We start from the raw sequence: 72089 nt of genomic DNA, 5'->3' as shown, positions 1-72089 counted from the left end.
AAAAAAGTCTAATAATTTTCTGTTTAGGCTCACAAATGTAAAAAAAAAAAAAAAGAATAACGAATGATGACTAAAAATAACATTTTAAATTGACCATTTTATCCCAATAAATCGCAAATAAATCAGTTAAATAGAGTATCGGTATTGGTATAGATATCGACGATATTGGACTTGAAATTAACAGTTTAACAAAATAAAAGTTTCTGCTCACTTTTCCAGCCGTCTTGGTTCTGGAAATATTTTTCCCATTAATTTGTTCCATAGGGTTTCCATAATATCTTTCATAAAATAGTTCTAAGCCATGAACCAAATCAACCTGCTCCAAGGTGAATCACAACATTACAAACTTTAATGAGGGTATGAACAAGTGAAGTGACGGTATCACATTTTTATATCACGATAATTGCTGCAGCATTGATCACATTATATGGTATTTTTAAGGTATTGTATTGAATTACAAAATGGGTTGAAATATAAATAAACTATTGTTTTTAATTACAGATTTAGTTCATTGTTTTCTACTTTTTTAATTAAACGATTACAAAGTAACTAATATCAAACCACATAGAATTCAAAGAGACATGGTGGCTGGAGTCCATTGCTTCTATTTTGGATTTATCTAATTTATTACAGTTTATTTTCATTGCAAATGAACAAGTAACAACAATGGTCACATTTGAGGGAAAAGTTTAATTGACCAAAGAAATAAAGAAAATAAAGATATTTAGAGTTTGGTATGTCTTCCAATTATTGTAAGAGTTAGTGTTGGGAATGTTGATTTATTGATGGAAATGCTACTGTGCATTCAGAATCTAAGCAATTTGGATAACAGGTTATCTAGAAATTTTCACTCTATTTTGAAGTGCTCACAATAACAATATTGTGCATGATAATTATCACAGCATACCTTCCGTGATTCGTAATTCACCATGATGTGAATTCATGCCACATTCATTTGAATTTCACGTTTGATGTAATTCAAGTTCAAAACTACAAATTCAAATTCAAGTAAACCTGTTCAAATTCAAGTCCAAAAATTCAAGATCAAAGTTTGATGTAATTAAAGTTAAAAACCGCAAATTAAATTTCAAGAAAATATATGTTCAAATTCAAGTCCTAATATTCAAGTTCAAGTCCCAGTGGCACATTTTTCATTCCATACTTTTCTTTAGATTATTCCTTGCATAAGATTATGTATAAAGTTGCATGTTTTGCTGTTTATTTTGAAGTTTGCTTAATGTGAACTGTAATTGTTCTTTACATTTTAATTTTTTGACAAATGGACAGTAAACAACACTACAAGTCTTGTGTACATCCCCATTGGAAATTACAAAGTCGGAAAGCAAGGCTTTAACCGCCATAACAAATTGCTAGTTGAATTGTGTAAAAAAAAAGAGAGACTCAAAACCATAATCCACCACCCAGAGTTTGCTTTGTGCTCTCACCTTCTCTGGTTGGATGCTGGATCTCTGAATCACCTTCAGTGCATCACTGACCCAGAGCTGGTGTCGGGGGTGTTGGGGTGGAGGTCGCCGCAGACTGAAGATCACAGATCGATTTGTTCGAGCAGCCAGACGCAGAAGCTCTGCTAGGCTACACACAGTCTGATTGGCCGTACGATTGCGGTCCTTCTCAGACATGAACTGCACTGTCCAGTATGGGTCATCCTGAGGGACAAATATCCTTGAACTTTTTATCCCAACACACATGTTAAAAAAAGGTGGAAGAGAAAGAGTAGAGAGATAGGGAGTATCTACCCTGAGGAACCAAAATCCAGTATTGAGACTACGGATTTCTGTCCAGTTAAAGAACGAGGCGTCATTGTCCTGACGGGCAGGAAACAGCTTGTCCACATCTGTGGTCCTGCGCAATGTGCGATCTCTCATCAGAAACGGGACTCCATCGAGACTGAGGAGAGAGAAGCATCCAATCACTTTAGAGTTTTTTATTGAGAGCCAATCAGATGCTCTCTGTATCACTGTCTGGTTGGCACTCCTTCTGCCCAACAAAGGCAAAAAGCAGTAACTTCTCCAACACTGAAACTCAACTTCAAAGTTACTTGATATTAGTTTGAATTTTACAGTTACTGCAGTTTTCACACTCTGTTTTCTCTGAATCTGAGCATAGTTGAACAAAATCTATTTGTCCCTGGACAGATCATACTTAGAGACCCAATTTCCCAATTTTGAAAATGTAGCTATATTAATACATTCTCAAAACTTGCTAAACAAGAGAAAAAAATGGATACCTGATGGCAACATCTGCTTCCAGGGCATTGACTTTCTGTTGCAGAGCTTTACTGAAGGACATGATAGTGTGCTCTGGAGCAAGCTGAGTGAGACAGGGAGAGAGAAGCAGTGCATATTGAGAATTACAATCTCAACAGGAAGAAAGCTCAACAAATATGTTAAGGTTTTGTCTGACAATCAGCTTATTATTTAAGACAAAGCTCAAGTGTGGCTCTCTAATGAATACAGTGGGAACATACAGTAAAGACCTTTCCAGTTCTTTCTAATAATTGAATTGACATTCGTGTTGTGGAAAAACTGGACTGGAAAACCGGGATTAGGATCCGCTGTCTCACCATTGGAGCTCCACGGCGGCCAATGACAGCAGGACGAGGACCGAGCTTAGAACGGTCCATGATGCAGGGAGAAGAGATGAAGAGAGGAACCAGGTACAGCACCAGGAGAACACACACATAAACCACCAGTATAACAATCTGAAGTCCTGAACACAAAAGCACACAAACACAAATGAGAAAAAGGAGACTATATGGCAAGCACATTCTCTGTTTCACGTCCAAGTATTGTCAGATTGCTTTTGGTTTTGTTTATGGAACAGGATGCCTGATTAGAATTACACTGGACCTCCTGTGTGTCTCTTGTCTTTCTTTGGTCTGATCTGCCACTTGCCTCTCACATGAACTTAAACTCACTTGATCTTTCTCCTCGTGCCACATGACCGGCAATGACCCACCCTAATGCTGTGATCACAGCTAAGGCCCCGATGTGCAGGAATGGACCGGTGAACTGCACCAGCAGAGACACAATATGAGAATCAAGACACTCACAAACATCACTCTATAGTCATAATAAAAAATGCTATGGCACATTACTGTGATCAAATTTGGCTGGGGCTTAAATTAGTTTGAGATGAAGACATCCCGTATTAACACACTGCTTGGTCAAAGAGTAATAACATTTTTCTAACCTGTAAAGAAATAAGGACAATGTCCCATTCATCCTGCCAAAAATCTTCAATGGACACCACACCTGTGATAGTGGTGAAAAGAACAGCCAGAACTACAATCTAAGGAAAATAAAACCCAGAGATTCAATGTGCATCCATTCAAACCTAAATCTGAGAAGTTCAGACTTGAAAACATTTTAAAAAGGTACAGTCTTACCTTATGGATCCAGTACAAGTTAAGCTGCTGTCCCAGTACAATATGACTAAGAGCAAGAATCTGAAAACAATAGATCTCTAATTAATTATTATTAACATGTTCTCATCCAATACTGTTTTATTTTATTTTTTATGCATTTGGCACTAAAAATCATCCGTGCGATTATCTAATCAGCCAATCGTGTGGCAGCAGTGCATAATATAGGTCAGTAGCTTTCGTTAATGTTCACATCAACCATCAGAATGGGGGAAAAATTTGATCTCAGTGATTTAGACAGTGGCATGATTGTTGGTGCCAGACGGGCTGGTTGGAATATTTCTGTAACTGCTGATCTCTTGGGATTTTCACAAACAACAGTCACTAGAATTTACTGAGAATGGTGTCAAAACCTGAGGTCAAGTGTCTTGATTGAGGGCACAATCGTGGTAGCTCGTGGATTGCCCATTGTGGGGTGTGAACGTACAACCTATCGGTTACTGATCCAGATCTTTAACCTAGGCTACACCAGCGTTCAATATGAACATTATTTTTCATTTAGTTTGAATTCAGTTAAATTGTACATAGGAGACATTTCAGACTAACAATGTAAATGCGACACTTAAAAGCCCATTTAAAGTTTAAACACACTGCTTTCTCTCTCTCTGTTTTTGGCATATATTTATATGTAAAGAGCACTCACCATTAAAAATGCAGTGTAAGTGAATCCTGTGAGTGTTGTGGCGAGAATAGGGACAGTGCCATCCTTCCAAACACCCGAACGATTATATAACAACCTGCCAGAAATACAATCCAACAAGAGCTGCTCACAGACACCATCATGGTAAAAAACACCAGCATCCTGAAACCCACTGATCATGCATTACACATCTGAGAGAAATACTACTGTTTGCCAACCATTAGGAGATTATGCAGTCCATGATGTGAATATAACTGTGGGAATCCTGCAATTAAACCTAAGAAAGCTTATAGAAAAATTCTAACAAGGTTGAAGCCAGCTTTTCACAGAGGGCACACATCAGGCTCTAGAGTTAATGAGCAGCAAACTTCACTGCTATAACAGCAGGTTTCTTTAAATTGAGCTGATCTCACCAGTTGAACTCGTTGTAGTCATTACGAGCTTCCCACCAGAAGTACGACCACGCCAGGAGGAGGAGAAACGAACAGCAGAGTAAGAAGAACCATGAACATTCCCACTGAAAAACAAAAGCAAGAGGTGATGTAAACACATGACACATTCCCTCAAATCACTGCAGACTGACAACCAAACAATACATTTTTTATTTATTTGTTTTAATTGACAATTTAACATATTTTTTTTATCCTCACAAGATATAAGAGTGTGTAGATTTAATAATACTAGAAAGCAGAAAATGAAAATTTTTATTTCTGTAATAAGTTTCAAGAAAGATTTTTTTAACCATCAGGAATTGGTTGGCATCACGAATATTGGGCTTTCCATACTAGATTGGAAACAGATCTTCAAGTTTAGCTCAAATAATGCCTAAATAGCTATTTGGCTAACCCGTGCCGCCTAGGTGATGTCAGCGGAAAAGGAAAGGGACGAACTAAGCAAGTTATTGCATTTTGATTAGGGCTCTTAATTTAATGCAATATATTCAGTGCATGTAATTATCATTAGCTAATAAATAATCCTTAGCTCTTAACAGACTATTCAGCTTGTGCCCTGACTTAAAAGTTTGTATTAAACGTGCTTGCTAACAATAGAGGACATAATATTTTTTTTTTAAATATTTCTAAATGACATTCACTGAATTAAAGGAAAACATACTTTTAATACGTTTAATTCAGTAAAAAAAATCATTGCAAAAAAAATCCTATTATTGTCAATGGAGTTTGTTTTGTTTTCCATTTAAAATGGTCTAAAAATATATTTACTTGAGAAGCAATATATAAGATATTTAGACTTGCTTTAAGTGACAAATATAAGGGTATTTTGTATATAAGTGTATTTTGTATATACGTGTATTTTGATTCACTTGGTTATACTTCTTGGAGTGCAGTTAAAACAAAATATATTTAAATTCATGATCTATTCTCTAAAAGCAAGTCTAAATATCTCATATGCTGCTTCTCAGGCAAATGCATCCTTTTTTTAAAGGATTTTTAGATGTTTAAAAATATTTTACTTTTAATATTATATTCAACATTCTCAGATAACATTGGTTTCTTCTGCAGTATAACTGCTAAAGTACATTTATATAGTTTAAAAGGAGTTTTAGATATTTACATTGGAAAACAAGCCAAAACAAAAACAAATCAAAAACGTATTGTTTTACTGTGTTAAATGGGGCTAAGACTTCCCTCTCTCATCTTTTTGTTCACTTCAATCCATTAACTCGCAAATAAAATAAAAAAAACTCTGTCTTAAAAAAATAAATAAATAAATAAAGTTGCATATTGCCAATTTTCTTCACAATAAGAAACGCACAGTGACACATATATTATGATTCAATTAGTTTCAAGCAATCACGTTACAATCTAGCTGTAGAAAATGCGCGCGCTCGAGGGACAAGCGTCCCCGCGACAGAGTGTGCATCAGCTGGGTGGAGTTTCAGTCTCTTTCCTTTAGATCGGGACACTTCGCGCCACTCATAGAAGAGGTGCTGACTGCAAAGAGAAATACCAGTTTTGGATTTTGCAGTTATTTACATGACCTGCTTCCTTATTATTTGAACTTTAATAAAGCTATAACACATTAAATATTACTGCATGAAAGATTTAACACAGGGGTTTTCTTTTAAAGAAGCTCTGAAAAAAAACGTTTTGCTTCAGCGGAGCGGCAGATCTGGCTCCGCTTATTCCACAACAAGAGTGCTTCTGTATTTACTTTTTTTTTGTTTGTTTTTTTGGTATAATTCCCTCATACTTTGCGATCTATATCACCTGAAGCTGTTTGGAATGTTTAGAGTGCATCTGGGCAGTGATCTGTTTTCTTCCTCTCCTCAGTCAGTTCATTGTTCCGTTAACAGGAGTTAAAGGTAATAAACATCGAACTTGTCTTGGTGTGTCTTCTAGAGGAGATACAGTCATTAAAAAATATCTAATTTACAATTTAATATTACAATTTACATGATGTACGTGTCAAATGACATCAGCTCGTAAGCTTGTTAGTAGTAGGAAATGCACCAAGCACCTGAATCAATCTCTTCACTATGGTTGGTTTTGAATTCCTACAGACCTAAATCATTTGCTACAGCTGAAATATGTAAGGGATAATGTAGCTGGTCATTAATGCAAAATAAATAAAAACCAGGGAATCAGGACCCTGACACGAACCAGAAAGTTTTTTTTTTTTTGACTATATATTACTACACTTATCAAACAATGACTTAACAAAATAAATAAATGTCAATGAAATATTGTTTAGAAACTAGTACAGCTAGTACAGCTATGTATAGGGGTCAATATTCAGTTTAGCGCTCATAATACAAAAATATCTGACAGCAAAATGCCTTGATTAACCAATCAGATTCAAGTATTCAAGAGAGCTGTATAATAAGATGTTGAAATAGGATTACTTTAACTCATAAAAGGGCTAGCATATAGGTACCTCTGCACTTTAGCTAATATTTTTTCATTTGAAACCAAATAAATTTAGCGTTAACGTTTACGCATCTCATCTACACTAGAACTGCGTTTTCCTCCACCAAAAAATACGCTCTACCAAAACATAATTTGGAAATCAATGACACTAGGAAACTGAAAATGGTTTAGAGTGAATGTGTCTAGATGCAAAACCTTAGGACAATTCACCCTATATTTGACAGCTGACTGACAATTTAACAATAACAGTGAAATATAATGTGATTGGGACTAACGTCCCATACATAAACTGGGAGAGGGGAGGATTTTATGGGATGCCTGCCACATGGGCCAAAGCACCAAAGGTGTTTATAAATAGAGGGATGAGAGGATGAGGATTAATTCTCTTTGGCATTACACCTAACCGCCTTCCATATTAAATGGTATTTCAGCACTTGATTCATACTTGAAGATTCTTTTTGCCATCTCTGACAATCCAAATTTAGACATACTTCAAATAGCTCAAATAGAAAATTTAATAATTGAGTAAAACTACAACAACTCATGCAAAGTTTCGAATTATTCCACTCAAGCTCCGTTATAGACGTCAAAATGGACTGACTCATGTTGTATTTGTATTTTGGTTTGTGGCGGAGTTGAGACCTCGAGAGATGTCACTCTTCAGCGGAAGACACATATTGATGCTGTGCTCATTCTTTCTACACAGCTGACAGCTGTTAATCCCTCAAACCAATTATCTCCTCCAGACCTGCTCATCGGATGGAACACATCGTCACCACGCTCGAATTATAAAGTGGGTGGAGCTAACAATAGTGACAGCCTGAACCAGCCAATCACAGAGCTTCTGATTAGTAAGCTCTCAATGTCAAGGTGTTACTGCAGAAACCCGGTTGAATTAGAAAGATGAACTAATGGCTGCATCATTTTTGCTGACTTTTCAGGAATTGAAAATAAATAAAATATAATGTGTTAAAAAAAATGTAAGCAATTAATCATTCCTCCAGATCGTAACAAGGAATTTTTCTAGAACAATCGGAGCTTGCAGTTAACACCCCCATGTTTTTATGATTCTCAGTCAGCTGAGGGTAGTAAGTGTATCCAAAGTGAGACGCTCCAAAAGCATCTGTCTAATGCATGAACATACACTCACTGAGCACTGTATTAGGAACACCTCTGCACCTGTACAGGTGTCTCTTACAAAGTGCTCACTGAGTGTTTATACCATATTAAAGCCCTTATAAGAAGTCTATCTCATACAGGTTGATGCATTAAATTGCGAAATGGATTGCTATGGACTGTAGGTCAATGATAGGATTGTTAATTGATATGGTAATAAACAATATATTACATTTTAAAGCAACTTTTTGAATTACCTAATCAATGCTTTAAATCTCTGCCACAATCATGCATGTATATTTTGTTTAAATATTGTATAACTGCATGTATATTTTAATTATCTGAATTATTATACTTAATATATATTATATACTTTCTGGTTGCAATTTATTATACAGTATGTGTACTTTCAGTATACTTACAGTCAGGGTCGGGAGGATTACTTTAAAATGTATTCCACTACAGATTACAGAGTACATGCTGTAAAATGTCATTTGTAATGTATTCTGTTAGGTTACTCAAGGTCAGTAACATATTCTAAATATTTTGGATTACTTCTTCAGCACTGGTAGATTTTTTCACTTGTTTTGACTATTAAAAACTCTGCCAGTACAGTAAGACAAAATACACACGTTAAAAATACATTCTCTGAAAAACCTAATTATCTTATGCAGTGTTGCTTCTAAAACTAGATCAATCGAATACATTTTGTTTAAAGGATTTTTTTTATATTTTTACAGGAAAACAGTACAAAAATTATTATCAAGAATAAGATTTTTGCCCAAAAAATCTTTTTTTCCCCTTGTTGCTAGTCAAAAAGAAATCATGATTCTAACGTGAATTTTCATGACAAAAAAAATATGTTTGTGCATGGTAACGTGCATGTACAATGGCTAGAAATAGCATTTTAGCTTAGCGTAAAGCAGACAATTTCCACAAGGTTTATTTCTATTTCTTCTGCTCCAAACTTACTTCAAACTTACTTCTCTGTCTGCTTGTATGAATGTGACACATCATAAGAAAGTGTTTCACTGCTGTTCAAATGCACTTTAGATCGCACCATTTATATGTACAATTGTTTTCGATCTGAAATAACTAAATATTAAATGAAACAAATGACAATAAAATCTATTTTATTGTCAACATACTCTTCAGTAATCAAAATACTTTAAGAATTGAACTGTATTCTAATTACAAATGATTTAAAATGTAACTGTAGTGGACTACAGTTACTTATATAGTTTGAATTTGAAATACATAATCCCGTTACATGTATTCCGTTACTCCCCGACACTGCTTACAGTGTACTTTGGGTAATATTGGGTAACTACATGCACTTAATATGGGTTCAAGTTACGGTTGGGTTTAGTTTCAGGGTTAGTACCTATTAATTAAGATAGTTGTTTTAATTATATAGAACATAAATGTAGAACAGTACTGTAAAATAAAGTGCTACCATAATTGTTTATATAAAATTATTTATATTTATTTAATCATTATATATTGAATTATTTTATTTTGAGGGCCTTCTTCTGCAAATTTTTATACATACACAATTGCATCATTATATTAATTAATGGTGCACTTAGTAATTTTTGTGTTCATGTCGACTTGGACACTGACCCCTAGTGGTGTGGATGCAGCATCATTCAAAATCAATAGTTTTCAGTTTCAGATGCCATAGTAGAAATTCAATTTTCACAATTAGCCATGATTAATTTAATCCATGAATGAAAGTGTCCAATAACAGGGCGGTTACTGAGATTTAGCGAGTTGTATTCAGCTGATCTTGTGATTCTAATATGGCTGCCTCCATGACGGGACCCTCTCCTTGTAGAATACAACGTTATAAGGTTACTGATGTGACTGGAGTCTTCATCTCACTTGTGTGTTATGATTTTATACATATGTTTCAGAATTACAATTAAATTCTTTAGGAGTAAAACTTTTTTACTGAGGAAAAATTATTGACTGCACCTTTAATCACCATATAATGTAATTACTTAAATTAAACTTAATAAAACCCATTAACTCAATCATTACAACTTTTTGGAATGGAATACTAGTGTACTGCTTACTGCATACTCCACAATATATACTATTCCTAGTATTCCAGAGAGCCATGTATGCATAATTAAATGATAAACATTTAAAAATGTAGTATGCTACCTTCTTGTCACATGACCTTGCCATGTTGCATGTTGTATTAAAACATTTATCAACACCTCTATAACTATTTTGCCATTTTAATTCAACTTTGTGTAAAATTCACAACTTAAGGCAGCCCAATCAAATAATGAGTCAAGAAAGCGATTACAAGTTGTTGATTTTACTCCCTGTTCTGCCAAGTTAGGCACATTGCAATTGAATAAATATGAGTTGTATGTTACTTCAAACTCAGCCAGAGAAAGAGACAGATGTCCCATCTGACTAACACAATACAATTAAAATCTTAGTATTGTAGTCTTACACTAACACTGTAAACATCTGTACTGCATTTGTTCAATAAGAGATAGACAGTTCAAAAGCAAAAGATCTTTGTGGGTTGAGCAGACATTGATTACACAAGTATACACAGCATAGTTTCATCATTGTTGGCAGACATTCTTGGATATTTTTGGGTTAGTTGGTTAAGTGAAGCTCATGGAAATTTTGTAGATGGAAAACTGCAAAAGGTTTTACAAAAATTCTCCCCAGATGTTCTTGCATAAGTTTCTGAGCCTTCAGCTAAAATTGGAGACTGTGGTTTATAGAGACAATAGCTACATATATGTTTGGAAGAGCTTACTATTCAACGTGTACGGTCCACAGACAACAACATAGCATAAAGCATTCACATACTGTACTATTGAAGATGAGCTTGATGACTTATCGTTCAAACTAATTATGAACCATTTATATATTTGATTTTTAAACTTCTGAGGATATTTTTACATTTGATCTTAATATCTTATCAATATTAGAGTAGTTTATGTAAAGTTAAGTGTTGATTTCAAGTCTGGCTGCAGCTCAGATCAGGTCAGAACATTTGATCACTATACTGGAATGGGTGCTCTTTTGAAGTAACTTGCTTCTGGTTGAATAACTTTGCTAGTTAATGTCTGTATTCAGTCTGGTTTCACCTGACATTGAGTGAACAAGTCAAAGAGACAGAAAGAAAGACACTGAGATAAAGAGAGAAAGACCTTATTAAGCCACTCTGTGTGTAGTTTACAGATTGAAATTGAACTACAACATGTCCTCCAGGGAATGTGAAACCCTGGCTCGAGTTTCTCTCAGTCAGTAGGGGAGAAAGTGATTTTGCATCATTACGACAGACTAAGTTGCCCTTTGGTTCTGCTATTTGCCTTAAAAGGACAGTGGAGATATTTGTGACTGGAGTCTATATGTATCTGAATTAATGTCAGGTATTAATTAGAGCAAAAGCTTGTCTCCCAACAGCAGGACTTAGCAAGGGGCCAATTACACATCAGATCAGAAGCATTTTGTCCTCTATTTTCGGTGTGCACTTGCAACTGCCTTTATCTGCTTAGAATACAATGGCTTCCCCCAGAGTAGTTGTATGGGAGATGTTAATACCGTTGTTACCTTGGAGCTGTCGTCATGGGAGCGTTGGTACCGTTTCCAGCGCCAGCCATAGATCCCGGTCAGGCAGGACAAACACAGCTGTCTCTCATAGACCTGCAAGGGTTGGTGCTTCACCATAGTCAGGCCACAGCTGATCTGCAGACATCCCACTTGCACACCGCAAACCTGCAAGAACAACAAGGTACATATGAGTTGGAGAACTTTCATCCATAAAACACTGTTGAAACTCTGTCTGCAATTAAATATTACTGTCAATGTTGATTTTGCACTGAAAAACTGAGTGGGGGATTTAGCAGTTTAACTTTGAGTCTGGGAAACTTACCTAAGGACAACATACCACAGAAAAGCCTACCTTGCCATAGACTAGATACATAAACAATATGTCAGTAATAATTGCATGAAATCTGTAGGTAGAAGGTAATGAGAGCTTGGTTTTGCCAATTTTAAGCCATGTGTAATAAAAAGAACAAAATGTCTTTAGAAGCATGCCATCACGTGTGAAAAGAAACGGACAGTTTTCAGCAACTGAAAACAATGGCCCTATACACAACAAAAAGCAATTAAACCATATATACTAAGAGTAATAAACAAAATGGAGACTACTGCACAAACAACACCGAATGACAAAGAGTGATGGACAACAGACACATTTTGACATGCTCAAAAAACTTTGTAGAAATGTGAGGAGACTTTGTTTCAGAATATCTGTCTGTCCAAAAGTAATAAGTTAATTTCACAAACATTACTTAAAAAACAGGGACAAATATTAGGGTTGGAAACCAAGAACCGGTTCTTATTCAGAACCATGTCTATGTTTAAAAAAAATACAGAAACCGAATGATTGCCATGACTATTTAGTCGATCCAGCTCCGTTCCTGCTTGATGTTGGACTCCACTGCTATGTGTCGCTGAAAGACGACAACAAACTACTGACGGTGCCAGCCAGACATCACTTCAGTCTTTTGACTTCAGAGGATGAACTGATGCCAACTTCAACAGTAAGACATGGGATCCTACATATGCCACTGCCTGAACCATGGACTTATGATGGACCCCACCAAACCTAAACGAAATGATCAACAGGTTGAAATGCCATGCACCTTATTAATCTCTGCCTGCATCATCTACGTCTATTGATGGACTACACTCTTGAAATGGAATACATAGACAAACATTTAATTGCCAACAAGAGCCTCCATCAGCCAACTAACAAAGGAAAATGCATCAATGTGCACCACTTGACTTGACAATGTAAACTTCTACAGTTAATCCAGGATAGACTTCATAGACATTAGTCATTCATTTTAAAGTAAAAACCATGACTTGCACTGCACATAAATAACTAATATTGGAATTATATTCATGTTGTTTAGCCAGAGGGGAACTGGCCCCCACAGTGAGTCTGGTTTCTCCCAAGATAATTTTTCTCCATTAACAAATATTTTATGGAGTTTTGTGTTCCTTGCCACAGTTGCCTTAAGCACAGGGCTCTAAATACAATTATTATTTAATTATTTAATTTCTATACACTATTTACAATCATATTTAATCAAACTACACAATGATACTCTAAGACTTTTTAGATATTACAGTTACATTTTTTGTTAATGCATGGTTTCCTGTAAAGCTGCTTTGACACGATGTGTGTTGTGATAAGCGCTTTAGAAATAAATATGACTTGCCGATTTGTAAAACACAGGGTGATTCTCAATGCTAAGATTGTAGAGAATAGACTTGCATTCTTATGCAGACTAGTATTGCCAAGCTATCTTGGAAGAACGAACTTGTCCAAAAAAAAAATGTTGATGGAGTATAATGCACAAGCTTAAGGCGGGAAACTCTCGAGGGAAAACACAACGATAAATGTCCTTCGCCTTTGTCTGCAACTATAGTACCGGGTTCATGCCCACAAGTCACCATCCGATGGATCCCCGATATTCGTCCAGATCAAAGAGTACATTCGGGTAATTTTATGCAATCCCTGTGCTTGCGTTCTTGAGCATTGGGGTTGAACTTCAGCAGTGGATGATGACATAGAACGAGTCCATGAGAATATATATACTGCGATGGGAGAAAGGTGTCATCCATTATGCCTGGCAGGCTACTCTGCCTTACAGGTTACATTTGGTTAGGATTAGGGTTGGGGTGGAGTTAGGGCATCTGCTGCCTGCCAGGAATAAATCGTGGCACATTAGTACAATGGGCAATGTCAGAACACAAAAGAAAGCACATTGAGAAACAGCCATACTGCATAGTGCAACCAGTGGTCCAATTTTTGAACAAATTAATCTTATGAGCTAGTTCTTTAGAATCCACATCGCGAAACACATAGCCACCACTGTAGTCCGATTCACGAACAAATTACTCTTATGAGTAGGTTCTTTTGAATCTACACCACAAATCACACTGTGCTACTTTCTGAATGAATCAGTTGCATTCTTTTTAGTGAATGAAAAACATTATGACAATGAGAGCTTTGTTGTAATAAGTGGTATTTTGTAAAAAATTATGAATTATTTACCTTAAAATAATTATCTTAATTTAAAACCTTTTGCATGAATTGGTTCTGTTAAAATACTGTATAAAATAATTTCATCATTTGGTAAAGGGTTGATGAGGGCAGTAAATCCAATAAGAAATGTTTATATTACAAAACATTTCTTCCTTAAAATTACGTTTGACTTCTGTCTCAAACAAAATCTTTTAATAAATTGAATGGCACTAACCTTGCAACCTTTTGCAATAACAGTAATAAGGTCTTCCACAAAAGTGCTCATTTTTTAAACAAACTACCTTGTAAATACAACTTTATATACAAGGATCCGACTCGTTGAACTTGCGTAAAGCTAGCCAAATTAGATCTTGCCAGATTGAGCAAGTGCATGCCAGTTGAGTGCAATATGCCTGACACAGTCAGTGAACAGACAGACCGTCTAAGCAGGTGATTTGTCTGAGGCTGAGACCGGGTCTTACAGGACTCACTGTGACAGCAGCTCTTTGATTATGGAGCTGTGAGACACACATTCAGCATTCTAGATTTCACAGAACCAGACATTCAGACGGGACCCAATAGAGTAAAATCAGCCCTACCTGCCACTGCCAGGTCACTTTCCACTCATCTCTCTAAACATCTCAAAGCATAGAGCTGCTGGAATATCAAAGGCTGCAAGGGACTTTAGACAGGCTGACTGTATTCCTGTCACAATAGCAAAAGTCAGAAATCGCTTAGAGCACATTAAAGCAACTGTTTTTCAAAGCCAATTCTTAGTAAATATAAAAAAAGGCATTTAGAGTTTCCTCAAATGTCCAATAGGAAAGCTTGAAGCATCAAAGTAGCATAAAAACAACAGATGCTGCAATGAAGAAACAACAGATTACAATGACAGCAATTAATGTGTGCTATCAGGGCATAGCCAGAGCTGATTTGATCTAATTCCAACAAAAGCGCCCAGTCAGATTGACAGGCCAAAATAAAAGGCACTCATTAGCACATCATTAGCATCTCTAAAACCACACTCAAACACAGGCTACTACAATAGTCTTTCTAAGTAATTTGGAGGTGGTGTAAAGCCCAAAATGGACAATGACGAATTACTATCTCAAGGAGGCTGAAATATCATTCGTCTGAAGAAATGTTTCCCCCTGGTGACCAAAATCCAGCTTTCACAGCACTCTTTATTCCTTCAACTGGTTCAGAGTGGGCCTGTCATTTAAAGCCATTGTGCTCATGTGAGGTCATTACCAGTGCAACAGGTTCAAGGAATGAGTAAGCGGGAGACAGCGAATCCAACTCAAAGGTAAATTTATTAATAACACAAAACACGTTCGCTTGAATGCGCAATGGTGTATCTTCAGATAATTCACTCAGCAGGTTCTTTCATGGAAATGGCAGCGGCCAACAGCTTGTCAGCTGGGTTATCTCTCTCTCTAACACTGAGGTCTGGCCCCTTTTTAATTCACCTGTCTCTCACTGCGAAAATAGAAACCGCAATTACCAGCAATTCATCTCAGGTGAAAACCCTAACTGCTTCCTCTCTCCCTCAGATGAACACTCGAATACACCCTTGCCTCCACAACCAGAAACTAAAATGTTCCCAAAAATAACACCCTACAAATATGATGAAATGAAAATGTGAATTCATGGGAGAGTGTAAAAGCATCTGTGCCTCTAGCTTTCCAGTACACGAGATAACATCTTCCTCTTTTCCACACATCTGTTGTGTTATCAGACTCGTTTCTGGTGTTACTCTGGTCTAACAAGCTCAGTATGAAGGCATCACTCCAAAGGTTTAAGTAATTTGATTTGATTTGTTTCCCTTTGCTTTAGACCCTTAACAAAAACAGTAACTAAAATCATTCATGTGCATCTTGTATTCACCTCCAAAAGACAATACTGCTTCAAACCAAAGACACCATTATCTCCTTCAAACATAACTTCCTGTTAGTCTGACTGTCTGCCTTTTTTATTTTTATGTTTTTTACCAGAGCACACTCACCCACTATCAATGGGGCCTGTTGTTCACACTCTAGTTGTTTTACAACTTTGTTAGATTGAAGCCATTTTTGCATATACCTTTGATAAATTCAAATGATCTATATTCATATCCCACAGCTGGACAATAACTGGGGTAAAGGTCATTCCCAACATTATTTGGGTTTTGGGAGGTGGAGTTTACTACTACAAAACTTTAATATTTATAAATGAGAACTTGGCAGAAAGCTCCACAAATTTACAGAGAAATGTGATGGGGTGGAGCGCGGGGCCGGGTCGTGATTATACACACCCGGTCCCTTATCAGGCTAATTAAGCCTCCGAGAGGGATAAAGGCAGACTGCGGATGGTGGTGCAACGAGAGAGAAATCGTTTACGGTCAGCTGACAATCATGTGTGTGTTTGCGTCTTTTGTTTAAGTTTTTCATTAAAATATTATTTATATTGTCGAGTCGGTTCTCGCCTCCTCCTTTTCCTTATATCCCTTTACAATCCTTTACCCCCTTCAGTTGACAATGCTCTCTGCAACCAATAAAGCCCGTTGTGGAGTCCACCAATAATGTTTGAACAGCGGCAGCAGTAGGAACGCCCACCAGTGACACAGATCGCAAAGTCTAGCGACACCAAGTGACAATTCTGGCCGCGGTGTGAATGGGCTTAAGAGTGCAATACTCTTAGTCCTGATTAACACATTTGACCAGCCAGATCTAATGAAAAGTACGTGACTGTGGCGACAATGTTTGAAAAATTATATTATGTGGATTATTACACGTATCGCGGCAATTCCGAGGTGTACACTATTTTGCGCTGTAAGCGAGATGCATTTTCTCCCAAACAGATGTGGTTTTAAGGTTAATGCTCTGACAAGTTTTAAATCAACAAAACATAGCCTAAACATTAAACCTAAAGCAGGGAGTGGCCAGGGCTGACTAAAACACAAGCTTGTAAATTTAGTTGGTTACGTACTGAAATGATAAATGTTTCGCCACACAAGTCATGTGCTTTAGTAAAAGTGTTTAGCTGTCATAAGATAGCATTGTATGAGAAACAGGGTGAAAAGTACTGTATATATTTATGAACTGATAATCTGTTATTTTACTCAAGATTGAACGTGAATAAAAGTCATTGTTGTTGTAGTGCATCTAGTGTTCACTGCGATATTCATAATGAGCAACGCAAAAATTAGGTATAGTAACGTGATTTTATCAGACCAGGTTGCATTTTACCATGTTTTCCACAGATTTGCTTCTAAATTCATCACAGAAAAGTTCATCTGGGTTTGCAAATTTAATCTGTGGCATTTTATATCTCACCTTCTAGACACTATATCAACTCAGATGAACAAACACAAAAGCAGAAGGCGGCAGTGAAACACTGCTGGCAAAGCAAAATGGTTCCTTCAATCCTGATTCAACGCATTCTTCAGGAATCTTCCAATGTTCAAAGTGGTCAACACACACTCTAAGCAGAAGAAAAACAGTGTATGGCTATAATTGTAAGTGTGTGTGTATTTAGCAGCTGTGTGTGTGTTTTTGTCAGCTGTGTTGGTGTGGGGCTTCGTGCTCCAGCCTGTTTCCATGACACTGAGTTTACCATGTACTTTTCAGATTCCTGAACTCTCCACCATCAGCAGAGTAAAATGAGTCTATTGCTTTGAGCCTCATTCCAGCCAGGTCTGATTTCAGACCCTGTTTCCCCTCTACGCCCTGTCGGAGTTTCCCGACAGGTATGATGACCAATGACAGGAAGCTTCTTTTGTCTGTTTAATTTCCTGCATCACTCCAGCAGATCTTCTCCCCAAGTGACCAGGGGCCCTCAAACGACATCACAGATCCACTTCGGAAGGGCTGAATGGATTTTGTAAAGAGCAACTCAATTAAAGGTATCCAATAAACAAAAAGGTTTTACTTCTTTTCCATTCATCCAAAACCAGACAAAGTCCTTTGGACGTTTGAAAGCTGACTGAGATATCCAGCCTTAGATACTTTCAGATACTTAAAGCAGAGATTCCAAAAACATACTCATTGTTTGATACTGATGGGATTTTACAGAGAACTGATGGCAGCCATTAAGTTCAGAAGCCCTGCCACCAGGAAGGGTATTGGGGGTTAGGTCCAACCAGGGAGGCTAATTGTCACTATAATGTCCACTACTACACTCTTCAGAACACAATGGCGGACAATCTATACACACCCAAAAATAATTATATATACACTCACTCTCATTTTGTTCCAAAAACCAATGGCTTTTTTTACTTCCCTTAAAAACAAAAGAATATTTGGAAGGATGTTCACCAGACTGATCTCAATGTGAATTCGGCTACAGTTGGTCGAAAGTTCTTGAGCTGAAACAAAGAATATTTAGCAGAGAAAGGCCACATCTATTAAAATGAATGGGAGAAATTGGAACAACCAAACAAGGAGCTCTAGCGCTCAATGGTCAACGGATGTAGATCGAAGTCCCATCTTACAGGTAAATGAGCAAAGCACCTTTTAGATACAGAGATCACCCGTCAATCCTCTCAAGAATGCACATTAGCTACACAATCCGGGCAAATGTATTTTTTTGTGTGTAATCTGAAGAAGCACAATTTATGATTCCAGCATTGTCAGATTTTACATCTGATTGAAATATGTTCTTTGATTGTAATATTTTACGTTTTGGAGATTTCGGTCTTGCCCCATTCAAGTAGATAGGAGCCGCACTTTCATGACTTGAAATAGCTTGCCGAGAGCGTTCCAAAGGCGGCCGCCCCAAAAGATGGACGGACTTGGTAGAAATACTTTGGGTATGTCTCAATCAGCTCCATAGCACCCTATGTTGTGAATCAGTATATCGTAAACACGAATTCATGCACTGGCAAGGGTGTTCATCCACTAAACATTGGGACACTTATGGCTCAATAGACCTTATTCAAGCTAGCGCCATCTTTGATTTTTTATGTGAATGACAACAAGGCAGTGAGGGATAGACACAGTCTCTTCAATGGGCTGTACTGCAGTTTAAAGTGATTTTGGACAAAACAATTATAAAATATCTGTCCAAGAACATTCAGTATACAAAGAACTCCAGACAACATGAGTTGTGGTAAATTAGATGTAATCTAGGAGCTTAATACAGCTTTATACCATTCATGCCATTGAAGAGACAGTAAGTCTATCCCAAAAAAATCAAAGATAGAACCAGTGTTGGGTAACTTCATCTTAAAAGTAAGTAATTACATTTTCTACAGTGTAATTAGATTACTGTACTAATTACTCTGTCTGAAAAGTAAGTGCATTACTTATTACTAATTACTTTCTAAAACCATTATCAACCTCAACCAGATGAAAAATACAAGGATAGACATGAAACTGTCCTTTTATTTATTCATGAACTGGCCAAAGAATTTAAGCGGGCAGCGCTAAAGTAGAAAACATATTTTAACATTAGACGTTAAATTTCAATTTTAAATTCACTATTGTTTTATATAGAATTGTTCTATAGTTTATAAAGTATTTAACGTAATTTTAGTGTATTTTAAACATTCTTTTAACTACTCTAATATTTAAAAGAGTGTTTCCATTTCATTGTGAATGTCACACACTTGTGCTTGTCTTCTAATGACTTGAGAGACTTCAGAAGACATGACAACGTTTCCAGTGTGGGAACATTGTGAGCAACGATGCTCGCTGGTTTTTACGATGCATTGTGGGATTTCTTCCTGGTTTCCATGGGTCCAGATCCCATGTCTCTGAGGCTGCTCCTGCATTACACTATCATTAGCATCTTGGGAAATGGTAAACACATATGAATTGATGCAAAGATGTCTGATGGTAGAAGCCGCTTGACAGTAACTTAAGGCATAAAGCGGTGAGCATGTTAGGGCACCAGAACTTTCAGTAGCACCATGTCAAATTACAAATGTTTTTAGTTTGCAAACAACTAACTTCTCATGAGATCTTCAACTCTGATTTTCAGTCCAACTCTGAGGCACAGCTCTCATTAACTCCAGCATGACAGTGAGATTAACTAGATTTTAAAAATGAACACTCTTTCTATTCCTGGATGCATTCATAATTCAAAAACCTGCAAATAGAGAGACATTTACTCATTGTACAATTTAAGATTAGACGGCGTAGAGCAGCAATGATATATTGAAGAATGGGCAGACTCCGTCAAAAACTACTTTGGAAGTTTCTGTGGGAATTTATCCAACAGGTTTGATGGAGCCACCGCGACAGCAGGAAAGAGTTTACTTTCCCAGGAATGAAACAGGTCCTTTGTCTTCAGTCTCCATTGGTGGATTTTTCTGAGATAATGCGAGCAAAGCCAACTTCATTTATCTCTCTGCTCTTTCTTCTCATATGCAGCTTTTGTTTTCACATCGTACCAAGCTAATCTACCTGCTCTAAGAAACAACACCCTCAAAGTTTGTATGTTAAACATGGATGGATGTTGTCAACTAGCTCATAATGAAAGTATCTAATGATGAAGTTATAGCACAAGTTAAAATTGACCAGGAAAATAAAAAATGTCAAAAAGGATGCTGACCCCTGCCTTAGAGAAACTTTTTGCTCTCATAAGAATCTGGCGCAACCACATAAACTGCCAACCCAAAAGCCAAGATTTTGGATGTCCAATGAAATATAAGAAATATGATACTTTGTATTACTCCAACACCAACAAATAATGTTTCTTTAACTCTAAAAGAGGCCTGAGGAATGCTGATATGAGAGAAACAGGTGCAAATAGTCACATGTGAACTTATTTTACCATGAGCTCACCTAAACATGCCTGTCTACACCATAACACATAGTGATTTGCTGGCATTTGTCAATGCAACATATTAACGACAATGCAATGTCACATTTAGTGCCAAAAGAGCCAAATATATATCTTACATAGATCTTAAGATACCAATTGATCACTGTACAGGGGTTATTTCAATAACTAATATGTAAACAAATACTATAGAGGGGGATAAATTAAAGTGAAGATTAAGGAAAAGTTCAAAAAATATTATTGATAGGGTATGGACCTACAGAACTGAGATGTTCTTCAAAAACATCTCAAATCTTTGTTTGTGTTCTGCAGATGAAAGAAAGTCATACACATCTGGGATGGCATCATGGGGAGTAAATTATGAGATAATTTTTATATTTTTGAGTGAACTATCCCTATCAGTTTTAGAACATATCCTTTATGGCCAAGGAGATCTTCAGTCAACAATAATAATAATACAAATAAATAAAAATACAAACAAAGATACAAAAACATATGAATATTAATTGTTAGGTCATACATAGTTAATGACCTGGGAAGTTTTCTGTCAAAATACTCACACACACACACACACACACACACACACACACACACACACACACACACACACACACACACACACACAGGTTTCCATGTTTTATGGGGAATTTCCATACACATAATGTTTTTTACACTGTAAACTTCATATTCTAAACCTCAAAGAAAACTTTCTGCATTTTTACATTTTCAAAAAACATAATTTAGTATGATTTACAAGCTGTTTTCCTCATGGGAACCTACAAAATGTCCCCACAACGTCAAACATTTCAGGTTTTACTATCCTTATGGGGATATTTGGTCCCCACAAGTGATAAATACACGCTCACGCGCGCACACACACACACACACACACACACACACACACACACACACACACACAGAATTCTCAGCTTTATCAAGATAAACAAATAGTGACAGAAACGTTTCAAATAACTGGACACTACACTTACTCATAGTATATATGATATGAAGCTCTAAGTACTTTGAATGACTAAATGTAAACGTCCTACACATGGACGTGATAGTAAATATGATTAAGTATAGGCTACTTATCCAGACTTACCTTCTTCTCGGCAAGGCGAACAGCGCAGGTACAGGAGTTCAGCTCTGTATTTCTCCAGCGCTCTCTTCTTTTAACTTCTGTGTGTAGTTTATGTCTCGTTAAATGTTAAACAGCGTTTAAACACACTCAACTTGATAAAATGTTAATTATCACAGACAATTGACTACATAAAATATCACCGTCAGTCCGCTGCGCTGTAAATTACATCTTACTGACACGATCTCCTATAAGAGTTGTAATAATGTGGTTCAATTATGTCTTTTCTCGGCATATTTGGAGGACTGCTATTCATCGAGGACATTCGGCACAGAACGAGCGAATAAAATCCATCCGAATGCTCGTGGGAGGAGCCTCGCGACGCGTCCTTCCATCTCCTCCCATTCCTCCTCCAGCAGAAATAACAACCCAGAGTTCAATATAATTGAGTGCACTGTGCATGTATTTTCAATTGGTATGTTTATCAGACTTAAGCATAATTGATTGCTCCGTTTATTTAAAGTAATGGCGGTGCATACTCATAAACTATCTTTCCACTACAATCATTTGCCAATTTTACAGCTCAAATGCCTTGCAAAATAAAATCCCCTTTCGTTATTGATAAAAGTGTCATGCATTTGGGCATGGGTCTTAAAAAAATATGGGGAGATATTTACTTTTAGACATTCACAAAAGCAGGGGAGGCCATTTCTAATGTTTGCTGGTACACCTCTGTTTCTGTCAGACCTACTACCCAGACAGATGGACAGTTTTGTGAAACAGTGTGACAGAGTCCACCTCTGTAAGGGAAAGTGGCTGCTTATCCACACTGCAGGCAGAGAGCCGGAACAGGCCAATCCACTACCCATCCACTGCTTCTATTCCAGGATGACTGCAAGAGATTAACCTTTGGCTTGGGCTAGCCTTGCATCACATCCTTCTAATCTTTTACAACCTACTGGTGATGTGCACTGCTTGTGTGTGTGTGTGTGTGTGTGTGTGTGTGTGTGTGTGTGTGTGTGTGTGTGTGTGTGTGTGTGTGTGTGTGTGTGTGTGTGTCATTTCTAACATACAGTAAGACAGGGAACAGCTGAAGTGGGCATGCATGTATTCATTTGTGGTGATTTGTTGTCCTTTGTCTGATATTGAGATGGCAGGGCAACTGTTCTGTTATATCAGCTCTAGTCAGCTGGATAAAGATTAAACTGTGCTGTGTGTCAAGTGACACAATACAAGTTGAATCTCCAAAAGTAGATAACGGTAGCATAAAACTAATTATATGACTCCAGTGGCTTAATCTAAATCTGCAGAAGTGAAAAGTGTAGATTTATAGTAAAAAAAGTCTTATATTATTATATTATATTGATCTGTTTCTCACACACACCTATCATATAGCATCTGTAGATATACATTTAACCACTGAATTCTTGTGTATTATTTTATTCTGCCTTTATGTGCTTTTTGGAGATTCAGAATTTTGGTCACCATGTACTTGTATTGTATGGACCTACAGAGCTGAGATATTCTTCAAAAAAATCCTCATCTGTGTTCAGCAGAATAAAGAAAGTCATACAACTGGGATGGCATGGGGGTGAGAAAATAATGAGAACATTTTTATTTTTGGGTGAGCTTTAAAGACCTTTTAAAGACCTAAGAATTAATGTTTTATATGAAATACTAAAATATAAAATGAAATAAAATATTTTAACATTCCAAAAATATGATCAAATAATCTGATCAGTCATTTTTTCGTTTGGATATAATATATATATATTTCTGTAGGAAAATTATCCACAATAGGAACAGTAAAGATAGGTAAAGCATGTATATTATACTGTACATGTGTATGACATCAGCAGCACCTGGTGGCCAAAAGTGTTAAACACCAGCACCTTGAAACCACACTTCTAATTCTGTACATGCTTGTGCAAAGGAAAGTGCTTGTAAAGCACCAATTTCTCTGAATTAAAAATATATATATTATAGTAGAAATATCTAAACAAATATCTAAACATAATGATGTTGCATAGGTTTTTATTATAATTCATATATGGGTCATATATTTGCCACATACTCTATGGCATATTACAGTCATGAAAATGCAGAAAACAGATGCCAAGAGAAGTGTAATATTCATTTTAGTCCACAAGATGACACCATCACCCCCCAGCACCACATATTTTGTGTCTTTCACATGTAATATCAATACAATGTCACTGTGCCATGAGAAAGAGGGAACATTGTTCGCTTTAGTGCAAACCGCTTTTACTATATACTGTAGAGAATAGTCACAATGAAGTATAAGGTACCAATTCCTGCTCACAATAACTGAGGATAGTTAGAAAATATAGTATAGAGGTTATTGACAACATGAAGTAAGGAGAGATTCTGTAAAGGACACAGTTTAAGTTTCCAGTTAAGACGCAGACAAGACTCTATCGTGACATAGTGATCATATCTGCATTGGATTTGCTCTGCCTGCAGAACACAAAGGAACAGACATCTGAAAGATATCTTTCTCGTGCTGAAGGCGAAATTCCTTCACCGTCTGTGTGCATAGCTTACAACAGTTGGGCATGTTACCATCGATTTAAACCTATGATAAAGGACCACAAATGAGGTGAAGACCTACATGACAGACCATAAGACATTCAAATGAATAATAGATATCCAACCAAACAGACTTAGTCAGGCATACTAGTACTATGTTACAAAAAACAGAAAAAATATTTGTTTTAATCACATTGTTAGACTTGGGAAGACTTGAGTCTGTCTTGTACATCATAAGGCTATTGAATTTCCCAATTTATTTTTCCATTAGTAATACAGTAGGTTATTTATGGATAGATATCCTGTAAGCAGGACAAAGAGCTACAGGAAGAGCATCCTGCCATTTTTCCAACCCTCACTGTGTATCTATGTGTTCTACAATTGTTTATACTGTATATAGAAATGCAATCTCAGTGTTGTAGGCATTATAAATTAAACTGAATGAGAAACAAGATTTTTGTATGTTTTCTGAAGAAAATAAGTGGTGCTTTCCAATCCAACACAAGCCATGTTGCTATGCGGTTGCCAAGGTGTTTTGAGTGTTGCTAGTGTGCTAAGTGGTTGCTCGGTGCTTGCTTACTGGCCAAAGTCAAAATAAGCTACCCCTAAGTCTTTATGATATCCTGATCCCTATATGTCTCAGGTCTATTTTTTCTTTTTTTGACATTTTATAATTTGCCGGGTGATCAATCGTAAATCCAAACCCTGTCTGGAAGACATGCATCTGTATATCATCGCACCATTAGATGGGTAATTCTTAGCCAATCGCATGTAAGCCGTTGCTTTATAAGTCTGCTCACAATCTATCACATTGTTGTTTCAGTGTGCTAACACAGCAACATCCACCACCCCACCACCACCAGTTGAGTCCCGTCCTGCACGGGGGTAGGCTCCTCGCCCCTGCCTCCTATCTCCGGCAGGCCATGACGGTTCCGAGTACAACTTCTTCGGACCGCCAGATTGGGCCTACGCCAAAGAGAGACATTACTTTTCTGTTTTATATTCATCAAATAAATGTCATCTTAAATTTCACTCAAGTCTGTGAGTCTTCCTGATAGAAATTATTGTTTTAAGATTCATAGTGATTCAGAGGCTCAATTTCCCTTTTGTTCATGGCAGTTAATCAGTGACTGTATGTCTGGGTGAAATAATGAACTATGAAGATCTAACAGCACAACCACATAAGCAAAGCTGAAAGAAATTCTTTGCTCACTGAACCGAGCAACATTCTTTCAACATTCTGATGACTGAGGAATGCCACTGCCATCAGCTGTGTTTTCACTAATCTTTAGAAAGTGGCCTGGAGGTGTGTACTTTGAAAGCTGTTAATAGTTTGTCTTTTGTCACTAGAAGCTGCTCATTCAGCCCACATGCAGCTTTCTGCAGCTAATGAGACTTCTTTGTTTTATGATGACACAAATTTGTCTACTGTGCATACTGCGTTTTTGTTGCAATCTGCAGGAAAGAAAAATCAGAGATTAGTGATTTTCTTAGTTTATTTTCTCCTGGACAGCAATGAGATGGAATGGAGAACAAATACTTAATTTTGCTTACAGTTAAGTCTCCTTCTTCTGAGATTTTCTCCTGAGAAATAGACCCTAGTAATCTCATTGTGTCTCCTTTAGAATTTCAGAAGCATGGAGCCTTGATCGCACCATGGAATTAAATAAAAATGGTAATTTTGACTTAATATCTCACAATTGTGACTGTATGTCTCACAAGTACGACCTAACTTCTCGTAATTGAGACTCTATTTCTCGCAATTGGGAGTTTATATCTCACAATTGCGATCTGTTGTGGAAGAAGCTAGCTATATCTCGCAGTCTCAATTGTGACTTTACTTCTTGTAATTATGACTTTATAGCTCGTAAATGTGAATATTTCTTATAATTATGACTTTAGATCTCACAGTTGCGACTTTATTCCTTGTAACTGCAACTCAGGGCTGGACTGGTAATCTGGCATACTGGGTATTTTCTCAGTGGGCCGACGCACTTTGGGGCTGATCAGGGGCGGACTGGCCATTGGAAGAACTGAGCAGGCCGGTGGGTCGGCCGCGAAACATTCAGAATGGGCCGCGATAAGCTAAAATGAGCCGCAGCATTATGCAGAACGGACCACAAAATGCCACTGTGATATGCAGAAAAGGACAGCAAACATTTGCATGTGATGAAATCCAACAAATTCAAAGGAAACAAAACCATACGAAATCAGATGAAATAGCCAACTCATAAAATATGAACACATTTTCATGAGATCGGGTTGAAATTACAACTTTATTTCTCAAAATTATTATTATTGTTTCTGTGGCAGGATCAAGGCACAGAGTACACAGGCTAGATCTTAACACTTTCACAAACTTTGCTCAGATTTGCTAAAGATACCAAAGTTTGGAATCAAAAGTCAAAGATTTGTTTTTAAAAGGAACTCAAACATTTCTCATAAAATCCTTCAAAATCGAAATAATCCAAACTACTAATACATTCATTTTATAGTTCATTACTCTTGACATGTGTCAAAAAAGAGAAACATCTGAAACAAAGCTTGACACTTAAATGAAACATGTGCCACAGGTACTGAAACAGTAATAAATAGTTTCCTCTGGGAATTATTTCCTGCAATTCAGTGCATTTCTGAACAAGTCTCTGAATAAGTTTAGAGCATTAAAGAGATCTTTTAAAACAGTATGATCGTGTAATCTTTCAAAGTGGGAATGACAAATAATGCTTATCACACAGGTAGAGCGAGACACAATTCCTGTCTTGTTTTGTCTTCTGTTCGCTTGCAGGCCCAGACACAACCACAAATAACATGGCAAACATAAGAGAGAAAGAAGGAGGAAAAGAGACAGACAGATGGGGGTGCAAGGGTGGAAGTAAAGCAATCACTTATTAATCTCACAGATAAAACATGCATTTTTCCTTTTATTCTGTTAGTATACATGTTGCACTCTCTTCACCCATTATTATATAATAATAACTTTAAATATTTATCAAAAATTACATTTTGTTTCTTGCTAGGATGTCCTTAACTTTGATCTGATGTCAATCACAAGACATGTAATGTCCGAACTGCAGTATAGAATCATATACACAATTTTAACATGCAAAAAAAGCATTTGTGAATCTGGTTTAATTCTCATTTCGAGCTGTGGTGTAGGTAGGAAAGGGGTCAATTCCTGCTGCCTTTAGGACCTTGAGGAAAGAGTCCAGTTCCCACAGCACTAGCTGTAACTGGATCTATAGGGGAGGTCCCAAAGACAACGGGACCATTACAATACTCCTTTCCCAACATCCAGAAATTTCTATAAAGTCTGCATGAAGGATTTGTTGTCAGGGGAATCTGACAGACAAGGAAGGTTTTTAAAGTTTTTCAGGAACGTTAAAGGGTGAGTAACACATCAAACAAACATTTATCACTGAGGCTTAATCTGTAGCATGCATGAGTTTTATAGATTAGGGAATCAGAGGATTTACACAACTCTATCACATGCACTGAAACATATTCCATAGAAGAACCCTTCATTTCAAACTTTGGAACGTAAAATGAATGCAAGTATTTTTTTTGTATACTCAATGGTAAAGTTGTGTGGCTTTTTGCATTATTCTGTGAAAGTCCCACCCTGATGTTGTCAGTTGATCCTTCAGGCTCTGACTCACCCTCTGAATGGCTGTATGGTTTATAATAGGTTATTCAGTGAGAGGGTGAGGGGAAGTGTGCATTTGGTATGGCTGAAGGCAATCTTTTTTGACTGCTTATTGGCAGATGTGGACAGTAACAAAATACATTTACTTGAGTACTGTACTTAAGTACACTTTTTGAGTATCTGTACTTTACTTGAGTATTATTTTTTCTAGAAACTTGTGACTTTATCTTCACTACATTTGAAAGACAATATCGTACTTTTCACTCCACTACATTTCTATCAAGGTCCTCGAGTAGAAAGTTGTTACAATGAAGCAGCTTTGAAAATCAGTGGATGATTTGTTTTTCTTCTTTAAAACGTGATTGTTATTTGCAGGGGACACACAGCCTATCAATAATAACTCTTGTAGTGTCACATGTTGTGAAGTTCAATGATTTCCCAGCATTTTTTGAACACTGATCAGTTGGGAAAATGCAAGAAGGCAGGTTCCTCTGCGCAATGCATGGCCATACTTATATACATACATATTTTCCAGTTTCTGAAAATATGAAAGATTTGTTTAGTTTAAAATGTTTTCTTTGTTTGCCTAAAACGAACCATATAGCAGCCTTCAAAAACTCGCTGTACAACCTGCGGAAGCATATTGAGGTATGTAAACGTTTAATTTCTTGTGAAAGCTTGAAATGATCTGCGCTTTAGAGCTAAAGTTTCATTATGAAGTATGGTCGGTCAAATATTTTTTTATGGATTTGCCTGCCAAGTTGCCATAGCCTTGTGGATACACCACTAAGGCATAGGTAAAGTTCGACAATGACGTTAGTTAGCATGCACAAGCGTGGATTCAAATATAAATGAGCATAAGAGTTAAATAATTTAATTTCTTTTAAAAAGATTGAAATCTCGATTCAAACACCCACATGATCCACCCACTGTGTTGGTGCTGATGCTGAGCCAGAGAGAGCAGTTATAATGAATAGATATGAAACAGCTCCATAAACAGTCTTTTCTAGTCCTGGATTTACAGCCAATGTGCGTGGTCATGTCTGTATTTACAGCAATTTCATTGTCCACTTGATTCAAATGTGGATGAATGTATACACATAGATGTGTGCACACTGCCAGAGCTGTGTGAGAACACTACCATGCTGCTTTTGTGGGGGTGGGTAGGAGTGTTAAATAAAAAAAACTTTTTGTCAGTTCAGTTGTTTCATTTCTATAGATTTTGTAACATTCTAAATTATCTTTATTCCACAAGCAAGTCAGTGTATTCAGTAGGTTGCTTTAGATGCATAAGGTATTGTAAGTATTACATACAACAATGCAACAATAATACAAAATTTACTTTTGATACTTAAGTACTTTTACTTAAGTAAAAATCTGTCTTTAAAACGTTCACTTGTAATGGAGTAATTTTTGACCAGAAGTATCTGTACATACACTCAAGTAATGGAGTTGTGTACTTTGTCCACCTCTGCTCATTGGTAGAGGGAAGGGAGAAAACTACAGACTGAAATATGGCTATAGTCTAAATCTTCCCACACCTGTGTCAGAACTTTCTGCCAACCTGGCAGTGCTGATTGGATATCTGTTATCCTTCATAAGATGACTGTCTGAGTAATGAGATCTTAATCCTCCATTGGGTACCGCATGTAAGCATGTAAAGATCCTAAGACTTATGTTTTCCTACAGTATGTATCTTGTGTAAGATACTGGATACGTCTCATTAATACAAAGAAGAAAAAGGAGAAAACTTTCAATCTTAAACAGATTTGACTGTTTTTAAGTATTGTCTTTATCTAAACATGGACATGTGTGGGATATTTCTCAAGTAAAATGAATGATGGATGTTGTGATGAAGGATCCCCGGTTTTCTGAGAGGTATGGTGATGATACAGCTGTGCATGTGGCACTAAACGTTTCTGCTTTAAATGTCTGCTGGAATCTTTCCTTTAGCATAGCAGGCCTGTTATTTGGAGCCTGTAGGAATCTGAAATTGTGACAGTAATACATCTTGGCACGACTCTACTGACTTGTGGTCAGGAATTAAAGACACAGTCAACAGCTCAACAGAGGATAGTCTCTTTTAGTTTACAATATTTGTACAGCTGCAATCAAAATTATTCAACCCCAAGACAGTAAGGATTTACAAAGGTAAGCTTTTCTGTTGACCCAGAATTTTTAAACTTTACATCTATATCAGTTGAGTGACACATTCAAAGCCATAGTGTGAACATAAAACCTAATATTTCTAAATAGCAGGATTTAAAAAGAATACTGCCATGCCATAATTATTAAAACCGTATTGCATGTAGCTGTCTCTTAAATATGTAAGGCTACACAATTAATTTTTTAAAAACAAAATTAAGTTATCAATTTGCAATGGCACTTATTTAAGTTTTAAAATTTAAACGTTTAGCGTTGTTAGCTAAATGTATTTCTATGCCAAAAATGCAATTAAAAATAAACTAACTCAAAAGCTAATAGAGGAGATTATTTCGTTACACAAGAAAGGTCATGGCTAAAAGTACATTTCCAAGGCACTTCAGTTTCCAATAGACAAAGTTGGCAGCACCATTCATACATTTTTTAAATATGGTACAATAGCAACCTTCTTGGGGTGTGGAAGAAAGCAAAACTTCACCAAGGGAAGTGTTGACTCCAGTTGACTGAATATTCAAGAAGTAATTAGGAAAGACATGTGCAGTACTGGAAGAAGGTTTTATAGACGTATGACACTAAACTGAAAATTCGTTTTAGACTCATGGGTTAGCAGTACGTCTGGAGTAAGATGACAAGGTAATGACAAGAACGACACCATCCCCACAGTCAAGCACTGAGGTGGGTCAATCCGGTTTTACGTCTGCAGGAAATGGCTATCCTGACTGTATGTGACTGACACCATGGAATCTTTCAGGCCATTTTGGCTTGAAAAATGTGATGCCTTCAGTGTGTAAATTAAAGCAAGACAATAACACAAAGGATACATCCAAGTTCCAAAATCTGGTTCAGGGATAGTTCATGGAATGTTCTTAAATGGCCCTTTCAGTCCATCACTAAATCCCATTGCAAATCTTTGTTGGGATTTCATGGAAGCAGTGGCAGCACAGAAATCAAAAAATGTCAATGAGCTGGAAGCTTTTGCTCATGAGAAATGTGTCAAAATTATAATAGAGTGGTGTCCGAAGCCTGAAAACACATACCTGAAACATTTATTTGCTGTTATTAAGGATAAAGGATGCTCCGCAAATTATTGACTTTGGGAGATGAATATTTTTGACATGACATTTGTGGAGAGAATTAGTTATTTTTTATTTTTAAATGTGGGTAAACTGCACACTTTGTTCACAAAATCACTCAAATGTGTATAAAAAATTTACTTATAATGTTTACTGAGGTTTTAGTTGATGTGTTTCAATTCACATCACCAGAATGTATTGCTGGTCAGGGGGGTGAATAATTTTGATTGCAACTGTATATTAAACCAGCCATTTTTAAGTATTTTAAATATATCTGTTTTTAGTCTGTCTCCTTATTTCAAAAGTTCACATGCCACTGATCTATTTTAAATAAATACCTCTTGGCTTTATATTTTATTATGTAATGCAAATATATATATATACACATTCACTTTTTAGGTGTGGTTTAAGTGTCAAAATAGATTTTGGAGCCACTGTGTATCTGGCAATAATGATCATCTCTAAAGATTGTTTTTGTCCATAACTAATGAAATTTGCATCTCAGTAACTATTTCTATGTTATTATCATCCCTAACAGGCTGCAAACGTACCATCATGTTGATGATAAAGGTAGTTCTCCTGTGCCTATTGGCCACCGTGAGTGCGAACAAGACCCTCAGCAGCCATGCCACCATCCTGGCAAACAACAGTGCCTCTTTGGCTTTTAATCTGTACCACATCATGGCAAAAGAGAAGGGCATGGAGAATATCCTTATCTCCCCTGTTGTAGTGGCCTCTTCTTTGGGTCTTGTAGCTCTTGGTGGGAAATCAAACACTGCTTCCCAGGTAAAAACTGTCCTCAGTGCCACTACGTTGAAAGATGACCAGCTGCACTTAGGACTGTCTGAACTTCTCACCGAGGTCAGCAACTCTACAGCACGCAATGTCACCTGGAAGATCAGCAACCGGCTGTACGGACCCAGCTCTGTTAGCTTCGTTGACGACTTTGTGAAGAACAGCAAGAAGTATTATAAGTACAGCCACTCCAAAATAAACTTCCGTGACAAGCGTAGTGCAGTAAAAGCGATCAACGATTGGGCATCAAAGTCCACAGATGGCAAGCTGTCCGAGGTGACCAAAGACATGGAGAAGACAGATGGAGCCATGATCATCAATGCCATGTTCTATAAACGTACGTCTATATATTTAACATTTTTATATATAACATTTTAAAATAAGTAGGAACTTACAAATCCCTCAGAAAAGTAATGTTTGGTTCACAAATCTCTCTCCAGCACACTGGGATGAGCAGTTCCATCATAAGATGGTGGATAATCGTGGTTTCTTAGTCCATCGCTCCAATACCGTCTCTGTACCCATGATGCATCGCACAGGTGAGGCTATGGAAAAACCATCCCTGTCCTGAAACACTTGGGCTGGTGATTAAAAGTTTGTAGGCAATCATCACCATTAAGTTTGAATCATCACCATTAAGCCCTTGAGAAAGGCACTTAGTTTCCCCAAAAATGGCCTATATGACCCTAATGACCCTAATCCAAGTCTTCTGAAGTTAACCGATTACTTTGTTTGAGGAACAGAATGAAAGTTGTTATTCACTCTCAAATCGAATCATGGATTGTGTATTGAGTATACACCATCCAAAACCAATATGGTGACTATGGCGAAGGTCTGACATCATGATATTTGGTCAAGCATAAGACAAACAACGACCGATGAGGCTACGTCCAGTCTATGCCACAGTCAATATATTTGATTTGGACATTGTAGCACATCAATGACTTGATTTGAAAGTGAATAACAACCTAAATTTGGTGATAGAGTATTGTATTGGTTAAGTGATTGTATTGGTTCAGAAGACTCAGAATATTTTTTTTCTTTTGGTGTTCCACGGGAGAGAAGATGTCATATGAGTTTGGAACAACACGAGGGGGAGTAAATTACAACAGAATTGTCATTTTTGGAGAAACCTAGTTGCTCCATTCCACTTAGCCCACCTTTGAAACAAACAAAGACTACACTATTGCAAACTTGAGACTGACTTTGTCTTCCAGGTGTTTATGGCTTCTATGATGACACAACCAACAACCTTAATGTTTTGGACATGCCACTGGCCCATAAGATGTCAACTATGGTGTTTATCATGCCGTACCATGTAGAATCCCTTGAAAGAGTAGAGAAACTATTGACACAAAAACAACTAGACACTTGGATTAGTAAACTGGAACAGAGAGCAGTTGCAGTGTCACTGCCAAAAGTCAGCATGGAAGTCAGCCACAATCTGCAGGTAAGAGCAAAGTCTGCAATTTCAAATAATGTTTTCTGAAGACTCGCTATGAACTCACCTTGTATATTCAACACTGTCTTGCAGAAACATTTAGCTGATCTAGGTCTGACTGAAGCTGTGGATAAAGCCAAAGCTGATCTATCTAACATTTCAGGGAAAAAAGACCTCTATCTCTCCAATGTGTTCCATGCTTCATCATTGGAGTGGGATACAGACGGAAATCCACCTGACACCAGCAACTTTGGTACCGACAAGCTCAAGAACCCCAAACTGTTCTATGCTGACCATCCTTTCATCTTCCTGGTGAAGGACAATAAGACAAACTCCATCCTTTTCATTGGAAGGCTGGTCCGGCCAAAGGGTGATAAAATGAGGGATGAATTGTAATTCATATCCAAGCTCTTATTTAAATGTGAGTGTATGCGATTATTGTGTGTGTGTGTGTACCGATTTGTGGATGTCTCTCAGCATTTAAAGAGGGCAGGAAAGTGAATGGTTAGACTGAAACACTGGAGTTACTAGTACTATTTAATGGGCGGACCATGATGTTTACTTAAAACTTGATTTTAAGGTGTCTGCTAAGATGCTTTTGTTCATAAACAATGGCAAAAAGCATCACAAATTATGCATACTACAAGTCATCAAGCTCACATGAGTATAGACATCATGCTTATATTAAGTATGATTTCCCCAAAATTGGTCTAAAATCAGCATGAACAGCATTCTACTCAGGGGTTTATCTATTTTTGTTTTGCGTTTTGATGGTTTGTTGAGCACATAACATACTGTGCCAATGTTTGACTCGTCACAAACAGTATGTGGGTGTTACACAAAGTGCCTACAAGTTCACCATGCCATACTGCAACATTCCCCTTAGAAGTGCACACTTGTGTCTGCACTGAATACCGTGTCTGCACTAGAGAGCATGTGACATGAGCGCACATCTGTACATGAACATTTTAAAGCTTGTTTTCATACTGTACCAATACAAAAACACGGTTGTCTAAATGTTCAATTGTTCCTCTTTTTTTCAATAAAATAAGCAATAATGAGAAATCTTTATGGGTTTTTATTTAAGTGGTATTTTTTGAAAGGTAAGTGTAAGGTGTATGACTAGCCTATATTCAGAATGTCATACTACCATGTTACTATTTCAGTTGTATATATAAAAAAAATAAAAAATAAAAAATATATATATATATATATTTGCACAGAATTCCCAGATGACCTTCTTCCGTACATTTGCCAAAATGTGAAGTACACAACAGCGCACAATAAGTGGAACATTGTATCCCACTATACAATGTGCTTGACCATCCATTTCCAGTGTGATGAATGAATCAGAAGTAATATCTGAAACTCATTATTTACTTGGACTGCAAAAACACAAAACTGGATTAGAAATGCTAAATTACAGTGCTATTTTTTTTAAGACTGGAGCAGCATAATATTTCAATGAGGCGAGGCAGCAGTTGAAGATCTAAATGCAGCTTTTAATGAAGATACGCAAAGCAAAATCAGGAAATCTTCAAACACAGGAAACATTAGAAATCAAGAAAACAAACATTACAACCATAAATGGAAAACAACTGACACAGAACACAGGAAAACCAAGGGATTAAATACACAAGGGGCAAACGAGGAAACAAGGAACACCTCAAACTAATAATCACAATAACCAATGAAACATAGGACAATGACAACAACTACAAAACAATAGGTTACTAGCGTAACATTAATTCTCTGAAACATCGAGAGGAGAGATCCACCTATGGGAATGGCATCTGTACCTGACCTCTGCAGAAGCATCCAATTACACCAAGTCTGGCTAGACAGACATAAGTGTGTGACCTATTCCTGGTAAGGACCTGCCCCCTTATCTGAGAACATATTAAGACCTGCACGTGCTGCTGTTCCTCAGTAAGTATATTCCCTTCTTGTGCAGCAAGCAGGCAAGCTTGGTGGATCTTTCTCTCAATGTTTCAGAGAACCGGGTTTACGCTAGTAACCTATTGTTCTCTATCATCATCTCGTGATCCATTCAAGATCCACTTATGGGAGAAATTGACAGCTCCCCGATTTCCCAATACACTCACATTGAGGCCCTGCAAGCCAGTTAAGGGAACGGTCACCTCAAACACATGTGCTTGACACATCCCATAATCACACAATTGGTAACATGAAGCACACAAGTGAGAACTGTGCTCAGGCAGAGCATGAATAACATGTTAGTGACACAAACATATAAATCAGCCCAGCAGCATATATACAGTGAAGATAGCACCCAGACAGGAATGTAAATGCATGCTTGGTGACATGAATGTGCAGGGCCAACAGGACTATAACCCTTTTTCTGACTCTTTATTTTATAAATATAAAACGAAAGAAAAGGAGCATAGAGGGGAAGGGCTATGAAGAACCCACCCCCAGGACAGAAGGAGCTACTTGAGTCCTTGTAACATCCAGCGGGTATTAATGTACAAAAGTATGTGGAGAAGCCCAGCTGGCAGCAGAATAGATGTCCTGCAATGAAACTCCACTAAGTCTAAACTGGTAAAAGTGGTCTCTGAGACCTCCTGGAGGCTACACTTCCCTAGATTCATATGCCAAAATTAAAGCTTCCACAAGCCAATGCGAGAGGCATTGCCTAGAAATGGGATTTCCCGTGTGAGGGGCGGCTCAAGAAATTAATAGCTGATCACTCTTCCGAAAAGCACTTATCCTATCCAAGTACTGCAGGGCACAGAGAGGACACAAAGCATTCATCCTCTGATCCACCGCAGAGGAAAAAGGGGGAGGGTGAATAGCGGAATGCTCCATTACCTGAAATGAGAACTCTGGGAAGCATTTAGGCATAAAGGCCTAAGGAAAACCTTAACTCAAATAAGAGAGCATTTAGTGCACAAGGAATGAACTGAGAGTGCATGCAAGTCACTGACATGTTTAGCTATTGCTAAGGCAAGGTACAAAGCTGTCTTGAAAGACAGTAGTTTTAGGGAAATGCTTCCATGGGGCTCAAAAGGCTGCTGAGATAAAGCCTCCAGCATCATAGAGAGGTCACACTCAGGAACAGTTCTCCTAGTAACTGGGAGAGAACGACGGGAGACCTTCATAAATCAACGAAAGAGAGGGTGCTGCCCTGCCGTTGAGCAGCCAACATGACAAGCAGAAATACCCACCAGGTAGACCTTAATAGTGGAAAAAGACCTGCCCTTTTCCATAAGATCTTACAGTCATGTCAAGGTCCATGTGGAGGAGGCCCTAGTGTTCAGTATAGTGGCAACCACACATGGGGGAGCCCCATTGAGCTTAAGTTTGTCCTCACATGGGCCAAGCCCAAAGAGCCACCGTGTCCGGGTGGGGGTGATATGTCTCCCCGTTCGCTTGAGACAACAGGTCTGAGCGTAGAGGAAGGGGCCATGGCTGGGCATGCAGAAGAGGTATTATCTTTGCTAGCCATGGTACTTTGGGCCTCCTGGGTGCTCTCTCACCCTGGCCAGGGTGGGTATTAACTGGCACAGGGGAGGGAATGCGTTGAGCAGCATTTTGGGCCACAGGTGAGCTAGTGCATCCAAACCGAGGGGCGCGTCCTCGTCCTTTAGCGAGAAGAACATTTGACAATGGAAGTTTTTGTGCAAGGTGAAGAGATCTACGGTCTGAATCTCTCCCACAACTTGCCCACTATCTGAGGGTGGAGGCGGCAGTCTCCGTAGAGCAGATTCCCCCTTGACAAAAGGTCCGCGCCCTGTTCACAGTGCCTGGAACATGGGTCGCGCGTAACAACAAGAAGTGCCGCCTGTTCCACACTAAAAGCCTGTGAGCTAGAGAATGAAGCTTGGGCGAGCGCATGCCACCCTGGCAATTGATATGTGCCACAGCTGTTGTATTGTCACAGCGAACGTGCACATGATGCCCCTGCAAGCAGGGCAGAAAATGATTCAGAGCTTTCCATACAATAATTTATGTGGGCTGAACGAAGTTCGCTCGACCACAAACCATTCACCGTCCTGCCCTCCTGAGAAGCGTCTGTCGTTACCACTTTCTGCAACGTAACAGTCCCGAGAGGGGTTCCATGTGTGTAAAAATCTGTGCTCCTTCAGTGGCGCAAGGCTTCTGTGCATAAGCGTGTCACTGTAACAGAGCGACAGAGATAGCCGAACGGGCTGAAGTGGAGGGATAAAACCAACTTCATGAATGCCCTCATTTGCAAAAGGCCCAAAGGCAAAACCTGAATAGCTAAATAATAAGCTGAATAACATAAGACTCTGTAATCTGAGACATGTGCGATATTAAACTTTTGAATTGTGACAATTAATTAGAGAGAGAACATGCTCTTGTGAGAGATGCATGCGCATGGATATTGAATTCAGCTCCAGACCCAGGAATATAACATTCTGATCTATAATCATTCAATCTTGTTCACATTCACTCTGAATCCGAGCGATGTGATGTGCGCGAGAACATGGCGAGTGTCTTGCACCTCTTTCTCCTTGGAATTGGCTATGATTAACCAATCGTCTTTTGATCCGTTATTTCCAGCGGTGCTAAGGCCGCCATTGCACATAGACAGAACACCCCCGGACTCAGCGAGAGGCCAAAAGGAAGGACAGTGAATTCATAACATATACCCTGATAGGCGAAACAAAGGCATTTCCTGTGTGGGGGTTAAATGTTGATGTTAAAAAAAGCATCTTTCAGATTGACTGATGTGAACCAGTCGTTCTGATGAATTGAGCAAGCAAGTGTGCAGTGTGTTTACATTCTGAAATTGTATTTCCTCAAATGTTTGTTCAACCCTCTGAGATCCAGAATAGGATGGAGATAGCATCTTTCTTTGGAACTACTAAAACCCCTGATTGCATTGATCCAGGGGTACTACATGAATCATCCTCTTGCCGAGGAGGGAGGAGATTTTCTCTTTTAGAATGTGAGCAGTGCTCTCCTCTGTGTGACAGGAGATAACACCGCTGAAACGCAGGGGTTTCCTGGCAAACTGGAGTCTGTTCATTATGGTTCGAATCACCCACCTAGGAACACAGCCTGCCAAGCTGTTGTATGATTTGCAAGTGACCCCACATGAACTGGGGAATCTCTCAAAGCTGCGTTTATGCCCGTGCGTTTATGCCCTCTCTGTGGAAATCTCCTTCCAAGGGCAAGTAGACCATTTTGAGAGGGATTAAGGTGTCTGGCGATAGATGGCAGGGGGTCACCCAAGTGGCGTCATATCCTTCATTTCAAGGTCTCCACAACAATGCCTCATAAGCTCACATGCAGGGAGGACAGGGAGAAGTTGTTTTCTCTGGCCGGGAGGGGGTCCCAGGAGTTTCCCATCATACAGGTCAATCTCTTGGTAAGTTGCACTTTGTAGAGCTGTTCATTCGATATTGAGGCAAGCAGCCATTTGGAAAGCACCATACTAGAGAAAAACTCAGTAAAATCCGTGGCGAGCACTGTGGAGCAGGGGAAGTGGTGAGAGAGAAAGACGGGCAGCCTGACTGGTAGGAAGCGAGCGTGGGCAGCTTGCAGCAAACAGAAATAGCTAACCTGGCTGAAGCAAGACAGTCAGGTCTGGCGGAGGCTGATCTGAACAATGTGTCCTCCTGTAGACAAAATTGTGAAAGTCCAATTCCAACCGAGCTGAGAGAAACAGAGATCACGAGAAGTGAAATGTAAACTGAGGAACAGCAGGACGTGCAGGTCCTTGTGCTCTCAGGTAAGGGGGCGGGTCCTTACCTAGCATAGGTCACACGCTTCTGTCTGTCTAGCCAGACTTGGTGCAATTGGATGCTTCTGCAGAGGTCAGGTACGGATGCCCTTCCCATAGGTCGAACACGAGATGATGAAAGAGAACCCATAATCAAAACACAAGACAGGTAAATGGTCTGCACTTATATAGCACTTTTTTAACCTTAGAAGTTACCAAAGCACTTTACACTGTTTCCCAATCACCCATTCACACACACACTCATACACCAATGGTGGCAGAGCTGCCACGCAAGGCACTAGCCTGCCGTTGGGAGCAACTTGGGGTTCAGTGTCTTGCCCAAGAACACTTCGGCATGTGGAGTTGTGTGGGCCGGGAATCGAACCTTTTTTAATCTTTTTTAGATTAATTTCTAGCTTTCCCCAGAGAAATGTGCTGTCACTACCCTCTTCCTGAGGTCCTCTGAGATTTATTTTCCTCTCTGCATGATTGACCTGTATGGGTTCACTTTGGTAAGACTAAACTGACCTGGTTTTATCTTTGTTTCAATCAGTGCCTAATTTCTTCCCTAAAGATCTCTCATTTCATTGGTTAATTTAGCCACCAATTTTGCCCCACCTAATTTATATTTACCTCCTCATTTTAAGCAATGCAGCTCAGGGTTCACTAACTTTTGCACCTACAAAAGTTTAAATAAAAATATGTTTAATTTAGTCTTTTGACTACACAATTGATTTCCTCAAAAAAAGTATATGGAATTGATAAATATTATTATTACCTGTTATTTCATATAAAAAATACTGGTTCTGATTAAATAAAGAAATAATGGTAAAACAATAGAAAACTCCAAAATTCTCAAGATGTTCTCATACATTCAAGTAGCACTGTATAACATAATGATGTCATTTGACAACGTGGCATGATACTGTTTGAAACAGCTTTTTTAATATATATATATATATATATTTATTTATGAAGAAAAAAAACAGCTATATACAGTGCAATTTGCACAGTTTCACATATTTTGCATATTTAAAACAAAGCCATTGTGTCCAAACAATGGTTGTCAGCCCCTGGGTTTTTTTTGGTATTTATTTATTTTTTATTCACCGTTCCATATTTTTTCCCACTTAAAGCATTTAAAAAGGATGAACTATGCACATTGAGTTCACAGAGACAAAACGGTAGAACAATATATGGAAGGCAAAATTATCTTTTAAAGTTCCCAACGTTACTTGTCATGAATGCATTTTTACTGTAAGAATTCCAATTACAGAGCTCTATCATTTTATTTCCACTTATAAGAATTTCAATTACAGAGCTCAATAATAAAATTTTCACTAGTAAGAATTCCAATTGAAGACCTCTATAATTTAATTTTCACTAGTAAGAAGTCTAGTTACAGAGCTCTATAATTACATTTTCACTAGTAAGAAGTCTAGTTACAGAGCTCTATAATTACATTTTCACTAGTAAGAAGTCTAGTTACAGAGCTCTATAATGTAATTTCCATTAATAAGAGTTACAATTACAGAGCTCTCTATTTGTATTTTTAGTTAAAATTCCAATTAGAGAGCTCTCTAATTATATATTTACTTGTCACATGTTTCCATTGACTCCCATTCATTTTTAATTACTGAGCTCTCTAATTGAGTTGTTACTAGTTGTTACTAGTAAGAATTCCAGTTAGAGAGCTCTACATTTACTTTTTAATATAGTAACTATAGAATATAAGAATGCAATTGCAGAGCCCTGTAATCTGAATTCTTCCTTGTAAGATTGCAATTGTAGAGCTCTGTAATTGAATGTTTACTTGTATAAATGTAATTTTAGAGCTCTACAATAGTGGTTCTTACAAAAATGCATCGTAGAGCTCTCTAATCAGTGCCATCTCATTATGGTAATGGGGCCTCATGCATATTCATATTCATATGGCTTGTAAAAATTGGCAGGTGGGAAAATGAATATAAATATGTATTGGGGGCACAAAATGTATTATGAATACACAGTATATGATTATATATTATTATCTATTATATTATATTATACATTTATTAAAAAGATTAAAATAATTACAAATTATTATTTTATTTTTGTCAGGTATCTCGTACATTGGGCTCAACTTCTGAATGAAGGAAAAACAATGCCAGGATAAATAAAAAAAATTATATGCAGAAAAATTAAGAAATAATTTGCAATCACCTTTATGATTCATTAAAACAAAATATTAAAACTACTTGTCTTTCTACTGTTTTTCACGTATCTCCGTACTCTTTTCAAACTTTTACACAATGTACACATTTACATTCAAACCATTTTGATAAAAAAACTAAAAACGAATCCTTTTTATAATTTTCAAGACAAAATTCACTAGTTTCTGACCGGCAGGTTTGTCAGAACTATACTCTAGATGATGCAGACCACATTGGATTGTATGAGTTTCTGACATGTGAAAAAAAAAACAATTATTATAATAATTTAAGAGTATACAGAGGTGAATTAATATGGTGATTAAATATTGTCCTTCAATTTCAAAGCATATTTTATCTTGATATTCTCGATAATTCTGACATTATGTGAATGAATTCAATATGTTTGCTAAATAAGCTTGTAAAAATATTTCATGCTAATATCTTACCATGTCACACATGGCCTTTATTTTGAAATGCAGGCTACCTCAGGCAGGATTGGGAAGGAAAATGGGTGTAATCACTTCTTTTTTTTGCATCTAATGAATAGATTATTTTTTTTACTAGTAAGAATGCAATTGTAGATCTCTTTAATTGGAGTCTTTACAAGTGAAATGTCATTACAGAGCTCTGTAATTCAATTGAAGAGCTCTCAATGGCATTCTTATTAGAAATGCAAATAGAGGGTTCTGTAATTGGAATTCTTACTAGTAGAAAATATATTGTACAGCTCTTTATTTGAAATATTACAAGTACATTTACAATTACAACGAGTAACGCTAGAAAAACTCTATTGGCTTGCCATATAAGACGTTGAACGACCCGCACAAACCTTTAGTGACATCTAGTGGGCGCCACTAAAACTGCATTAACGTCGACTTGCTATGAACTGTGCGGCAGCAAGAATCTCTGCACGCGTTGTCAATTTATCTGTGAGAAAGTTCGTGTATTGAAAGCTGTATAACACGACGGACATTTATCATTTCTTCATCTGTGTTTAAGTTTTTGATAAGACTAGGTATTCAAAAGAAACAGGTTTGTCAGTCACAAGTGTGAACTCTGTTATCTCATCATATGTAGAATGCTTTTCATTGCACATCAGCATTAACCTTCAACCGACAAAAATGTCAAGATAAAAATGGCATTATGGGTGAAAATGAAAAAGACTTGTGTCTTTGCACAGAAATCTTACCATTAATGTCTTTCTGAAAGGCAATAAACACGATTTCATAAATACTTACATAAATTTGCTGTCAGGCTATAAATTTGTTTCTTTAACATTTAATATGCTTAAATTCGTTTTTCATGTACATTCAAATATGAACATACAGTGTACAAATAAATGTTAATCAAAGTACAATGGGACTGTTGTACTGTACACAAACAATCTGTTAAAGCAATAGTTCTCCCAAAAATTAAAATTCTTTCTTCATTGATTCACCTTCATAGGTCCATATGTGTATCCAGTATTGGCCAAAACTTGAAGCTCCAAAAAGTACATAAAGGCATCATAAAAGTAATCTATATGACTCCAGTGGTTTAATCCATGTCTTCTGAATCATGTCTGTCGATCAAGCTTGATTATGCTTTCTATAGGGCCAGCTAGCGATCTGTGCGTGCGTCAAGTGCAAGGAAATGTAATCGAGCTTGAAATGGCAAGGTGTCCCGTGAAAAAGTAGTTACATTTTGGCTTGTTCTCACTCAAAACTGATTTGATCACTTCAGAAGACATTGATTATTCCACTGGAGACTTGTGGATTAATTTTATTCCGGCTTTATGTGCTTTTTGGCACTTCAAAGTTTTGGTCCCCATTCACTTGTACCTACAGAGCTGAGATATTCTTCTACAAATATTCGTTTGTTCTCTGGAGAAGAAGGGATGTCATAATGCAACAGGCCAGTTAAAATGTTGCCATTACCTGTGGAACAAAGCACCATGATCAAAATGTGATCTAATGACAATAGTTTCTTTCTGAACACTTATAGTTTGTTGTTATTATTTGGTTATTATTTAGAGGTGGGAGGGTCACTTCATTGTTTCCTCGTGTAGCATTAAGCATGACCTTTTGTGGTCATCCACTTTGAACAGGAAAATAAATTAATATAACTTTCTGACTTTGTTATAAAACGCCAAATAATACAGCTCCATAATATAAGTTGAATTGCACAGTCTATATACTATACTACACTGTCCTTCATAATGCACGGTACAGTAGGCTTTTGTTTGCAATGAAGCTGCTATCGCACGTTAACATGTTCAGCTTGGATGGAGCACGGAGTCCGTTACCATAAGAACAACTCCTCCCTCCCTCCCCCTCCCCCGGTCAGACCTCACGTTCTCTGTCATCCTCCCCCGGTCAGACCTCACGTTCTCTGTCATCATGGCTCCGGCAGCGGACAGGCCGGGATACTGGGGAACACCGACCTCAACTCTCGACTGGTGTGAAGAGAATTATGTGGTCTCGTATTACATCGCAGAATTCTGTAAGTATGAACTTGAACGGTCCGCTTGTTTCCGGAACACGCGGTTCGTGGTTGTGTAGGATGGTAAACACGGATGTTATACGAGAAAGCGGAGAATTTTCGAATCATACTATAGAGAAGGTTTAGCACTTAATATTCATGAGGCAAGCATTTGCTATTGGGTGGGTAACGCGTGACGTCAGCATATCAGTTAAGTCGCCATTGGAAGGCTACGGAGCAGCGTAAACATGGCGTAATTAATATTAAAAAGCCAAGCCTTGTTCACATTTTTCATCGGAAGTTTATGAGTCTACGTCAGCGTAATATAATTCATATTCATGAGCCAAACCTGTACCATAGTGGATTCGTATCTTGGCTGCTTTTAGAGGCCAGCAGAGACCAGTCCGTCCGCTAAAGTGCATGTTGGACTCAAATCATAAAATCCAATAACAAATAAAAACGCACAAGTGACAGGTAGAGGGCATGAATGAAATCCAACGTGTGGCTGTATTTGGGGACGAGCTCATGCCGACGGTGCTGACTAATAGCGAAATCAATGAGTATCATCTGTGTGTTATTTCAAATGTGAGCAGAACCTCTTTTCAGAGCTTCTGGAATCAAGATCAGTCAGTTCAACGTGGTTATAAACTATTAATAATACGCTTAAGCAGCTACATAACTTTGAAACACACATGCCAGAATTATTAATGCAGTATTAAAGAGACAAAAATGTGCATGTTTATCACTTGGCTTTTTCGTAAACATGTAGCATGGTAGTTCATAATTTAAAATACAATAAAATGTAAATACCACCCTGATATCACACAGACATAGATTTTATGTGTTTATTACAAATAGCTTTTAATTGTTGGTTAAAAGTGGTTAATGCACAAACGTTTTGCTTGACTGCTGATTATACAGTTTCTGAAATTAAGAATAATGTGGAAAGATTTAAAAAGATACTGAGTAGGCTAGTCAATAAATTAACATGTGTGTTGTGGAAGTACACAAAATCTGATAAGTTGGCCAAAGTGCATTGAGTGACAGACACATTTGTATGTTGTGAACTGGTCTGTGGTTCAACATTTTATCTGTCCCTGAGTTAGTTTTCAAAGGTGTTTGCTGCAGACAGCAGTTAGAATTAGTTCTAAATGCAGGAGGGACTATAGTCCCTTTCAGTTCTCAGAAAAAGTTTTAAAAATCTTTTCTGTGAATTAATGTTTTCTTCAGGTAGGCCTACCCCATTATAGTCAAACTTAAAATATATGGAAGTTCCTTTAGTGGTCCTCCAGAGGGTTCTGCCAATGTTGCATCTGAGGAACCCCAAATGATGCTACAAGTATCTTGACAATGAAAGTGCAGGAATTTTAGACCCATCCAGATCAGAAGGCTCTTTGCTATTGGTCGACTGGGAACTTGTTGCCTTGTGAAGGAATGTGCCATGTTCAGGATAACAAGCCATGTATCCAAACAGTGACACAAAAGGCCTGCATACACTGTGTTAACTCATTCTGACATAGATTTCATTTTCTTGGACTCAGGAAAGAGACAATAGCAGGCTGGCAGCTGCTGGTCAGCTAAGACACCAGTTTGGATGAAGTTCACTCAAATATTGTTCATGCCCATTCAAGTGGAATTTTTTATGTGCAGCTTAAATATTTCACCATATTAATGTCCATGAAACTCAATAATATGCTATTTGTTAATTGTAAGTGCAATACAATTAATCATGACATGAAAGTATTGTCCATTCACACTTAATAGCATATTCTCGTCAAGAAATCTATTTGAGAACTCCTGCTTTGTAGAATGTTTTGTGTTGAAATTTCAACAGCATTGTCTTGTTTTCTTTTCCCTCTCTAGGGAACACGGTCAGTAACCTGATAATGATCCTCCCTCCTATTTATGGAGCCATTCAAACATGTAAAGATGGCTTGGAAGTACGCTATGTGTGGTCATTTTTAGGACTTGCTGGTAAGAACAGACAAAGTATATCTTTCTCTCATGATATTGTTTAGTTGAAATACTTTTGTTAAGTTGACGTCTTATGTTGTGACATGCTATATATATATACTCCATCTAAAATGATTTGAAACTAAATTTTGCTATAGCTTTATTATTATGCATGCAGCTTATATGACCTCATGTTGATTTGACAAAGCCAACATAATTTACTGTTATTATACAAACTTGGTTTGGGTTTTTTTCAAACTCCTAAACTGAGACCAAATGTTTTAACACTAACTCCCCCTAGAGCTTTCAAGCTACATACACCAAATTTGGCACATTCCTTCAGATCATTCTGATATAGTGTGCCGTGGAATGTCTAACTGATCTGACATACGGTTTTCACACAGCGGACAATCAAAAATGGATGGAATGATGGAATGTTCAAATGGGCCAATTGAATGCTTGCAATTCAAATTCCATCTGTCAACATTTTTAATGTAAATAAACCCACAAAGGGCCTTTAATCTACTTTAAGTTACTCTCTCTCTCTCTCTCTCTCTCTCTCTCTCTCTCTCTCTCTCTCTCTTGCTAGCCAGCTGGCGGTTTGTTTTACTGTAATGTCAGTATAACCATAAAACTTAAAAGGCTTTGTCAAGCTAACTTCAAATTTTGTTTCATGTCTAGTTGTAATTGAGATACTTCATGGATGATATATACTTTAAAAAATGTCATTAGTTACAATCATGTAAAAGCTGAACTAGTTAACACAATTTATATAACTCTACACACCGCATCTCACATGACACACATGTATTCTTGTTTTGGTACAGCTGTTGGTATTGGTTCATGGAGCTTTCACATGACACTACAGTATGAAATGCAGGTACGCTTGACTTTTCGTGAAATGTTTATTATGCATGTTGTTCAGAAGCATATTAAAAATCGTATTTTCACTTTCATTTTCATAGCCACAATTTTTTAACGGTACATGCCCAGAGCAATAGCAATAATTCACACAAGTGAGACACAAATGTTTGTCTCTGCATTGTCTTTTGCTTTTAGCTACTGGATGAGCTTCCGATGATCTACAGCTGCTGCATCTTTGTTTACTGTCTGTAAGTTCACCTTTTTCACATCTGCAATGGGCACTGAGATCAGACTGTATGCGTTCACCTTTAACCTCTGAAAATTATTTATGAGCTAAACAAACATAGAAGACCAGATATTCACTGTGGATTTTATGTTTTGTGTTTTTTTTTTTATCAATAAGCTGTTGCATTGTAGTGTTGTTTGATCTTAAATTAAATTTTTTTCACACTGATATTTCACGTGTGGGTCTGGTATAATTTTTCCTTACCGTGTTCTGTCATGTGACTGATATGAATGCAAATATTACAGGTACGAATGCTTCAAGCAAGAACGTGCAGTTAACTATTTCTCAATAACACTTTTGCTGACCTTCAGTATTTTTGTTAGTGTGGTAAGTTTTTCTTTACTATTCTACATTCTCTAAAAGGAATTATGAACAGTCACAAAAAATAAAACCTGACAGGGTGATCTGGACAGGACTTATTATACAGGTTTTTATTATCACCCTTAAGGGGTTTGTTTGGCAATAAGGACCGGCTTAATGTACAAATTTAGCTTATTACATGACTAACACGTACATAATTAATATTATTATTTCATTATGTGAGAAGAAATTGACTGTGGAGTGTTACGTTAAAAATCTATTAAATGTAGAATGCATCGATTGACCAATCAGAAGGCTGTGTAATAAATGCATCATATTCTTCTTTTTTTTTGTCTCACTGTGTGTGTCTTTTGTAGATTTACCTCTTGTGGAAAGAGCCCATCTTTCATCAGGTGAGTTCTAGAAGTTCTAGATTAACTCTAAATCTTTATAAATCTTTTTCAAACAGAAAAACACCATATACTGCGTTTGTCTGTCAACTATATGACATTACACTTTCCTTAGTAATTAAACTTTTGCTTTTAAGTATGCAGTGTTATTTCAGAAACTGATATTTCTCGTCTTTGTGTTTTTTCAAACCTTTCTGGTATAGTTGCTCCTAGATTTTGTGCCTCTGACAGGTGCCTTTGAGAACTTCTTAGACAATGTTGTGTGTAAACATGTCCTCTGGCAGTGTTTGTTGTATGTCTCTATTGTTAATGGCACAACTGCTGGGGGTAACTGTATTCAAGGCACATGAGTTTCTGTAAACACACTGCTGTGATGTCTCTAACATAGCTAGAAATCCGCACACAACACTATCCTGTAAAGTTTATAAAAGGATCACTATTCAAACAGTCATGTTATTTAAATATCAGATAGTGGTACTGTACAGTTTAATACAGCCTGATCTTATAAAAAGTGCAATACCGAGGCAACTTTTTTGCAAAACGAAATCACGTGCTTCATTACACGTTTCGCTGCAATTTCCCAGTGAAAATAGCTAGATGCACCACAAGCAAGTGGAAATGGTGTTGTAATCAGACAAGGTTTTTAAATTTAAATGTTTGATGGAGGCTTTAATAAGTAAAACCATCTCTCTAACCTAAAACTTTAACCTAAACCTAACCAATAGTGTTCTAAAAGCAAATGAGAGGTGAACAAGACAGCATCCTTACCCTAAACCAATACCTAACTGATAGTGTCCTAAAAGCAAATGTGACATGAAAGGCACATTTTCTGAAGCACCCACATCATTTGGGTAGTTTCTATGACACTTTTGTCTCACGTGTCAGCTTGCTTGAACGGCTGGGCTTGAACCTCGTTGTTTCGATTCCAAAGCCCAACATTCAGGTGAGCTACAGCGAAAGCTAATCATGCTGGAATACGTGTATAAATGTAGGTGGGTCAGTAATACAAGCATTAAAATTGATAGTTTTTCAAATGATGCATTAGAGTAAAGTGTTTCAAGAGCATAGCATACAGTATGTGAGTAATAGAGTGAACAATTTGTCTTTATAAAGCCAAAATCAGCCATTGAAGTCTTGATTTTTCTGAAAGGGAATAAAAAACACAGTTGTTGTAGCGCCTCTATTGTTTATTTCACCAGGAAACTGCAGCAAAATTTAGAATGTAGCACTTAATACTCAGTTTACAAAAATGTACTTATATTAACATTCATTCTATGAGAATAGGTTGGTTAAATACACATTTTAAAAGCAGTTTTATAATTTTCCCTAGGTCATGTATGCTTTACTGGTGGCTTTCTTGGTGATTCGGTCTATTTTCATAGTCACATGGTAAGTGAATGGAGCTTTATCACTTCCTAGCCTGTGTTTTTAACTTTTTATTCTGTGCTTTGTTGATTTAAACATCATCTGTGTGCTCTGCAGGGTCTATCCATGGCTCAGAGGGCTCTGCTTTACATCTTTAAGTGTCTTTCTGTTAGGATTTGTGTTATGGAACATCGATAATATCCTTTGTGACTCTCTAAGGTAGATATGCTGTAGTGAAATCACATAAACAGTCACAAAAGAGCAACTGTGTTCAATTGTTCATAATTTTTTCCTTTTTGTCCCATTCAGAGCCACACGGCAACAGATGCCCCCTGTGATTGGGGCAGTTACACAGCTTCATGCCTGGTGGCACATTCTAACAGGCCTGGGGTCATATTTACACATACTTCTCAGGTACATAGCCTTAAATGAAGCCATTTGGAGAGATGATACCACACTGAAATAAATGTTAATGTTATAATGTGCTTCATGTGGAAACATCTTCAGTAACTGGTTTAATTCAAGTCAAACATATAACTTAAATTTGCACTCAGTATTTTTTTTACTGAGTTACAATACTTATTGAAACATGTATAAAATCATGACCGCTCACACAAGATGAAGAGTAGTCATATCAGTAACCTTATAAAAGCTGTTTTATTCTACATGGGGCAGGGGGCTCATGGGGTTAACATTTTAGAATCACCAGCTGAAAACTACTCCCTTAATAAAACTACTCAGTAACCGTCTTGTTATTGGACACTTTCAGTCTTGAATTAAATTACTCATGGCTGATTGTGAATAGTGAATTTCTACAATGACATGTTTAATTGAAAAATATTGATTTTGAATGATGCTGCATCCACACCACTAGGTGTCACTGTCAGTCCAAGATGACAAACAAAAAGTTATTGAGTGCACCTTTAACGTCACTGATTCAACTTGATTCATCATGTTACACGACATAACTATATTTTAAGAGTTAGATCAGGTAGAAATAGTTTCTTAAGGTAACAATTGCAGGTTACCGCTAGTATTAAAACAATAATGATTAATTAATTGACTTATTTTTGCCATAGCCTTCAGATTCGGTCAACCTACCTCAAGCACAGACCAAAAGTGAAGGTGAGTGCATTTGCATTTGATATTTATTTCTTTAGACGTCACATATGATCAGATCTTCTGGTCAGGTTTTGATTTTTGATCATGTGTTTAGTTTTTATGGGGCATTTGGCCCATGCTGCACATTGAATCTCAGAAGGCCAGTTGAAAGGGAAAAGAGAGGAGGAAGATGGACCAATCACAGACCTCATACAGAAAGAGGTCTGGCCAAGTAGCTTCAGCGGCAACAGGAAGTCACCAGTGGCTGTCGGTTTGGTTCCCCCATGCCCTCGTTCCCCTTCCGGTTCTGTTTGCCAACTGCATTTATAAAAAAGCTGCCAAATGAAGGAAAGGGTTTTTTGTTTGTTTGTTTTTATTATTATTATAGATGAAATGAGAGGTTTGTAGTGGTCTTGTGATTTTTGCACAATGCAACAACTGTCCTAAATAAGAGGGTCTAATTAGCGGTAATTTGGGCTTGGGGTTAGGATTTGGGCTGAAATATTTGAGATGTATAATATTTTTTGACAGCATTATGGTTTTGATGAACGATGTCTAGTCTGTCCTTGCTCTGTCATATAACTTAGGTCTGAGATTTGTACACTCTCTGTTAGTGTTTTTTACTTTGACAATCATGTAAGAAATGGAAAATTGAGTTTTCAAGGGTGATGGATTAGTGTGGACATGACCAAAGACGAGGTGGTAACTTTAGCAACCTTATGTCAGCTATTCCACAAATTCATATTCTGTACTGAATGTATTAATACTAAGGTGGTGAAATTATACTACATAATGGTAGTGTAAACTTTAAATGCCACTCTACATTTATAGATGATGAAGGTCAGTTAAAACAAATCAGAACATGTAATGGGAGTTAATGCATTTGGACAAGAGTGTGATCTGTGTTTTTCCTCATTTCAGTCTGGAAAATCCACTGAAACTTTTGGCAATGCATTTCATGCAATAATGTTAATAACATATGGTCATTTTATTGTGTGTTTTCAGAGATTGCATGTGTTTTATGTCCTGTTTCTTTAAACAAGGTACAACATTTGGTAGCATGTTACATAAGTGTCCATGTTGCATAAAGTACATATTAATATAATTAGTTACAGCATGGTTAATTAACAATAGTCGCAAACAGCTCCATAATCTAAGTACATCTTGTTCATAAATAACTGCTCAGTACATACATACATTGTAACATGAACACTATTGTTAAGTGTGACCCAGTATTTTCCTCTTAAACATTTGAAGCCGCTCATGCCATCAATATGCAATGGGATTATTTTATTTATTCTAAATTAAGGGATATTGGTTGTGATATGAAAAAAGTGTTAACAGGAACAGGTTTTTGTACTGAAGGAGTTATCATGTGTAAATTAACACTGAGCCGCTGAGATAACAAGATACTCAAATGCTTTACTTGATGTTGCTCCTTTAAAATTGCATGCATGTAAATAAAAAACATATCATAAAAAGTAGAGATTTTACTTCTATTATTTGGTTTTATATAGATGTGTTTTAAAATGGATTACTTGAACTGCCACTGACTGTGCACACTGTCAGAAAAGCAGTGTCATAGTTATTAATGAATGTGTATATTAACATTGACTTGTCACTTGTTTTATGTATTGAGCCAAGTTCATATGGTTCAGTGAGAACACAAGTATATCGTGAAGCACAGTTGATCTAAAAGAAAAGCTTAATCAAGTGAGATGTGCAGTACAATATTGTATATAGTTTTCTGTCAGGGAACGAGGAAGAGAAGGACACAAATGCAGGGCTGAGATTATAAAATATTAACGAAATACAAAACAACAGGGAAAAAATGACAGCAGAATAAACAGGAAACTGAATACCTTGAGACAGTTAACATCACAAGACATTTCAGAAATGTATGTGTACAGGAACAAGGAAGGAATAAACACACCAGGGGCAATGGGGAACAGGTGAGAATGATTAATAAATGAGGACTAACAAGGGTCTGGCTAGGGGGCAAACAAGCAAGTGGGGCACAGAATCCAAACAAACAAAACAAAGAACTAATGGGAGTGCAGACAGACAATGGCAAAAACCGTGCATAAAACAGACAGGACCCTGACAATCCTTCTAATGCATGCCTCCTGGCATCAAAACCAGACTTTATGGAGCAGGAGGGTGTGGGCGGAATGGTCCAGGGGGGTGCCAGTGGAGCAGGAGACCATGAGGGTGGTTGCTCAGAGGTGGGGATGGGGTTAAGCAACTCTGGGGTAGGGACAGCTTAAGGGGTTCCGGAGCGGAGATGAGGTCTGGTGGCGCCAGAGTGGGAATAGAGTTGGGTGGCTCCGAAGCAGAGTTGAACTCCTATGTTTCCAGTAAAGGGGCATCAGATGGGGAAGGCCACAATAGCTCAGGGACAAGAGCAGACCTAAGCAGGGCAGACGGGAGCAAAATCTTGCGGGGCAGTCAGGGGAGCAAAACTTGGCAGGGCAGACAGGAGAGCGATGTCAAATAGAAATATCCCTGGATATAGAGACTTGTCAGTGGGGACAGGTATAAATTGGTTGCAACCACTTTGGAGAAGGATGGGCCCACCGCAGGGAAAGAATATTGGTCGGTGGGAGAAGGATAGGGGACTGCAGTGGTCGTCCTCCTACGCCGCTTGCCCTGTGAAGAGCACTGGCAGAAAGGAGTTCTCAGGTGTCGAGGTCCTTCACCTGAGCAGGGCCTCCATCTCTCTGATCTGGCAGATATGGTCAACCAATCTCTAATAGAGCCAACAAAGAATTCTCACCCAGCTCCTCCGAGCTGAGTAGCTTGTCAAGTCTAGCAAGAAACAGATGTTCCATGAGGATCACATTAAAGGGAGATGACTACTGCAGTACAAGAGTTAGGTGAGAAAAAATGCCCATGCCCACTGAGTCCAAAACTGGCTGAATTGCAATGTCAGTGCACGAGGAAGATAAGGACTAAAATGCATGGCTGGGATGATACAATAATCTTTAATAATAACAAAAGGGAAAACAAAGAACAAAACAAGAGGAAAAACTCAAACCATAGAAACCTACAAAACCAAACAAACAAGAAACAAAACCAAATTGAGACAGGTGACATCACAAGACAATTGAACAGATGAACACAGGAACAAGGCAGAAATACAAAATTGGTAATTGGCAACAGGTGGGAGCCATTATCAAATGAGGACTAGGGGTGTGGTGGAGCACATAAATGCATGGTACAGAATCCATCCAAACCAAAAAATAAAGATAAAATGTAAGCACACAGGCAAAAAGGTCAAAACAAAAAGGGTAAAAAACAGAAAGGACCATGAATTTATGTGCCAGTTAAAATACTGCTTTTAATTTGGAGCAGGTTGTCTTAGATTAAACTGTATTCCATGTTGCCTTGATGTCCATTACATCAAATAAATATGTGCTAAGTACTCAATGCAAACCATATATCTCATAACACAAATGAATGCAGTCAGCATTAGCTTTTCGCTAAGAGTACCAACAGCAAAATTACTGCCACTGCCAATGCAATTTCTGTAAGATGCCTAAATCCATTTACGAATTTCTTATTTAGATATAGGAACTCATTTGTAGTCCTCTGTTTTTGCTTAGGAAATAGTCAGATAGAGTAGTACCAAACATGATCATGTAATGACTACTGTATGTAAAGATTTACTGTATGCGTTTTTTGTATCATTAAAATATGTTGCCAAAACATTAATTTTAATACTATTTTGCTTTATTTGAATCAGTTTGTGCATGTTCTTCTTTTTATGAATATGATTCTATTATTTTTGAAAGCAAAACTTTTAAGAAATGCCAGCATCACTTTTGTAACACTTTTTTTTTTTAACCTTTGTAAAATGTTTTCTTAACATTGTGTCTAACCTCTTCCTTTCTTGAAGAACTGTGATTATTAATAATAAATTAATTGATTATGGAACATTTATGTCTTTTCTCATATAGCTGTTTTATATAGTGTCTAATAACAGCAATTTGCTAAAAATAACAACTGGAAACCACTCAGTTAACATGTCTGGCAAAAGGCATGGCCACTGGCTGCAGATCAACAGTAGAGATTGCCACTATTGTGAACTCTGTATCACCTGTGCACACCTACAGCTGTCATTGAGTCATGTCAGGCTGACTAATTTCCCACCCTGTAAGCATGTTCGAACGACTGCAATTCAGAGACACTGGTAAGCAGGGGAATTCTCCTCTACATCAGAGGTTTCTGGAAGTCTTGATTTGCTTAAATGTCCTCTGACTTGGCAATATGGGAAAACAAACTCTGCTACAGCCCATCCTAACCAGCCAAACTTTGACCCTCTGGTCATGAGATTGAGCTCTCAATGAGCTGAGCTGAATAAACTCTAAATATATCTAATTAAGGTCTCAGAGTTCATAGTTTATTAGTTTATTCCCTAATAGTTTATTAGGGAAAAAATGTCAAATTTAAGACAACAATCACCCAAAACAGTCATCAATATCAGTTTGCTTACACACACACACATACAAATGTAATATATTGAACTATTAAAGCTAGGGTGTGCAATCTTTGTTATACTTGTTGAAAATTTCTACACAACCTGATAAAATCAATAATTGAAGTGGTTTAAATGTAAAAAATATATATATCTTCTGTGGAAGGGACAGGACTAAAAAAATGATCGACCAATCTTTGCATTCGGTCTGAATGTAATGATAGGATGTCTTTCCTGTCTGTCAATCTATATTTGCATACATCACAAAACTTGTTCGCACTGACAATCACACATCATCAGCACGGGTTCCTTGACGCTGTGCAGAGCGAGCACGAGAATTACATGAATTATTATTGTAATATCTAAGGTGTGAATGAGACATGAGGTAATCTGAAGCCATTGCGATCTATTCCACCAACACGTCTCTTACACGCTTAGACTCTGCTCTGTGTGTGTGTGTGTGTGTGTGTGTGTGTGTGTGTGTGTGTGTGTGTGTGTGTGTGTGTGTGTGTGTGTGTGAGTGAGATAGAGGAGGTGTGGCTTTGGAGACACCTCTGAAGTGAGGTCAGGCTCTATGCTTTCAAAGCTAGCTTGCTAATTTTTAACATATTTTGGACTCTTTAGCATGGCATGACTTTGTAAAATTGGTGAATGAAAGGTAGAAAACAGATAATGAAAATGGGCATCCATGACGTAGTTGAGTAAATCCATGTTTAAATGGATATAAAACGTTCAGAGTCGTGATATGCTGGATGTTTTTAATGCAAACATTTTATTCAGCATGTACAGTATGTAGCATTATGTGTAAATAAAAAGTGAGAGAGTGCAATAATGACTGCATATGCTTAAACTGTTTTATGTTAATAGTATAGTATAGCGTATTAATAACTTTTGAGCTACAGGGATTTCAGTCTTCTAAAGAATAAGAGAGGTCTATTTGAAGTGAATTTGTTTGGTATGGATGATAACTATTGCGCTATACAGTATGTTTTTCTGTGTCATATAATAATAATAATAATAATAGGCAAGTCAAGAACTTTGAATCAGTCAGCTTCTAAACTGGGACAGGTTATTGTTATCTACCAAGTTAATCTGTATATGATATCGGCAAGTCTCAGCCCTTTTCCATGACTAACAATCCCTAATGGGAAAACACCAATCTCAGAATTTACACCCTGAACCTACAGACTGTCCTTTATGTGTCACCAACACTAGGCTATTGATAACTCTGAATTACCACATGGATGTAAACCGGACCTGGATGTGGAAAGGAAGTGGTGACTATTTTATTACAGAGAAGACATGTGCTGATTTAGGCAAACAGTGTATCTTGAGAAGGCCTATGTTTGAATGTACGGATTAAAAATACTTATTCTCTAGAATCTTTGAGTCAGGTGAACCCGTTAATATAATTGAAAAACAGAAATCTTTATCTCTGTCCTGTTTTAATGTGTTGTGCACATTAGTTAAGTTTCCACAGAAACTTACTTCAACTCAACCCACAGTTTGTTGAAAACTAGCCAAAATTGTATTTATAGCCATGCACTTACAATGGAATCCTATGAAGCAAGGCACTGCACGTTAAAATTCACAAAAAAGTATAGCCACAATACTTAAACATTATAAGTGTTAACATGAGACTAGTGGCATGGAATCACTAATCTTGTCTTTTTAAAGATATATAAAAAATGTATACTGATGCTTGATGTGAGCTTTGCGCTGGACTATATTTTTGCCATCAGAATAACCTCTGTCATATTATAATCAATTCAATATTATTAGATATCTGCTGTGCATTGAAACATATATCAAGATTTTGGTATCGGTGGCCTATAGTTTGAAAGAAAAATGTCCTAGTAATGTCAAGAATATATCTTGGGAGGAACTAAGACTCAGAAGGGTGATGATGGCTGGCATTTACTACTGCCCATTTGACGATTATTAAAACTGCCATTTAATAACTGTAACATTAGTCATGCTATAATTCATTAACAGTCAGCGATAAATCGAAGAAGACAAGCAAACTGAATATCAAGATAGGCTTGTCAGTCCAGAGTCTATGTATAGACCAGGTTGACCATTGGAGGGATGCAGAAGGGAAAAAACACAGTGTACCCTATATGTAGCTGGCATACATGAGGGCTAAAATAAGATGTGGCTCCAGAACACAGGCACAATTGCGGAGCAGTGTTGCCATGTAAGCTTATTAAAAGCGACTTTAGGTGGGTTTTTTCTTTAAGTTGCTTTTAGGTTTATTAGTGTTTGGCTCACGGGAACTTGACATGTTGCTATCCAATGTTGCGGTATCCTGGCATCGAACCCATAGAACTTATTCACAGTAGAGCCATTTTTCATTTTTAAAGAGAACGAAAACGAGGCTGTGAGAGATAGACAAACAATATCTTCAATGGCATGCACACCATAAAGCTGTATTACGCTTCTAGATCCTATCTGATATTCCACAACTCATGTTGTCTGAAGTTTTTTGTCTACTAAATGTTCTTGTGTAATGGGAGCCAGCTGGTACTTGAAAGCTGTGTGGTATGTGTAAACCTCACTCCCCTGGCCTCAAGAGGTGCACTAGCGACTTTCGCTAGGGGCTGTATTCATCAGCCTCCTCGTTAGCGAGCCCGCCTCCCATGCTAGCTGATGCCGGTTAGAAAAGGATCAGTTATTTGGAAATATATTTTTTCAATGGCTTGTCTGCATAATTATACTAAAACACTTTAAACTGCAGTACAGCCCATTGAAGATGCTGTATGTTTATTCCTCAGAGCCTCGTTGTCATTCCCATCAAAAATATGCTGTGAATAATGTCTATTATGCTGAGTTATTGATAAGCATCATATCCCATAAAACATCTTTGCATCATATCAATTATGTTTATCTTTTCTGTGGCGCTACTGATAGTATGTTGTACGAGCAGCCTCAGAGACACAGGTTTTGGTCCAATGGAAACCAGACAGTAATCGTGCTCAAATAATCAATGTTGAGTGTGTTATGGAGGTTGCATTTTCTCCTAAAGATTTTTACTCCACTGATGGTTTGGTTTAGGGTTGGAGTTTGGGTTAGGGCATGTGGCAAATAAAATATGGATTCCTATTGACTGTATTACATCATTTACTATATATATATATATATATATATATATATATATATATATATATATATATATATATATATATATATATATAAACATTCACTTTACAACTTGCTCTGAACATTTCACCTGGAAACTAGAACTCAACTGTGCCAATACCTGCACTTCCAGCTTCGGCCACTGGGGGCAGTGATTCAATTTGCGGTAAACAGACCGATTTCAGCTGAAGAACTTTCGACACTGTCACCTGATTCACAGTGAGATGAGTCTGCTCTATAGCCCTACTCCAATGAAATCACTTTTATCCTTTCCCCATAAATGTTTGTGCATGTTTGTTGTACAGGTGGAATTTGTTTTTGTAAAAGGACATTTTTCATTGGGGAATTTTTTTTACAGCAAGATGCAATATAATCTCGTTTAGTGTTTTATGTTTCGATTTTCAAAGTTCTCATCATATTTTATATCAGTATCTGAAAGAATCAAGAGATTATTTCCTCACCCAGTTTGTCTTCAGTAACTTGTATTTCTGTCCAATATCTACAGACATAAAGACTCCCTCTTTTATGGCACTGATAGTTAAGAATTATGACATTATAAACATAATAGTGCTTTAAGATCTAATTCTGATTATGTGCTTTATAAGACATGCACAACTATGATGGAAAAAATAAACTGGCTATTAGATTGCACAACAACACAAACCTCAGTTTCTACAAAAGGTGTGTAGACAGAGATTGATTCCTCCCTGTATGCTTGTAAAAACTAAGAAAACTCCCCTTTGTACCACATAACAACACAGGGCCAATTCTTTACATTCAAATATTGGCTCAATTATTGGTTGAACTTTTGGATCATTCAACAAAAACATAATCAATGTTAAAAACAACTTTGTGCTGCTTGTTTCAACTTGAGCATTCATTAAATTAAAGATGTGTTACAGGTAGTCTATACTTCAGGTTTAGACGTCAAGAATTCAGTTTATAGAGAGTTGAGAGCATTTAGTGTACAGCAGATATGGGGAATCTTCAGCTGGGCATCTTTACACTGCTGCAGCCTGCCATTATGTATGCCTCCCTGCTACGGACCATTGACATATCCAGTGATGGCAATCTAGATTTTGCAATTGTATTTATAAGGCAACATCTACAACAGATGCATTACAACAGAAATATCTATTTTTAAGAAAGGCTTTGTTCTTGCCCATGCAAAGCTTTCTAAGTAATGGTTAGTGCGTTGCCATATGGTTACAATGGTGTTCTGTTGTTGTTGTGTGGTTGTAGATCTTTTCTTCAATAAAAGTGTATCGGATACTTTTTTGCCCGTTTTATTTTCAACAACGATTTGAGGTTTCATTTATGTCCATCGCCAAATGGTACAGGATGGTTTACACTTTGAATTTGAATACTTTTGTTTAGGGGTTTCTTCAAACCTCTAAGCTAGAGACCTATGAATTATTATTGATTTCTCCTGAATTGGATATTTAGGAGCTTTTGTTATATTTTCATGAAGTTAAATGTTGCATATATACAGTTTGTGCAGGTTATTGAAGTTGCTTTGTCAAAACGTGTATGTATACAGGAATTATGTAGGAAATAATTAGAATATGTTTTTATATTGATTTGATGTTCCTATGTTTCTTCTTAGCTCATTGTGTCACATAAAGTGTGAATGTTGCATGAATTCTATTGCATTTCTAGTTGTACATGAAATATAACTTTCTGAGTACGCTACTGATTTATTTTATTTTTTTCATTTTATTCAGGTTTCATAAGGATGTGGATATTCATATGGAATTAATATAGCTTAATGTTTTAGATCAAGCCTTATTGTGATCTATAACATCCCACGAAATGCAAGAAGCTAAAAATGATGTCACGTTATGTTTCAAAACATTTTATAAGAAGTTATTCATGCCTTCACAGCTTCACACTTACCATAGAACCACAGGATCCTCAATTACACCTAAAGGGAAATCACTTTTGTGAAATCACAGGGAACTTCCACTATTTGAGTAGATCTGTTTGTATCAAAGATAGCTCACAGTTACTATCCCTGCATTTCACGTGGTGTTTTTTGCATCATTCAGCTGGATATGACTGTGACTTTTTATGCATTATTGCACAAAGAGTATGATTCAATGCAGCTGATCCAGTAGTAGAGAACATATGTTATATCTGGAAAAATTCCAAGGTCTTCCTTTCTTGTCAAGTCTATACATTTTGTTTAGCTGTAGGACAAATGGTCTGAAAATAAAGGCAGCACCTGTGAATGGGGGTCTCTCTCTCTCTCTCTCTCTCTCTCTCTCTCTCTCTCTCTCTCTCTCTCTCTCTCTCTCTCTCTCTCTCTCTCTCTCTCTCTCTCAACAGATGATAGTCATAACAGTGGTAGAATTCTTGAAACAGTTACAGTGAATAGCCCTCTGGGCAATGCACTCTTTGTCAGCGTTAGGATTTTTGAAGAAAATATTTTTCTACTAAGATTCTACTGGCGGAAAAAAAACACAATGAGGGACAACTTGACGGCAGTAAATCATTTTGTGTACTTTCTTTTTGTTAGCCATCTTTTTACAGATGCATTATTGATGAAAAGAAATTCAAATTATATTAATCTTTTCTTTGAGTCAACCTGAAAAAGAATAAAGATGACTGAAACGGGCAAGACACAGAGTTTGTCATGTCCTTAAAAAACTTAAAAATATATAACATTTTCGGCCTTTTATTGCATTTAAAGCCTTTATTCTGAAAATGAATTCCAGTTAGTGCCTTTACTTTTTAAAGAAAACCTGTAAAAAAAATCCTGTTGTTTTTACAAAATAAATTGGCAGCTGTGGTTGCCAAAATAATTATATAAAAATACAGTTAAAATGTAAACCACTTTACAGAACAACCTGTACATTTTACAGTTTAAAATGGTTGTAATTTACACGCTGGCACTGTAAAAAAATAAAAATAAATTCTGTTAAATTTACAGTAAAACAAAATCATAAATGTACCTTCTGAAACTGTAAAAACCTGTTGTTTACGTTATAAGGTATTTGTTAATCACCATAGAACTACAGACATGAAGTTCATCAGAAGTGGTTCTTCCAAGAGCAATGACCAACAAACATATTGAGACAGTGCACAGTGTCACTCACACAAACACTAAACTCCATCACGATAACACATATGAGATATAAATAATGCAGTAAACATTAACTAAATTACCTCAAATATAACACAGAACACCCCAGTGTATGCAACTGATATTGAAAATATGACTATGACATAACTATTTCCATGAAACAGGGAAAAACAGAGTCACACAGGGAATTGTGGGAATGCCCGATTACTGTTTTTTATACTGTAATTTTAACAATAATTTACTGTAAAAATAGTACATGTACTCTCTTGTTCTTTATACCATTAATTATACAGGAAAATCATACTTTTTACATTTAAATAATTTAATTTTTACATAATTTTATTGTAAAAACTACTGTATTGACATTTAAAATATCTTAAAACATTTTGCTGTATATTTTACAGTTAATATTTGTTAATCAATTAACATTTTATTTCTGTAGCATTTTTACAGTATTTTACTGTTAAAATTACTGACATTTTTTACAGTGATAGGGCATCAATCCTTACAGAAGTTTACCATGTTTATCCTCTGCCAAAATACCACAATAAAGCGGCAATATTACAATAAAACATTTAGTAATTTGGTATTAGCCAAATAAAAAGTGACAAAGGTTCTGCAATACATGAGTGATCACACACACACACACACACACACACACACACACACACACACACACACACACACACACACACACACACACACACACATGTTGTGTTTCCATGTTTTATGGGGACTTTCCATAGACATAATGGTTTTTATACTGTACAAACTTTATATTCTATCCCCTAAACCTAACCCTACCCCTAAACCTAACCCTCACAGAAAACCTTCTGCATTTTTATATTTTCAATAAAACATAATTTAGTATGATTTATAAGCTGTTTTCCTCATGGGGACCGACAAAATGTCCCCACAAGGTCAAAAAGTTCGGGTTTTACTATCCTTATGGGGACATTTGGTCCCCACAAAGTGATAAATACACGCTCACACATACACACACACACACACACACACACATACACATACACACACACACACACACACACACACACTCATTGGTGCAGCTATCATTATGAGGACTCTCCATAGACATAATGATTTTTATACTGTACAAACTATAGATTCTATCCCCCTAACACTAACCCTAAACCTAACCCCCACAAAAAACCTTCTGCATTTTTACATTTTCAATAAAACTTTGTTTACTGTTTTTTAACACAGTCCTCGTAAACCACTTAAACCTGCCCACACACACACACACCTTTGTTGTTGAAGGAAATGATGATGTCAACACACATACACACCATTTATTAGTCAGCAGACAGCTATCACCATCACCTTTGTTATTGAAGGAAATGACAATGTCAGCATCACTCCTTTTCCGTCGCTGGAATTTGATGGGCACTGCTTGAGTCCAAAGTTTCAAAGTCGGATAGCTGTCCTGACCTTAGCAGATGTTATTTTTTAGCTGTACCTTGAGATTCTGAGCATAAAGACAAAGGTAAGTGAGCCACCATACTTTAAATTCTGCTGGCCAGGGCTGACCCGTTCACCACAGCTTGGTTCTCAGTCCACGAGAAGATTTTATTTTCTGATACATGGACACACAACCCATTCTACTTCTAAATGAGTTGATGCGTTGCATAAATCCTTGATCTGTCATGTATAAACTATACACAACTACTGTATAACACTTAATATCTAAAAATAAAAGTGACAACAAGAAAAACGAGCGCATACATTTAAAGAAATTATGTTTTAGCATTTTTTTAAATGATTGGGCTCAAAAACTCACGGCCCGGCCCTGCTGTTAGCGGCAATGTGCAATGACCTCAACTTGTATGTTAGGGTTGTGTTTGTCCATCGCATTGTGTCTCTGAAATGCTCAACTTCAGAGAGACCACAGCGAGATCTTCTCATAGCTGCTACAATCTGAGGATCCAGATCTCCATTCTCCTCCTAGCCAAAGAAGTGCTGCATCTCTCTCAGATTAGTCTGAAATGAGTCAGGTCCTGCCGTGAGCTTCCGTCGGCCAGCTAAATGCTTATAGCTGTATAATTTTTACAGGTAACCCTATTTTATCCGAATCCGTTTCAGTGAACATTCCACTTAACCAACTGCAAAATATCCAAGGCACGTTTAACAATAAACGAATTAGAAGAACATGCTAAGGAAAACATCACTAATATTATTTCTCATATTTAAGTTTAGAGGTGTGGTCTTACTGTACATATCTAAGTATTTAAATTTACTGTTTCACCTGGTGGATCATAAAAGAGGCGAAAAAAATCCATAAACGCACTTTGAAGGAGGAATAAATCCAACTGTAATGTTGCTGCTGGTGCTGGCAATGACAAAGACGATGATGTAGAAACCCAGCAGTTTATTTACAGTAGTACAATCCAAAAACTATAAATGTGAACATAAACATGAACTTGACTTAGCAAAAACTAGACTTGACTATGGTTTGACTTGACTTAAACAACAAAGTTACATTCACAATACTTGACAAAGGAAAATGGAAAACATCATCAACCAATAAATCAATGAAAACAACACACATGAACATGGAGGGAAAACAGTACATCACATGACCAGGAAACAGGAACTAAACTTTTCAAAATAAAAGACATAAAATCCTTGAACACATACATTCAAAATTACACCGACCATATCTAGGGACCATAATATTATAGAGACCTCTGGGTTGGATTATTTTGACTTGGGCCAGTAAGCAATTTTATAGCAACCACCCAGAACACCCTAGCAATCACTTAGCAATGTCCTAGAAACCCAGAACACCCTAGCCACTGCATATGTTCTAAACAACACTCAGAACGCCTTAGCGACACCCTAGCATACCACTTTTGCATGGAATCACCATTCACATTTTCTTCAGATAATGTTGAAATCTAGTTCTCTACCTTAAGAAAACACAGTTTCACAATGAATAAGACACTCTATGCCTTTGGGCATCATACATTATGTCGCAGCTAACTAGTAATACCAATTGACATTTTAAAAACATGCCCACGCACGAAAGCCAGAACTTGAAATGACAATTAATGCCCAAGCAAGCCTAATTTTAACTGCAGCATGTCTGTTTTGGGAAATGAACATCTCCTGAACAGACTTTCAAAAATCATAATTTTAAATATGACTCTACTAAGGAGGGAAATAATACCTGGAAAAATCTATCTAATAATATTTGCGATTTAAATGTTGATTGCAATAAATTTATTTTCGTCAGGGTACACGTTTATGCTGAGTTCCATTAAAATTGGATGTGGGATATTCCTACTTGATATCTCGACCATAAATCCATTCCATTCCCTGATATTCATAACCGCAATGGCTTAGCAGTGGTTTGACTCTCATTAGAGATGTCTCCTAGCAATCCAACTGATAAACAATGCTGCAGCGCTAGCATTTGTGCTTCAGGTGTACGATTATCAAAAGAGATTATAATTTACCATGTTTTATACATATTTGGCCATATCTGATTATTGGGGGGTGGGGGACTTGTCTCCTTCATTGTACAGTACTGTGCAAAAGTTTTTGGCTCTTAAGATGTTTCACAAAAATATTTGTCATAAGATGATTATTTATATATTCGGCTTTAGTGTGGAAAAATACGTTTTAGACTCCCAAACATTACTTTTACAAATAGAAAAGATTGGAATAGAAGAACAGGAAGCCCTGCTACAGATGTCATGGCCCCCACAAAGCCCCCCTGAACATCGTGTCAGTCTGGTATTACATGAAGTGACAGAAGCAATTGAGACAGTCAAAATAGACTGAAGAACTGTGGTGAATTCTCCAAGAAGCTTGGAACATCCTCTCTGCCAACAACCAAGGAAAACTGTATCCAGGTGTACTTAGGAGAATTGGGGCTGTTTTATAGGCAAAGGTGGGCACACCAAATACTGATTTGAGCGTTTAGTGGACTTTATATGATGTTAATTGATAAATGAAAACTATTTATGGCATTATTTTTGAAGAAATCCTCACTATGCAACATTTTTCACAAGTGCCTAAAACTTTTGCACAGTATTGTATATTGTGGTTACGGCCCTGGCTTGTGTCATCTTTTATTTTGAATGGGAATGACAATGAGGCTGTGGGGATAGACATCATCTTTTCAATGGCACGAACAGTATAAAGCTGTATAAATCTCCTAGATCACATCTGAATTTCCACAACTCATGTTGTCTGGAGTTCGTATGCTGAATGTTCTTGGACAGGTATTTTAGCAATGTTTTGTTTGCGGAACGATCCAAAACCACTTTAAACTGCAGTCTATACCTCACAGCCTATTTGTCATTCTCATTAAAAATCAAAGATGGTGCTAGCGTGAATAAGGTCTATGGAGGGGTTTTAAATCAGCCCTAAAAAGTATATGGAAATAAAAACCACACCTAAAAATCTGTGAATGTCAAAAAATATTCCAACACTTTCTGTTTGGAAAACATGAGTGAAACATGTCCAAAGTTCAGTTCATGAAGTGCAGGCTGTCACAACATTTGCTAACACTACTGAGGACGGGTCTCCATTTGATGGAGAAGGGGGGTATTCTGGCACTTGCTATCTTCCCAGGGCCTGGAATCAGTGATGATGTGTATTTTGATGAGGCCTGGACAACTAATGCCACAGGTATCAACAAAAATTCATAAATACACTTGATAACAGTAGCAAGGTCAAACAATTAGCCTAAAACCTCATAAAATCGAAACTTTGACATGAGCCATGTGAAATTGCCTTTAAAGTTTTCAATCGACACTTGGGGACACTTAAGCAACATTTAAAAAATTAGGAATTTCATTCTATTAGATAACAAATTATCAAAGCAAGTGGAATCAGCAAACAAAAGATGCTATACTCCACTTTTCTGGACCATTTTTGCCGTGACTTTAAACAAACGGGTATCAAGGCAATTTTTAGTGCATGCATGAAGTCTGTTAACCACATTTGTAGTTCATCACATTAACAATAGGAAAGTTCTACTAAGTTTGTCCAATTACTTTTTATATCATATGTGAACAGTATATCTATTATTTTTGATCGTTTTGTTAAATGTTTTTTGTGTTATCTTTTAAATCAAATGCACCTTGGTTTGATATTTTGTTGTGTAATGCATTACTGAAAGTCTGGGGTAAGTGTGCTAATACCATTTAGGGGCCACTGTATAGTGCTCTTTGTGCTGAAATGATACCGAACACATGACAGGTGATGACACCTGTGCTTTTCCTAAAGGCTACAGCCTCTTCGCTGTGGCGGTGCAGGAGTTTGAACATGCTCTTGGAGTTCCTCACTCATCAAATCCTGGAGCAATCGTGTTCCCTGTTAATAATTTTGTCACGCACACTGATATAAGGATTCTGAAAGTGTGTATGGACCTATTTGGTCTAATGTTACATTTCTGCGTACAAATTTACACTCCAAATTCCTCAAAGCACAGTCTTGTCTTTCTTTAAAAGGAAGCTTTCCAAGAAACATCTCTGAATTTGGATTCACATCCAATGTTACAAGCATCGATGTATTCCTTTATTTCCGGGAAACACGTCTCACACATTTCTTAATTGGAGGAGATTGCTGGAGGTACAAGAAATCAACTACTCTCCAAATTCCCACAAACAGCTTGAGAAAGTTATTTCAATGTTTAGAAATAACATTACATGCTTCCAAGCTCTGAAATCTTTCTCTGACGGATGTTGCTGTGCTTTGTGGTTTATAAAGGTTTAATGAAGTAGCAGGGCAGATGATTAAAGGCTTTCCCAAACCTATTGCTCATAAGTAGCCAGTTTTGAGGTCCGTTCTGCCTAAGGCGGCAGCTCATTTTAGCTTATCGCTGCCCATTCGGGCCATTTCGCGGCCGACCCACCGGACCGCTTGGTTCTCCCGATGGCCAGTGCTCCCCTGTTCGGCCCAAAAGTGCGTCGGCCCACTGGGACAATGCTCGGTATGCCAGATTACCAGTCCAGCCCTGCTCATGAGTGGACAATATATGCTTCATTCGGATGTATTTATTGTTTTTCAGTCATTAACACACAACCTACTTTACCAACAGAGTTGGTAAAACAGAAAATGAACAAAGCACAATTCAAATGACTTAAAAATAAAAAACAACAGTGCCTGCAGGGTTCCAGAATCTTCTGCTGTTTTACAGTGGCTAGCGTACTATCAAACGCATAATTATGCAGATACATTGGAGACTGTGTGCAGCAGGGTTTCCATTAGCTGGAAATCTAGCATCACTTTTGTTACAGCATAATTATCAATGTGTGTTGTGAAAAGCACTATACAAATAAATATGACTTGAATTGACCAATAGAGGTATTATCTCATTTGAAGTTTGAATAAAATGCTTTATTTATAAATTACTGCATGTACTGTTGTATGATAGACAACACTATGCTTTGAGGAAGTTTTGGTGTCAGACAGTGTGTAAATGTGCCCGCAGAAGGTAAAATTTGACCAAATATGTCCATACACACTTTCATCATCCCACACTGAGTGCTTCCACCACCAATGTGGCAATTTATTTCAAAATAATTTAATGAGAGATCAGTGGGAATCATGCAACAGGAAACCATAAAGTCAGATGTGGATGCAACAGACAATTGTACAGTTTGGGTCCCAACATCAAATATGGTATGATGCTGATTAATTGCCAGTTGTTTTTCAGCACTGAAGCCATGTGTTTGCTTCTCTTGTTTACTTGTTGAGGTCCTTGAAGAAATACATTTTTGAAAATATTGCCCAAATTATTAAGCTCCACACCTATACATTATGTGCTTGTAGAACATTTAATAATTTTAAAACCATTGGCATTATAATAGAGTTGGTCCTCCCTAACAGCTTCCACTCCTCTGAGAAGGCTTTCTACTTTATGTTAGGTTCAGGTTCAGGTCTGGGTTTTGTGCAGGCTACTCAAACAGGCTCAGTAAACCATTTCTTTATTGACCTCATTTTGTGCACCAGGGCATAGGCATTCTGGAATAGAAAATGACACTCTCCAGACTGTTGGCATAAATTTGGAAGTACACAATTGTCAAGGTAGAATGTCATTGTATACGAAGCATTAATAGAATAGTTCTCCCAAAAATGTAAATTCTCTCATCATTTACTCACAGTACCGCAGTCTGCGTAGGGCACCAACTCCCTAGGAGGGCACCAGAAAGTCCACCGGCTGCCCTTACTCACACATTATACGTTATACAAGGACCCGAAGATGATGGCTTCGCGCTCATATCACACGACCATGGAACTCTGCGTACGGCATCAATTTGGCCAGCGGCGGCCCTGTCCTCATGTCATCCCAGATGTGTAAATTATGATTTTCAGATGGAAAACATTTAGACATATAAAGGATGCGATCCAAAGTGCATTTGAACAGCGGTGAAACACTTTCTTATGATCTGTTACATTCAAACGAGCAGACAGAGTTTGAAGTTTGGAGTAGAAGAAATAGAAATGAACCTTGTGTAAATTGTCAGCTTTACACTAAGCTAAAATGCTATTTCTAAGACATTTTACATGCACATGTTAACAGGCACAATCATATTTTGTTATCAAGAAAATTCACATTGGATCATACTTTCTTTTTTCTAGTAAAACCTTTGATATAGGGCAAAAATCGTATTCTTGATAATAATTTTTGTATTATTTTCCTGTAGAAATATCTAAAAATCCTTAAAACAATATCAGTGAGATTGATCTAGTTTTAGAAACAACACTGCATAAGATATTTCGGTTTTTAACGTAATTTTAATGTGTATTTTGTCTTACTGTACTGGCAGAGTTTATAGTCAAAACAAGTGAAAAAATCTACTAGTGCTGAAGAAGTAATCTAAAGTATTCAGAATACGTTACTGACTGAGTAATCTAACGGAACATGTTACAAATGACATTTTACAGCATGTATTCTGTAACCTGTAGTGGAATACATTTCAAAATTAACCCTCCCAACCCTGAGTATATGCCACAGTGTTATGTCATTATAGAACTGCAAATCTTCCTTTTTAGCATAATTGACTTCATCGATCTAATGTCTGAAATGTTTGTGTTTGGTGCTGTGTCATTCCCTGATTTCCTTCTCTATGACAGAAGGTGGGATTGTGACTCAGTCTTGTATTACCCAATCACTCATTCTGTTATGTATATAAGATGGGAGCAAACACAACCTGTATCAGCTTCTTGAAGAGGAGGAAACATGAATAGCTACTGCAAGCTGTGGGTTTTACTGACTTTGGTGGCCATTGGTAACACCAGCCCAATTGCACCACCTATTGATGAAGACCAAGAGAAGATAGCAGAGGTAATATGCACACCATACATTTCCTATAGATGGCTTTATGAAACTTTATGTGACTGTTAGATTCTTGTGTATAAAACAGTTGATCTCATTCAGTTTGCGAACTAACTTTTATCTATTTTTACAGAATTATCTGACCAAGTTGTATGGCCTGCCAAAGCAGAGACCGAACTATGAACTACGAAGCAATAGTCCTATGAGTCAAAGGGTGAGAGAGATGCAGAAGTTTTTTGGACTTAAAGTAACAGGAAAGCTGAATAAAGAGACCCTGGAAGTGATGAAGAAGCCACGCTGTGGGGTTCCAGACGTAGCAGCTTACTCAACTTTTGAAGGGGACTACAAGTGGAAAAAAAATGATTTGACCTACAGGTGAAAATTGCTAACATACTTGTTTGAGACAAAACTGACTTTAAAGAATTTAACATTAACATTTAAGTTGGGCTTTCTTTATTCTAGGATTGAGAACTACACACCTGATATGTTAGTATCTGAGGTGGATGATTCCATTAAAAGAGCCCTGCAGGTGTGGGCAGATGTTACTCCACTGACATTCAATCGCATCTACAGTGGCACAGCCGATATCATGATCTCCTTTGCAGTTAAAGGTCAGTTTCTTTAACAAAAAAAAAACAACAACAATAACTGCTATGTCTGTACTTCACATGTTCCAAAATTATCAGGTTGAAACTCACTGGCTTAAATGTGTGTGAGACTCTTACAGAACATAATAATGCATAGTAATTATAAAAGAATGAGAAAATGATGTTTAAAAATGTTTTAAATGGAATATAGCATGTCAAACCACAGGGCTGTCAACTTACCAAAGTATTAAATGTCTGCTGCCTATATGAAGAATAGTTTTTGTTAAGCCTTTAGATAACTGTTAAGAATTATATTGTTATCAGTTCACAGTAAATGTTCATTTTTCAGAGCACTGGCATGATTACGGTTAAAACCAAAGCTCTGCTTATTTCCAGACCATGCTGATGGTTACCCATTTGATGGACCAAATGGTTTTCTGGCTCATGCCTTCCTTCCTTTTGAGGGAATTGGTGGCGATGCCCATTTTGATGATGATGAGTATTTTTCCTATCAATCTCATCAAGGTGAGGAGTGCTTAATTTAAGAAAAAGCTTACATTTGTGCCAATATGCAAACATATTTAGAAAAAAACCCAAAACAAATGTATTCACATTACGTCTTTTTTATCTTTAGGATACAATTTGTTCCTGGTTGCTGCCCATGAGTTTGGCCACTCTCTGGGGCTTGAACATTCCCGGGATCCAGGTGCACTGATGTATCCCAGCTATTCCTACAGAGATGTCGATACCTTCTCCCTCCCTCAAGATGATGTCAATGGAATCCAGTCTCTTTACGGTACAATGTTACAAAGTACAAACATTGGTGATGATGAAAAATATCCTGAAATACAGTGCCACAAATGCCACTTGGGTTGATGTTTTCAATTTAACAAATGCAATCACAGTCATACACTGTATATAGCCCATGTAACATGTCTAATGCTCATGATGGTGATATTTGATGAATAGGCCCTAAACCCGATGTCGACACCAATGAACCAAAACCCACACCACCAGTTACTCCAAATACATGCGATCGCAATATGGTTTTGGATGCTGTCTCCATGCTTCGTGGAGAGATCATGTTCTTCAAGGGCAGGTATATAGAGAATAAACGTATTCCGATGTCAGCCTTACCTTGTGAGCGTTGAAAAGTTGGATCTGACTGCCAGATGTTGGGCTTTATTTGCAGCTTCTTCTGGCGAAATTACCCCTTTAGTACAACAACAGAACAACATCTCATTAAAAGCTTCTGGCCTGAGATGCCAGACAATATCGATGCAGCATTCGAGAGCCCATTTGAGGACAAAGTCTTCATTTTCAAAGGTAAAACCCATATATCTATGATGTCCAATGTTGAGGAGTAACTAACAAAAAGTAGCAATACCACTAACCTACCAACATTTTACAGTAGCATGAGATTATTTTTGATTTAGTGTTCATATATCTATTTAGGTTTTATATTGTGACCCTAATTTCAAAAGCATTTATTTAGCTTGTGTCGGAAAAATACAGCTATGATTAAATAAATAAATTGTTCAATTAACAAGTAGTTACATTTTGATCGTTGTTTGTAGTTATCTCCTTTTTTATCAAATGTAACTTGACTGTACATTAAAGTTATTTATTTTGTTCATGTCATCTTGGACTTACACTGACATGTAGGGGCATGGATGCAGCATCGTCCTAACACAATAGTTTTTAGTTACTGATGCCATTTTAGAAATTCACTATTTACAGTCTGCTATGAGTAATTAAAACCATGAGTGAAAGAGTTTAATAACAGGGAGGTTACTGAGATTAAGCGAGCTCTATTTGGCTTGTCAAAATCATTTAATTGAAGACAAATAAAATGCAATATGTCATATGAAACATCATTTTTCAATATTGTCATTCCTCAGGTGAAAAGGTCTGGGCTCTCTATGGCTACAACATGGTACGCGGATATCCCAAAAGTCTCAGCAGCTTTGATTTGCCAAAAAAAGTGAAGAAAATCAATGCAGTCCTGTACGATGAAAGTACCTTCAAAATCCTGTTTTTCGTTAATGATCAGATTTATAGGTAAATAAATCACATATTCTGATGGAGTTAGTCTGAACATGTTTTTAAAGAATTTTCAAGTAACGAGAGGCTTATTTTATGCAGTTACAATGAGGATAGCCGGAGAA

At 37.3% G+C, this 72089-nt stretch overlaps 4 protein-coding genes across 5 annotated transcripts in view; 3 read left to right on the top strand and 1 right to left on the bottom strand.

The window, feature by feature from the left end:
- The window catches only part of LOC127636123 (glycerophosphodiester phosphodiesterase domain-containing protein 5-like), a 27417-nt gene extending 5076 nt beyond the window's left edge, over positions 1 to 22341 (bottom strand). The window contains exons 1-12 of one of the 2 annotated variants that reach the window (XM_052116530.1): positions 22215 to 22341; positions 22036 to 22112; positions 11678 to 11842; positions 4499 to 4602; positions 4089 to 4182; positions 3410 to 3469; positions 3214 to 3312; positions 2939 to 3032; positions 2585 to 2730; positions 2249 to 2331; positions 1758 to 1908; positions 1446 to 1667 (exon numbers count right to left, since the gene is read on the bottom strand). In XM_052116530.1, coding sequence (XP_051972490.1) covers positions 1446 to 1667; positions 1758 to 1908; positions 2249 to 2331; positions 2585 to 2730; positions 2939 to 3032; positions 3214 to 3312; positions 3410 to 3469; positions 4089 to 4182; positions 4499 to 4602; positions 11678 to 11794 — 1170 coding nt within the window. In that variant the 5' untranslated portion in view covers positions 11795 to 11842; positions 22036 to 22112; positions 22215 to 22341. Of the gene's footprint in view, positions 1 to 1445; positions 1668 to 1757; positions 1909 to 2248; positions 2332 to 2584; positions 2731 to 2938; positions 3033 to 3213; positions 3313 to 3409; positions 3470 to 4088; positions 4183 to 4498; positions 4603 to 11677; positions 11843 to 22035 lie in introns of both variants that reach the window. The other variant, XM_052116531.1, reaches the window with a different exon arrangement.
- A 5474-nt stretch (positions 22342 to 27815) lies between these two features.
- LOC127636125 (serpin H1-like) lies at positions 27816 to 34736 on the top strand. The gene is made up of 5 exons (XM_052116533.1): positions 27816 to 27949; positions 31982 to 32575; positions 32679 to 32777; positions 33456 to 33688; positions 33773 to 34736. The coding sequence occupies exons 2-5, from the start codon at positions 31999 to 32001 to the stop codon at positions 34073 to 34075; spliced, it is 1212 nt and encodes a 403-aa protein (XP_051972493.1). The 5' UTR covers positions 27816 to 27949; positions 31982 to 31998; the 3' UTR covers positions 34076 to 34736.
- Positions 34737 to 43922: 9186 nt separating this feature from the next.
- On the top strand, positions 43923 to 51791 carry LOC127636130 (alkaline ceramidase 3-like). The gene is made up of 11 exons (XM_052116540.1): positions 43923 to 44065; positions 45908 to 46018; positions 46825 to 46877; positions 47057 to 47109; positions 47393 to 47474; positions 47825 to 47860; positions 49188 to 49246; positions 49340 to 49441; positions 49532 to 49636; positions 50302 to 50347; positions 50439 to 51791. Exons 1-11 carry the CDS (start codon positions 43963 to 43965, stop codon positions 50490 to 50492), a joined length of 804 nt encoding a protein of 267 aa, XP_051972500.1. The 5' UTR covers positions 43923 to 43962; the 3' UTR covers positions 50493 to 51791.
- Positions 51792 to 69233: 17442 nt separating this feature from the next.
- LOC127636124 (collagenase 3-like) overlaps positions 69234 to 72089 on the top strand; it is a 3359-nt gene continuing 503 nt past the window's right edge. Inside the window, exons 1-9 of the mRNA XM_052116532.1 lie at positions 69234 to 69343; positions 69468 to 69709; positions 69797 to 69945; positions 70318 to 70446; positions 70556 to 70717; positions 70891 to 71020; positions 71114 to 71247; positions 71823 to 71982; positions 72067 to 72089. The exon at positions 72067 to 72089 is cut by the window's right edge and continues 81 nt beyond it. Of these exons, the coding sequence (XP_051972492.1) occupies positions 69239 to 69343; positions 69468 to 69709; positions 69797 to 69945; positions 70318 to 70446; positions 70556 to 70717; positions 70891 to 71020; positions 71114 to 71247; positions 71823 to 71982; positions 72067 to 72089 (1234 nt within the window). The 5' untranslated portion in view covers positions 69234 to 69238. The remainder of the gene's footprint in view (positions 69344 to 69467; positions 69710 to 69796; positions 69946 to 70317; positions 70447 to 70555; positions 70718 to 70890; positions 71021 to 71113; positions 71248 to 71822; positions 71983 to 72066) is intronic.

Source organism: Xyrauchen texanus, chromosome 43 (assembly GCF_025860055.1).
Source record: "Xyrauchen texanus isolate HMW12.3.18 chromosome 43, RBS_HiC_50CHRs, whole genome shotgun sequence".
Taxonomy (NCBI): Eukaryota; Metazoa; Chordata; class Actinopteri; order Cypriniformes; family Catostomidae; genus Xyrauchen; species Xyrauchen texanus.
The sequence above is the reverse complement of the archived record's forward strand: the minus strand, read 5'-3'. Positions and strand labels throughout refer to the sequence as shown.

Coding starts and splice junctions, on each gene's coding strand:
- LOC127636130 (XM_052116540.1), top strand. CDS start 43,963: ATGGCTCCGGCAGCGGACAGGCCGGGATACTGGGGAACACCGACCTCA. Junction 49,442..49,531: donor ATCCTTTGTGACTCTCTAAG/GTAGATATGCTG, acceptor TGTCCCATTCAG/AGCCACACGGCAACAGATGC. Junction 49,637..50,301: donor TATTTACACATACTTCTCAG/GTACATAGCCTT, acceptor TTTTTGCCATAG/CCTTCAGATTCGGTCAACCT.
- LOC127636125 (XM_052116533.1), top strand. CDS start 31,999: ATGTTGATGATAAAGGTAGTTCTCCTGTGCCTATTGGCCACCGTGAGT. Junction 32,576..32,678: donor CAATGCCATGTTCTATAAAC/GTACGTCTATAT, acceptor ATCTCTCTCCAG/CACACTGGGATGAGCAGTTC. Junction 32,778..33,455: donor ACCCATGATGCATCGCACAG/GTGAGGCTATGG, acceptor TTTGTCTTCCAG/GTGTTTATGGCTTCTATGAT.